General features: G+C 43.4%; 1 protein-coding gene across 1 annotated transcript; it reads right to left on the bottom strand.

Moving 5' to 3' along the window:
- Window positions 1-26,367: 26,367 nt before the first annotated feature.
- LOC138664073 (zinc finger protein 773-like) lies at window positions 26,368-70,900 on the bottom strand. The gene is made up of 7 exons (XM_069750500.1): window positions 70,850-70,900; window positions 60,471-60,620; window positions 60,162-60,341; window positions 59,955-60,078; window positions 59,774-59,871; window positions 46,631-46,721; window positions 26,368-27,472 (listed from the first exon to the last, which is right to left on the bottom strand). The coding sequence occupies exons 1-7, from the start codon at window positions 70,874-70,876 to the stop codon at window positions 26,559-26,561; spliced, it is 1,584 nt and encodes a 527-aa protein (XP_069606601.1). The 5' UTR covers window positions 70,877-70,900; the 3' UTR covers window positions 26,368-26,558.
- Window positions 70,901-72,089: the final 1,189 nt, after the last annotated feature.

The raw sequence follows: 72,089 nt of genomic DNA, 5'->3' as shown, positions 1-72,089 counted from the left end.
TCCCATCCCCTTTATTAATTTTGTTGCCCTCCTTTGTACTCTCTCTAGTTCCATTATATCCTTCCTGAGCACCGGTGCCCAAAACTGGACACAGTACTCCATGTGCGGTCTAACTAGGGATTTGTACAGAGGCAGTATAATGCTCTCATCATGTGTATCCAGACCTCTTTTAATGCACCCCATGATCCTGTTTGCCTTGGCAGCTGCTGCCTGGCACTGGCTGCTCCAGGTAAGTTTATCATTAACTAGGATCCCCAAGTCCTTCTCCCTGTCAGATTTACCCAGTGGTTTCCCGTTCAGTGTGTAATGGTGATATTGATTCCCTCTTCCCATGTGTATAACCTTACATTTATCATTGTTAAACCTCATCTGCCACCTTTCAGCCCAAGTTTCCAACTTATCCAGATCCATCTGTAGCAGAATACTATCTTCTCTTGTATTAACTGCTTTACATAGTTTTGTATCATCTGCAAATATCGATATTTTACTGTGTAAACCTTCTACCAGATCATTAATGAATATGTTGAAGAGAACAGGTCCCAATACTGACCCCTGCGGTACCCCACTGGTCACAGCGACCCAGTTAGAGACTATACCATTTATAACCACCCTCTGCTTTCTATCACTAAGCCAGTTACTAACCCATTTACACACATTTTCCCCCAGACCAAGCATTCTCATTTTGTGTACCAACCTCTTGTGCGGCACGGTATCAAACGCTTTGGAAAAATCGAGATATACCACGTCCAATGACTCACCGTGGTCCAGCCTATAGCTTACCTCTTCATAAAAACTGATTAGATTGGTTTGACAGGAGCGATTTCTCATAAACCCATGCTGATATGGAGTTAAACAGTTATTCTCCGTCTCCGCTGAGCAGACTCCACTGCGGCTGGAGAAGAATGGGAGACCGCAGCGGAGATGGCTCGAAATGGCTGTGCAGAGGCGGGAACTTGACACCTAACATTACCCCCCCTCCTAGGGCCCTCCCCTCCTTGGACCTCGCTACGCTCAAAGGCCGCAATGAGCTGTGGAGCTCGAATGTGTTCAGCAGGCTCCCAGGACCTGTCCTCTGGGCCATAACCCTTCCAATCCACCAAATAGAATTTTTTGCCACATACTACCTTGCACCCCAAAATAGCGTTCACCTCGTAATCGTCCGTAGACGAACCCGATGTCCTGGCAGATGACTCGGAAAACCGGGACATGTATACGGGCTTCAAGAGGGACACATGAAAGGTGTCGGTGATACCCAGGCGTGGAGGAAGGGCCAGACGGTAGACCACAGGATTAACCTGTTCGAGGACCTTGAAGGGACCCAAGTAGCGAGGTGCAAACTTAGTGGACTCAATGCACAGCCTGATGTTACGGCCGGACACTTGTTATGACCTGGTGGTTAAGAGGCCACACTGAGATGACCTGGTGGCTAAAACGCAACATGGAGCGAGCTCTGAGAAGGTGGTATCTCTACTGACCGCAGTCCCTAATCCTAACAACAACACTAGAAAAAGCCGTGGGATGTTCCTGACTCTCCCTAGACACCTCTTCACAGCCTAAGAAATAGCTACCCCTAAAGAAGGAAATAGAAAGCTATCTTGCCTCAGAGAAAACCCCCAAAAGGAAAGATAGCCCCCCACAAATATTGACTGTGAATGGAGAAGGAAATGACGAACATAGAAATGAAATCAGAATTCAGCAAAGGAGGCCAAAACTAAACTAGATAGACAGAGAGAAAAGGATACTGTGCGGTCAGTATAAAAAACTACAAAATCCACGCAGAGATTACAAAAATGAACTCCACACCGACTCACGGTGTGGAGGGGCAAATCTGCTTTCCCAGAGCTTCCAGCTAGCCTGAATAAGACATAGTGACAAGCTGGACAAAAAGAAACATATTTTCAAAGCAATAGAGTCCAAACGAATGGACAAACAAAAACAAGCAAAAACTTATCTTTTGCAGACAAGGACTGGCCATATGAAAATTCCAAGGAGAGAACCAAATCCAACCAAGAACACTGACAGCAGGCATGGACTAAAGCCCAGAGCAGGTTTAAATAACAAACCCAGGCAAGGCGATTAGTGAAGGCAGCTGCTACAGCTACCTAACGGAGCAGCAGTACCACTCGAAACCACCAGAGGGAGCCCAAGGGCAGAACTCACAAAAATACCATTAGCAACCACAGGAGGGAGCTCCAGAACGGAATTCACAACAGTACCCCCCCTTGAGGAGGGGTCACCGAACCCTCACCAGAGCTCCCAGGCCGATCAGGACGAGCCAAATGGAAAGCACGAACCAAATCGGCAGCATGAACATCGGAGGCAACAACCCAAGAATTATCCTCCTGGCCATAACCCTTCCACTTGACCAGATACTGAAGCTTCCGCCTCGAAAAACGAGAATCCAAAATCTTCTCCACCACATATTCCAATTCCCCCTCAACCAACACCGGAGCAGGTGGATCAACGGAGGGAACCATAGGTACCACATATCTCCGCAACAAGGATCTATGGAACACATTATGAATGGAAAAGGAAGCTGGAAGGGCCAAACGAAAAGACACTGGATTGATAATTTCAGAAATCTTATAAGGCCCAATAAAGCGAGGCTTGAACTTAGGGGAAGAAACCTTCATAGGAACATGACGAGAAGACAACCAGACCAAATCACCAACACGAAGCCGGGGACCAACACACCGACGACGGTTAGCAAAACGCTGAGCCTTTTCCTGAGACAACGTCAAATTGTCCACCACATGAGTCCAAATTTGCTGCAACCTGTCCACCACGGAATCCACACCAGGACAGTCAGAAGGCTCAAGCTGCCCTGAAGAAAAACGAGGATGAAAACCAAAGTTACAAAAGAAAGGCGAAACCAAGGTAGCAGAACTAGCCCGATTATTAAGGGCAAACTCGGCCAATGGCAAAAAGGTCACCCAATCATCCTGATCAGCAGACACGAAGCATCTCAAATAGGTTTCCAAGGTCTGATTGGTTCGCTCCGTTTGGCCATTTGTCTGAGGATGGAAAGCTGAAGAAAAAGACAAATCAATGCCCATTCTAGCACAAAAGGACCGCCAAAACCTAGAAACGAACTGGGAACCTCTGTCAGACACAATATTCTCCGCAATAACAATCCAAACGAACCACATGCTGAAAAAATAATGGAACCAAATCAAAGGAGGAAGGCAACTTAGGCAACGGCACCAAATGGACCATCTTAGAAAACCGGTCACAAACCACCCAGATGACAGACATCTTCTGAGAGACAGGAAGATCAGAAATAAAATCCATGGAAATATGCGTCCAGGGCTTCTCAGGAATAGGCAAAGGCAAAAGCAACCCTCTGGCACAGGAACAGCAAGGCTTAGCCCGAGCACAGGTCCCACAGGACTGCACAAACGAACGCACATCCCGCGACCAGGAAGGCCACCAAAAGGACCTAGCCACCAAATCTCTGGTACCGAAAATCCCAGGGTGACCAGCCAACACCGAACAATGAACCTCAGAAATTACCCTACTAGTCCATCTATCAGGAACAAACAATTTCTCCACAGAACAGCGGTCAGGTTTATCAGCCTGAAACTCCTGAAGTACCCGCCGCAAATCAGGGGAGATGGCAGAAAGAATCACCCCCTCCTTGAGGATCCCAGGCGGCTCAAGAACTCCCGGAGAATCAGGCAAAAAACTCCTAGAAAGGGCATCAGCCTTCACATTCTTAGAACCCGGAATATACGAGACCACAAAATCAAAACGTGAGAAAAACAGAGACCACCGAACCTGTCTAGGATTCAACCGTTTAGCAGACTCGAGGTAAATCAGATTCTTGTGATCAGTCAAGACCACCATGCGATGCTTGGCTCCCTCAAGCCAATGTCGCCACTCCTCAAATGCCCACTTCATAGCCAACAACTCCCGATTGCCGACATCATAATTACGCTCAGCAGGCGAAAACTTTCTGGAGAAGAAAGCACACGGTTTCATCAAAGAGCCATCAGAATTTCTCTGAGACAAAACGGCCCCTGCCCCAATCTCAGAAGCATCAACCTCAACCTGAAAAGGGAGAGAAACGTCCAGCTGACGCAACACAGGGGCAGAAGCAAAACGACGTTTAAGCTCCTGAAAGGCCTCAACAGCCGCAGAGGACCAATTCACCACATCAGCGCCCTTCCTCGTCAAATCAGTCAGAGGCTTCACCACACTAGAAAAATCAGCAATAAAGCGGCGATAAAAATTGGCAAAGCCCAAAAATTTCTGAAGGCTCTTTACAGATGTAGGTTGAGTCCAATCATGAATGGCCTGGACTTTAACAGGGTCCATTTCAATAGCCGAGGGGGAAAAAATGAAACCCAAAAAAGAAACCTTCTGAACTCCAAAGAGGCACTTAGACATCTTCACAAACAACGCATTAGCACGAAGGACCTGAAATACCATCCTAACCTGCTTTACATGAGACTCCCAATCATCGGAGAAAACCAAAATATCATCCAAATACACAATCATGAATTTATCCAGATAATTCCGGAAGATATCATGCATAAAGGACTGAAATACCGATGGAGCATTAGAGAGCCCGAATGGCATCACAAGATATTCAAAATGGCCTTCGGGCGTATTAAATGCTGTTTTCCATTCATCACCTTGTTTAATACGCACGAGATTATACGCCCCTCGAAGGTCGATTTTAGTAAACCAACTGGTACCCTTAATCTGAGCAAACAAATCAGAAAGTAAAGGTAAAGGGTACAGGAATTTGACAGTGATCTTATTGAGAAGGCGATAATCTATACAGGGTCTCAAGGAGCCATCCTTCTTGGCAACAAAAAAAAAATCCCGCTCCCAACGGTGACGAAGACGGGCGAATATGCTCCTTCTCCAAGGACTCCTTTACATAACTCCGCATAGCGGCATGCTCTGGCACAGACAGATTGAAAAGTCGGCCCTTAGGGAACTTACAGCCAGGAATCAAATTAATGGCACAATCGCAGTCCCTATGAGGAGGCAGAGAACTGGACTTGGGCTCATCAAATACATCCTGGAAATCCGACAAAAACTCAGGAACTTCAGAAGAAGGGGACGAGGAAATGGACATCAAAGGAATATCACTATGTATCCCCTGACAACCCCAACCAGTTACAGACATAGATTTCCAATCCAGCACTGGGTTATGTACCTGTAACCATGGAAAACCCAGCACAACAACATCATGCAAATTATGCAACACCAAAAAGCGAATATTTTCCTGATGTGCTGGAGCCATGTACATGGTTAACTGAGTCCAATACTGAGGTTTATTCTTGGCCAATGGCGTAGCATCAATCCCCCTTAAGGGAATAGGACTCTGCAAAGGCTCCAAGGAAAAACCACAGCGCTTGGCAAATTCTAAGTCCATTAAGTTCAGGGCAGCGCCAGAATCCACAAATGCCATAACAGAGAAGGACGACAATGAGCAAATCAGGGTAACAGACAAGAGAAATTTAGGCTGTACAGTACTAATGGTAACAGACCCAGGAACCCTCCTAGTACGCTTAGGGCAATCAGAAATAGCATGAGCAGAATCACCACAGTAAAAACACAGGCCATTCTGATGTCTGAATTTCTGTATTTCTGCTCTAGTCAAAATCCTATCACATTGCATAGAGTCAGGACTTTGCTCAGAGGACGCTGCCATATGGTGCACCACCTTGCGCTCACGCAAGCGCCGATCAATCTGAATGGCTAGAGACATAGATTCGCTCAAACCGGTAGGCGTAGGAAAGCCCACCATAACATCTTTAAGGGTTTCAGAAAGACCTTTTCTGAAAATAGCAGCCAGAGCCTCTTCATTCCACTTAGTGAGCACAGACCATTTTCTAAATTTCTGGCAGTATAACTCTGCCGCTTCTTGACCCTGACACAGGGCCAACAGTGTTTTCTCAGCATGCTCTACTGAGTTAGGTTCGTCATACAACAATCCGAGTGGTTGAAAAAATGCATCCACACTCAACAATGCCTGATCCCCTGTTTCAAGAGCAAAAGCCCAGTCTTGAGGATCACCACGCAGTAAGGATATGATGATTTTTACTTGCTGAATGGGATCACCAGAAGGACGGGGTTTCAAAGCAAAAAACAATTTGCAGCTATTTTTAAAGTTCAAAAACTTGGATCTGTCCCCAAAAAACAAATCAGGAGTAGGAATTCTAGGCTCTAAAGCCGGAGTCTGGACAATATAATCTTGGATACTCTGGACTCTTGCAGCAAGTTGATCCACACGAGAAAACAAACTCTGAAACTCCATACCAGAGCATATATCCAGCACCACCCAGATATCAAGAGGAAAAAAAAGACAGAACAGAGCACAGAAAAAAAATGGTTCAGAACTTTCTTTTCCTTCTTTTGAGATGCATTTAATTCATTTCTGGCCTGCTGTACTGTTATGACCTGGTGGTTAAGAGGCCACACTGAGATGACCTGGTGGCTAAAATGCAACATGGAGCGAGCTCTGAGAAGGTGGTATCTCTACTGACCGCAGTCCCTAATCCTAACAACAACACTAGAAAAAGCCGTGGGATGTTCCTGACTCTCCCTAGACACCTCTTCACAGCCTAAGAAATAGCTACCTCTAAAGAAGGAAATAGAAAGCTATCTTGCCTCAGAGAAAACCCCCAAAAGGAAAGATAGCCCCCCACAAATATTGACTGTGAATGGAGAGGGAAATGACGAACATAGAAATGAAATCAGAATTCAGCAAAGGAGGCCAAAACTAAACTAGATAGACAGAGAGAAAAGGATACTGTGCGGTTAGTATAAAAAACTACAAAATCCACGCAGAGATTACAAAAATGAACTCCACACCGACTCACGGTGTGGAGGGGCAAATCTGCTTTCCCAGAGCTTCCGGCTAGCCTGAATAAGACATAGTGACAAGCTGGACAAAAAGAAACGTATTTGCAAAGCAATAGAGTCCAAACGAATGGACAAACAAAAACAAGCAAAAACTTATCTTTTGCAGACAAGGACTGGCCATATGAAAATTCCAAGGAGAGAACCAAATCCAACCAAGAACATTGGCAGCAGGCATGGACTAAAGCCCAGAGCAGGTTTAAATAACAAACCCAGGCAAGGCGATTAGTGAAGGCAGCTGCTACAGCTACCTAACGGAGCAGCAGTACCACTCGAAACCACCAGAGGGAGCCCAAGGGCAGAACTCACAAAAATACCATTAGCAACCACAGGCGGGAGCTCCAGAACGGAATTCACAACAGACACCCACACCAAGTCGCCAGGAGCAAAAGTCGGAGCGGGGCGCCGATGTGCATCGGAGGAGGTCCCCATTCTCTCCTTAGAGGCCCAAATGGCATCCTGAGTGCGGTCCCAAATGTCCCGTGCCTCCACAGCCCAGTCTGCCACCCTGGAGTCAGTGGAAGACACAGGCATGGGCACAGGGACACGCCGATGCTGGCCGTAATTTAGGAGGAATGGAGTCTGACCGGTGGAGTCGGCTATGGCGTTGTTAAGCGCAAACTCTGCCCACGGTAGCAAGGATGCCCAGTCATCTTGCCTGGCAGAAACAAAATGTTGTAAATATGTTACCAGGGTCTGGTTGTCCCTCTCAACCAACCCATTCGCCTCGGGATTATATGTCGAAGAGAGATTCAACTCAATACTGAGTAGACGACAAAGCTCTCTCCAGAATCGAGACGCAAACTGGGGACCCCGGTCACTGACAATTTTGTCCGGCGTACAGTGTAGGCGAAAGATATGCCTGATGAACAACGCTGCCAGAACCCGTGCAGAAGGTAGCCGTGGAAGAGGCACCAAATGAACCATTTTGGAAAAATGGTCGGTGACCACCCAGATAATGGTGCAGCTACGAGACTTGGGTAAGCCCACCACAAAGTCCATCCTAACCATCTCCCAGGGCCTGTCCGCCACCGGCAGGGGGTAAAGCAACCCAGCTGGCCATTGCCGAGGAGACTTGTTCTTGGCGCAAGAGACACACGCCCGAACATAGTCTGCGACATCACGAGCCATATGCGACCACCAGTATGTCCTCGCCAGTAACTCAGATGTCCTTTTGGACCCAAAATGTCCACCCACCCTGGACGAATGAGCCCAAGAGAGAACCTCCGGACGCAAACTGGAAGGTACAAAAGTCTTGCCCGGAGGCACAGACTCTAGCGAAACCGGGGCCACAGTTCTCAGGCTCTCGGTGGGGACAATAAGCCGAGGCTCCTCTTCCTCCTCCACAGATGATACAACGGAGCGAGAGAGAGCGTCGGCACGAATGTTCTTCTCCCCGAAAATGAAAGGTGAAATGAAAATGAAATGAAACCGGGAGAAGAACAAGGACCATCTGGCCTGGCGAGAATTTAACCGCTGGGCTGTCTGCAGGTACACCAAATTCTTGTGATCTGTGAAGACTTGGAAGGGAAAACGAGCTCCCTCCAAGAGATGTCTCCACTCCGAGAAGGCCAACTTCATGGCTAGCAACTCCCTGTCCCCGATGGAATAATTCCTCTCTGCTGGTGAGAAGGTCTTAGAAAAGAAAAAGCAAGGATGCTTCCGACCTTGAGCATCCTTTTGGAAAAGGACTGCTCCAGCACCAACAGATGAGGCATCCACCTCCATTATAAATGGCTTATCTACATCGGGGCGATGTAGGATGGGAGCGCTAGCGAAGTGAGACTTAATGGAGAGAAATAGATGAAGTGACCTTCTTAGACACTAAGATAATCAAAGACCCAAATGGTAACTTAAGCACTGACATCTTCACAAAACCGACCGATTGTAATAGCCTTTTGCTTTATAACAGCTGTCTTCCCAGGTCCATTTTTCTGGTGTCATCCAGAATTGTTTCCGATCCCTCCACTAGAGAAATTAGGCTACAAGGAATGTCTAATAAGTTTAAAATCCGCCAGTATCCTTCGGATCTCCTTAACACGGAATCTTCTAGAGCCCTCCACGACTCAGACAATATAACCTCCGGGGTACAAAAACAAAAAAATTCACGACTCCCCTAAAGGATCCACCTTTAATGTGTACCAGATGACCTAAGAACATACGGGATAAAGTAGTAAGGGCAGACCTAGGATCACATAAGGCATCATCAACTAGAACTCTGGCCTAAGTAGAACGGGCACTTTCCCCTGTTTAAATTGCAGGTGTTGCTCCAACGTCATTAAAGGCAATGAGATTGTTCATGGGAAATGGGAAATCATATCCCATCAAGGAGCACTATACTTGTGACACAAACTACGTGGTCTATATTATCAAGTGCCCTTGCGGACTACTATATGTGGGGGAAACGACTCAGGCCATTAAAGATCGAATATCTAGCCATAAGTCTACAATTAGATGCGAAAAGGTGTGGCTACCATTACCACTACATTTTAAGGAGGCAAGACATAATGTGTCACAACTTAGGTTCCAGATTGTAGAAAGAGTCCCTCACTCGAGAAGGGGAGGTAACCATATTCGGTTGTTGAAACAGAGGGAAACCTTCTGGATTTATACCCTGGATAGCCTCCACCCTAGGGGATTGAACTGTGAGATAGACTGGCTAATATGATTTACTTTATTTTTTCTAGACTTAACCTACTGCACTAGTAGCCTCATCATTCTGCACACTCAAGACGGTAAGACACATACCCCAGAGCCTTTTTTCAAACAGTACCCCAGTTTTTATTTTTATAATTTTTTATTTTTCATTTTTTTCATTCATTTTTTCATTCATTTTTTTCATTCATTTCATTTTATTCATTTCATTTTTTTCATTCATTCATTCATTCATTTTTTCATTTATTCATTTTTTCATTCATTTCATTCGTTTATTTCATTTATTTCTTTTTCATTCATTTGGCTCATTTTATTCATTTCATTCATTTATTCTTATTTTCATTCATTTATTTATTTGTTAATTTGGTTTGGGCTCCTACCATGCATCTGTATTTAACCATGTAACTGCATTTTCTTGTACTGCTTTTCTTGTACTGCTTATTGTGTATCATCATTTATATTGTTGCCCTCTATGTCTCTCTGTCACCCACATTTAAATAGCGCTCCTCAGTTCGGTATTGTGGTTTCTGCAGTTCATTCCCCCTATATGCATTCCCGCTTTATACATAACACAAGTTTCCCTCCATGCCTCTCCTATCGGTCACCCACACCTAAATAGCGTTCCCCATGTGGTCTCTACATCGCATTCCCCCACATGCAAAGCACTACACAATCGCCTGCAGGCTTATCCTCCTCTCTGCAGGAACGTCTGGTGCCCTCATGTGCAGCGGTATTTCCGCCCCCTCCCCTTTCCTCTACACAGGCACGGACTATCCCTATAGCCCCTGTAGGACAGGCTCCGATAACCTCTTGGTTATCGGCTGGCCTGGGCTTGCATACACTGCGCAGGCCCAGGCAATCTGTGGCTGACCGATCTGGCTCTGCTCCTACTGCGCAAGCGCGAACGGCCGAAAACGCTACTGCGCATGCGCCGGCATCCCTGCACTCGTACCAGATGTATGACTGCCCAGGACCATAAATAGGTGCCTTTTTGGCACTTACCAACAGCGCTACCCTATGCATTGACACGGTTTTGTGTCTGCTCATCCCACTTGCCCACCAACACTGGTCCCGGCCACTTTATCCACGGAAGTTAGAGGACGGATGTGAGCTACTACTACCAGATAAGTTGTTTGTTCATGATAGCCCTAGCTATGCCCCATATTTATGTAATCCGTTTCTTTTAGCTGCACTGATTCCCTCACGCCGTTGGTCTACCTTATTATACATTGGCTCTGGCTGGCTCCACAAACAAACAGGTAGTGATTCCTTTTTGATCTGCTGCATATACATTGCCTATAGACCTAAACATTGAAGGTGTTTATTTATTTTTTCACATCATCTGTCCCCCCTTTTTAGTTATACTGATTCCCTCACATTGCTGGTTGAACTCTTCTAAAGTATCAAACATTTGCTCTGGCTGGTTTCTTAAACGAACAGGTAGTTATTTTTCTTTTGATCTACCACCTATATGTTACCTACATAATAGTATATTTAGTGTATCTATATTTACCCCTACAGCCAATGGTACATATACCAATCTACTCTTCACCACGGCGGCTACGGCATCATTAATATTAAGGTGATGAACATTCATTAAGCTCTGTGAATTTGTACAATATAGCCTCTTGGGTGGGATTATCCTCGCTCAGTCCACTGTTTATCCCATGGAATATATCTAACCCACTGATAGTATTGCGCTCATATATGTCTGCCGAGTCCAGGGCTACCTATGTTTTTATTTAACCTGAGGTCATACCAGCACCAGTTATACAGCTGTACGGCTCACTTTGTCCCATTACCCGTTGCAGGTTTGCCTACCTTTATCTTTTGGCTGACACCCCAGCAGCATTATTCACACATTCGAAAGAAGGAACTTCTACCTAAGGGTATGCTGGATTATCATTCTCTACCGTCTCTTCTTCAATACCAATCGATTGTGCACCTCTCATGTTCCATTGCTTTTGCTCCTTGTTAGTTATTGATGGTATGATACTATATGGCCTCCATTTCCTAGATACAGTCTTGACATGTTTTCTGAACTGTATATATGTAAATATGTATTATTGTCTTTGTCTATATTATGTATATAGTTATTTACTACGTTTTATTCTATTTGTTTCAGCGATTTAGTGATCAAGGCCACGGGTTGGCCGAAACAATTTGTGCTTATCGCCTCACCTGAACATTTATTCAATAAAATTATTCACATGAATCAAGTATCTTCATCATACGAGTGCAGTGATTATATATTCTATGACTGAGAGGACCACAGGTTCTGTTCATTTGCACCGTTACTTCCACAATTGTCGAGTGCTAGCCTTCTATACTCTCTCTCCTTAATGGAGAGAAAGGCCTTGGAGACCTCCTCAGACCACAATTTGGGATTTGCTCCCTTCTTGGTGAGGGCAACCAAGGGAGCTACCAAAGTTGAGAAGTGCGGAATGAACTGGCGATAGTAATTAATGAACGCTGCACCGCTTTAAAAGAATGGGGTTCCTGCCAGTCCATCACAGCCTGTAGTTTGGCAGGATCCATAGCCAATCCCTGGGATGGGATATAGCCTAGGAAAGGTAGGGACTCCTGCTTGAACACACACTTCTCCAACTTGGCATAGATTGATTTTGCCCGTAGGAGGTCGAAGACTTTGCAAACATCTCTCCGGTGGGAGTCAATATCTGGAGAGTAGATGAGAATAACCTCCAGATAGACTACGACCGAGGTGGAGAGCATATCCCGGAAGATGTCGTTCACAAAGTATTGGAAAACGGCTGGGGCATTACTGAGCCCGAAGGGCATCACCAGATATTCATAGTGCCCATCCCTGGTGTTAAAAGCCGTCTACCATTCGTCCCCCTCACGGATGCGAATCAGGTTGTAAGCACCCCGCAGATCTAATTTTGTAAATACCCATGCTCCCCGAAGCCTATCAAAGAGCTCAGATATCAGGGGCAAAGGATACTTATTCTTAACAGTGATGGCGTTAAGACCCCTGTAATCTATGCATGGATGTAGTTCCCCATTCTTCTTCTGCATGAAGAAGAACCCAGGCCCTGCAGGTGACACTGACTTCCTAATGAATCCTCTTGCCAAATTTTCCTTGATGTACTGTGACATTGCCTCCGTCTCCGGGAGAGATAACGGATAGACTCGACCCCGGGGAGGCTCAGCACCAGGCAAGAGGTCAATAGGACAGTCATAGGGGTGGTGAGGCGGAAGGGTCTCCGCAGCTCTTTTGGAGAACACGTCTGCATAGGGTCAATATTGCTTGGGGAGAGAGGATAGATCTGCGGGTACCTCAGTAGTAGCAACCTGAACACATTCCCTCTGACATCTACGCCCACAAGATTCACCCCATCCCAAAATTCTGCCTGTGGACCACTCAATATGAGGAGAGTGGTACCGTAGCCAAGGCATCCTCAACAGGACCTCGTCAATGCCCTCAGGAATGACAAGCAGAGATATAATCTCCTGATGAGATGGCGACATGGACAGAGTGAAAGGGATGGTCTGGTGTGTTATCTGTGAGGGCAGTGTCGACCCATTCACCACTTGTACGGTCACTGGTTGAGCTAACATTACCAGGGGAATTGCGTGACGTTGGGCGAAGGCAGATGACATAAAATTGCCCTCCACCCCAGAATCCACGCAGAGCTCTACCGAGTGGGAAAATGAGCCTATAGCAATTGTCCCCTTATAGGACAATTTGGAGGCAAACGTCGGCGTGTCTAGTGTACCTCCACCTTCTACCACTAGACGCTGACGTTTCCTCGACCGCTGGGGACATCTGGTGGCAAGATGTCCTGACTGCTGGCAAACATGACAAATCTGGAGTGCACGAGTGGTCCGGGACTTAGATCCCGCTCGTGACACCACCATAGGCTCATGGGACTCAGGGGCCTCGACTGGAGATTCCAAAGGTTTGGCGAAGGTAGCAGCCAGCCGAAACCTCTGCCTACACTGGGCTCGCTCTAACCTCCGCTCGTGAAAACAGAGGTGAATACGAGTGGACACTGCTATTAACTCCTCCAGTGTGGCTGGAATCTCCCTAGTGGCCAGAGCATTCTTCACGTGGTCAGCCAGCCCCCTCCAAAATATCGGAATAAGGGCTTTATCCGACCACTCCAGCTCAGATGCTAGTGTGCGAAAGTGGACGGCAAAATGGCTGACCAAGGACGAGCCCTGAGTTAATGCCAACAGTTGGAGCGCCATATCATGGGTCACATGAGGTCCTAAAAAGACCTGTTTCAGAGTGCTCAGAAACAACGGAGCATTCTGCACCACATGATCACCACGCTCCCACAGCGGCGTAGCACACTTCAACGCCCTGTCCGACAAGAGAGACACAATAAATCTCACCTTAGCTCGCTCTGTGGGGAAACGTGCGGCCAGAAGTTCGAGATGAATAGAGCAGTGACTCACAAAACCCCTACAAGATTTACTATCACCAGAAAATTTTTCTGGCAGCGGGAGGCGAGATAGAGTCGGAACAGGGGTGGCAGTGGACAAGGTTACTGCTGCCACGCTAGCAGCCTGAACAGCAACTGCGGTTACATCCACAGCTGAGGTTGTGCGCTCAAGAGCCGCCAACCTACCCTCCAGCTGCTGTACGTACTGCAAAGATTGCTGTTTGTCCTTCATTACTAGCCAGACCCTGGCGCTAAGTAATGATGGACTATATGGCGGTACAATGATACACACATGGGTTAACTTCACCTTTTATGAAGTTAACCCACGGTACCGCACATAGAGCGCAAGCAAGGAACCACAGAACTCTATCCCAGGACACAGGATTAGAGTTAGTGTAGACCTCTTGCGATCGACACCACAATTGGGGTATCAGAGGTAACTAATATGCACAGAAGTGCATGCTGTGCCACACTAGCGGACGCCACTAACCACCCAGACTTGGGTAAGGTAAGCGCTCTAATAGCGCATGGCGTTGCACTGGCGGTCACAGCAGTTAGACGCTGTTTCGTGCGTTAAAGCTGTGAGTTCAGCCGGGCGCTAGATTGCAGCCATACACCTTACGCGAACAGTCATACACAAGAGATGGGTTTTTTAAGGAACGACTTGCACTCATCAACACACACGATAACAATTGTATATTAGCGCATGGCCGGGCGGTCATGCAAACCTTTTATAGCTGCAGCAAGTACAAGACCTTCCGAGAAGGACCAATGGGAGTCTGCCACAGAAGAACACCTTTAGGACCTTCCTAGAGGACCAATGGGATTAGCTGCAGTATCTAAGCATGTAACCCCCGACCTCCAATGGGAGGTCATCCCGTGGGCATGCTCAGAAAGGGAAAATCTGGACTTAGTCCCAGAAATACCTGCTCGCTGCTGAACATTGCTGGCTACAAGAACAGAGCCTGGAAGGGCAGTAGTAACCAGTCGTCCAGTATTAGCCTGAGCCAGACGCCGGGACCGACGTCTCCGCTGAGCAGACTCCACCGATGTGTGTAAGAGGTGTACGGAGCAGAGCCATGTGTGTACGGAGAAAGGGAGAAGACAAGACGTTCAAAAAGTCCAATATTGTAGTGGAAAAATAACATCTTTATTATACAAAAGGTATGTGTGACACTGGCCTAATACATAAAATTGCTAAAGGACTTGCAGAACCCAAATGGGCAGTGTATTAGGTAGTTCATACATATTGATGATAAGGAGTATAAAAGAATACAAACATCCCACAGAATTTAAAGTATATCAGATTACACACTGGGTCAGTGGGACTTAGACTACTGAACTATACGATCCCTGTGGTATGGTGTAGGTAGAAATCTCATCCTGTATTGGTTGTATAATCAGGAAAACCTATTCATACATAAAGTGCAATAATATATACAGAGGTATCGGGACCCGGATCTCAGGGGACTTGCGACTGTTGCTCGTGCTTGGCTTCCTCACAAAGTTCTGTTGCTGCCTTTTGACATTCGGCTGCTGTCATGAGGGTCTCATAGGAGGAATTGTCTCCTGCCTCAAGTCTTGCTAAGGCAGCTTGCAGGAGGGTATTCAAATCCTGCATGGCTGGGGGGACAGGCAGGTGGTCAGCGACCCACTGAGGGACTAACAGCCGGCAACTGGCTCCTTGAGGAACCTGGGCTGGACTCCCCTTCTGCTTGAGCAACATTGTCTTCCACCTCCTCCCCACTGTAGCATTGGCCAACTCCCTGGCTCTGGTGCCACTGGCCATCCTTGCAATCTTTGGTCACTGAAACAGAGCTGCAACCTGATGCAACCACACATCTTACAGTATTTGCACCTGGACTTTCTAGTGCAGAGCTGATCTTAAGATCCCAGCGGGAAAAAACTACTGCTGGTAGTCATTAGTGTCTGGGAGTATGAGTCCCACACTCACACACTATTACTTCAATCCCACTGTGCTGCCACCATATGTGACAAACCTGCATCTTTCCAACCCACCTGATGTCACTATTACGTCGGAGGGATCACATTTTACAGTCTTCTCACTTGCACCAACGTGACATTCCGCACCCCCTGGTGACATGTAAGGTCAGCGTGGCATAGTTCTACAGACACCCGTGGTCCACATGGGCCAAGGAAGGCATGGGGAAACAATATGGCCCAAGCAGTCGCTGACATGGCAGCACACTCACTCACAACCCTGAGAGGCCCCTTTCACTAGCACCAGTGAAATAGCGCTGGGTCATCATGGTAGGACTGCCACCAGTTCCTCATTAGTTATAAATGCGGTCAATTAACCGGATTATGTCAGGACAGAAACCAGCCCTCTTAGCATGGAAAGTTCAGCTGAGAACACAGACGTCTTGATTAATGGACTGAGATAAATGAGTAGCCCAAGATTACATTTTATAATTAATCAACTTAAGGGCACACTAGACAAAACACTACATACAAAATGGTTACAGTGCTTTGCGAAAGTATTCAGCTCCCTGGAACTTTTCAACATTTTCCCATATATCATGCTTCAAATATAAAGATACCAAATGTAAATTTTTGGTGAAGAATCAACAACAAGTGGAAGACAATTGTGAAGTTAAATGAAATTTATTGGTTATTTTAAATTTTTGTGGAAATTCAAAAACTGATAAGTGGGGCGTGCAATACTATTCAGCCCCTTTACTTTCAGTGCAGTAAACTCACTCTTGCAGTTCATTGTGGATCTCTGAATGATCCAATGTTGTTCTAAATGCCTAATGATGATAAATATAATCCACCTGTGTGTAATCAAGTCTCTGTATGATTGCACCTGCTCTGTGATAGTCTCAAGGTTATGTTTGAAGCACAGAGAGAATCATGAAGACTAAGGAACACAACAGGCAGGTCCGTGATACTGTTGTGGAGAAGAATAAAGCTGGATTTGGATACAAAATGATTTCCAAAACTATAAACATCCCAATGAGCACTGTGCAAGCGATCATATTGAAATGGAAGGAGTATTATACCACTGCAAATCTACCAAGACCCGGCCATCCCTCTAAACTTTCATCTCAAACAAGGAGAACACTGATCAGAGATGCAGCTAAGAGGCCCATGATCACTCTGGATGAACTGCAGAGATCTACAGCTGCGGTGGGACAGTCTGTCCATAGGACAACAATCAGTCGTACACTGCACAAATCTGGCCTTTATGGAAGAGTGGCAAGAAGAAAGCCATTTCTCAAAGATATCCATAAAAAGTGTTGTTTAAAGTTTGCAACAAGCCACCTGGGAGACACACCAAACATGTGGAAGAAGGTGTTCTGGTCAGATGAAGCCAAAATCGAACTTTTTGGCAACAATGCCAAACGATATGTTTGGCGTAAAGGCAACACAGCTCATCACCCTAAACACCATCCCCACTGTCAGACATGGTGGTTGCAGCATCATGGTTTGGGCCTGCTTTTCTTTAGCAGGGACAGGGAAGATGGTTAAAATTGATGAGAAGATGGATGGAACCAAATACAGGACCATTCTTGAAGAAAACCTGTTGGAGTCTGCAAAAGACCTTAGACTGGGATGGAGATTTGTCTTCCAACAAGACAATGATCCCAAACATAAAGCAAAATCTACAATGGAATGGTTCACAAATAAACGTATCCAGGTGTTAGAATGGCCAAGTGAAAGTCCAGACCTCAATCCAATCGAGAATCTGTGGAAAGAGCTGAAAACTGCTGTTCACCAACGATCTCCATCAAACCTGAGCTCGAGCTGTTTGCCAAGGAAGAATGGGCAAGAATTTCAGTCTCTTGATGTACAAAACTGATAGACATACCTCAAGCGACTTGCAGCTGTAATCGCAGCAAAAGGTGGCGCAATAAAGTATTAAGTTAAAGGGGCCGAAAAATAATTTCCACAAAATTTTAAAATAACCAATACATTTCACTCAACTTCAAAATTGTGTTCCACTTGTTCATTCGTCACCAAAAATTTACATTTGGTATCTTTATGTTTGAAGCATGATAAGTGGGAAAAGGTTGAAAAGTTCAAAGGGGCCGAACACTTTCACAGGGCACTGTATATCCTCAGATCTACGTCCTTCCAAAGAACCTAATAACTGTAAGATACAATATTGTTATGCTCTGGGAAGACATCCAGGCCTCTCTCGAACCCCTTGACCGAGTTCGCCATCGCCACCTCCTCAGGCAAGGAATTCCAGATTCTCACTGCCTTAACAGTAAAGAATCCTCTTCTATGTTGGTGGAAAAACCTCTCTTCCAGACGCAGAGAATGCCCCCTTGTGACCATCACCTTCCTTGGTATAAACAGATCCTTGGAGAGATATTTGTATTGTCCCCTTATATACTTATACATGGTTATCAGACCTCCCCTCAGTCGTCTTTTTTCTAGACTAAATAATCCTAATTTTGCTAATCTCTCTGGGTATTGTAGTTCCCCCATCCCCTTTATTAATTTTGTTCTAGTTCCATTATATCCTTCCTGAGCACCGGTGCCCAAAACTGTACACAGTACTCCATGTGAGGTCTAACCAGGGATTTGTACAGAGACAGTATAATGCTCTCATCATGTGTATCCAGACCTCTTTTAATGCACCCCATGGTCCTGTTTGCCTTGGCAGCCACTGCCTGGCACTGGCTGCTCCAGGTAAGTTTATGATTAACTAGGATCCCTAAGTCGTTCTCCATGTTGAATTTACCCAGTGGTTTCCTATTCGGTGTGTAATGGTGATATTGATTCCTTGTTCCCATGTGCATAACCATACATTTATCATTGTTAAACCACATCTGCCACCTCTCGGCCCAAGTTTCCAACTTATCCAGATCTGTTATGACCTGGTGGTAAGGACAATAATGGACCTAGTGGGTAAGAGCACACGGAATGACCTAATAGTTACTAAAAATATAGGACGAGCTCTGAGACGTGGGAACTCTGCTGACCGCAATCCCTAATCCTATCACACACACTAGAAATAGCCGTGGATTGCTCCTAACGCTCCCTATGCAACTCAACACAGCCTAAGAAACTAGCTAGCCCTAGAGATAGAAAAATAAAGCCTACCTTGCCTCAGAGAAATTCCCCAAAGGAAAAGGCAGCCCCCCACATATAATGACTGTGAGTAAAGATGAAAATTACAAGCACAGAGATGAAATAGATTTAGCACAGTGAGGCCCGACTTACTGAACAGACAGAGGATAGGAAAGGTAACTTTGCGGTCAGCACAAAAACCTACAAAAAGACCACGCAGAGGGCGCAAAAAGACCCTCCGCATCGACTCACGGTGCGGAGGCGCTCCCTCTGCATCCCAGAGCTTCCAGCAAGCAAGACAAAAAACAAAATAGCAAGCTGGACAGAAAAATAGCAAACCAGAGAAAAACAAGCAGTAACTTAGCTTCAGCTGGGAAGACAGGTCACAAGAACGATCCAGGAGAGAGCTAGACCAATACTGGAACATTGACAGGTGGCATGGAGCAATGATCTAAGTGGAGTTAAATAGAGCAGCCAGCTAACGAATTAGGCCATGTTCATACCATCCTTTTTTTAATGCGGAACCGCCGCGATTTTCCCGCTGCGGGTCCGCAGCTGTTTTCCATGCAGGGTACATTACAATGTACCCTATGGAAAACAGGAACTGCTGTGCCCACATTGCGGAAAATCGCGAAAAAAGCCGCGCTGAATAGCCGCGGTAAAAAAGAAGTACCATGTCACTTCTTTTTGCGGAACTGCAGCGGTTCTGCACCCATAGACCTCCATTGTGAGGTCAAACCCACAGTAAAACCCGCAGATGAAAAAAATATCTGCGGGTTTTCTGCGGTTTGTGGTGCAGAACCGCTGCAGTCTGGCTGCCCCCCGTGCCCCAATCCCACCCTCCCATGCTCCGATGCCACCCCCCCGTGCTCCGACGCCCCCCCCCCCGTGCCCTCATCTCCCCCCCTTATACTTACCCGGCTTCCCGGTGTCCGTCCGGCTGTCTTCTCCCTGGGCGCCGCCATCTTGCAATATGGCGGGCGCATGCGCAGTGCGCCCGCCGAATCTGCCGGCCGGCAGATTCGTTCCAAAGTGCATTTTGATCACTAAGATATAATCTATCTCAGTGATCAAAATAAAAAAAAATAGTAAATGAGAAATTTTTTTTTTCCCACTAAGGTTAGAATAGGGTTAGGGTTAGGGTTAGGGGTAGGGTTAGGGTATTTTCAGCCATTTTAACCCTAAAAAACTTCCTAGAAAACACACAGACTCTGCATAGAAAACTGCATAAAAATAACGCACTAAAAAACGCATAAAAAAACGCACCAAAAAAAGGACCTGCGTTTTCTGCCAAGAGCTGCGGTTTTTAGTGCAGAAAAAACAGCAGGGAAATCAGGAACGTGTGAACATGGCCTTAACCTCGTCACCTGTAGAGGAAACTCAGAAGCCGCAGCTCCACTCACAACCACCAGAGGAAGCCCATGGACAGAACCAGCCGAAGTACCACTCATGACCACAGGAGGGAGCTTGACAACAGAATTCACAACACAGATCCATCTGTAGAAGAATACGATCTTCTCTTGTTTTGACTGCTTTACATAGTTTTGTATGCAAATATCGATATTTTACTGAGTAAACCTTCTACCAGATTGTTAATAATTATGTTGAAGAGAATTTATCCCAACACTGACCCCTGTGGTACTTTAGTGGTCACAGCGACCCAGTTAGAGAATATACCATTTATTACCACCCTCTGCTTTCTATCACTAAGCCAGTTAATTACCCATTTACACACATTTTCCCCCAGACCAAGCATTCTCATTTTGTGTACCAACCTCTTGTGTGGCACGGTATCAAACGCTTTGGAAAAATCAAGTTATACCAGTGATACCACGTCCAATGACTCACCTTGGTCCAGTCTATAGCTTACCTCTTCATAAAAACTGATTAGATTGGTTTGACAGGAGCGATTCCTCATAAACCCATGCTGATATGGAGTTAAAGTTATTTTCATTGAGATAATCCAGAATAACATCCCTCAGAAACCCTTCAAATAATTTACCAACAATAGAGGTTAGACTTACTGGCCTATAATTTCCAGGTTCACTTTTAGAGCCCTTTTTGAATATTGGCACCACATTTGCTATGCGCCAGTCCTGCGGAACAGATCCTGTCACTATAGAGTCCCTAAAAATAAGAAATAATGGTTTATCTATTACATTACTTAGTTCTCTTAGTACTCGTGGGTGTATGCTATCCCGGTCTGGAGATTTATCTATTTTAATCATATTTAACCGCTTTCGCACCTCTTCTTGGGTTAGATTGGTGAATACCGTGGAGAAGAAGGTATTTAATATATTAGCTTTTTTCTCATCATCTACAACCATTCTTTCCTCATAATTTTTTAAGGGGCATTTCACTTTTGATACTTTTACTATTGATATAGTTGAAGAACAGTTTGGGGTTAGTTTTACTCTCCTTAGCAATGTGCTCCTCTGTTTCCTTTTTGGCAGCTTAAATTATTTTTTTAGATAAAGTATTTTTCTCCTTATAGTTTTGTAGAGCTTAAACGGTGCCATCCTGCTTTAGTAGTTTAAATGCTTTCTTTTTACTGTTAATTGCCCCTCTTACTACTTTGTTTAGCCACATTGGGTTTTTCCTATTTCTTGTCCTTTTATTCACACAAAGTATAAATCTGTTACAGTGCCTATTTAGAATGTTCTTAAACGTTTCCCATTTTTTATCTGTATTGTTATTACTGAGGACATTGTCCCAGTCTACCAGATTAAATCCTTCTCCTCTTCTATAGTCAAAGGTATGCTCCAATTTAATGCATATGCAGGAATAGGATTATGCCGTTCCAGGTGCCTTACTCTACATGTATCTTCATTAAACCTCATTTGCCAAGTGTTTGCCCATTCAGACATCTTATCCAGATCATTTTGCAATATTGTAGTGTCAGATTTTAATATCCTACATAATTTGATGTAATCAGCAAAGACTGACACTTTACTCTCAATCCTATCCACTATGTCATTAATAAATAGGTTAAAAAGAATTGGTCCTTGTACAGATCGCTGCAGTACCCCACTGCTGACTATATCCTATTTAGACAACATACCACTTATGATGACTCTTTGTTTCCTGTATTAAGCCAATTCCTTACCCATCTGTGTATAGTTCTGACCTGTCTCTCTAGCAACTTTATAAGCAGCTTTCACTGAAATTTTGTTTAGTCTTCCAGACCTTATCTTGCCCTCCACTGTTCCTGTTAACTATCAATTCTTAATTACATTTCAAACTGAAGAAAGGGAAAGTTAAAAATGCTTTACTATCTTTTTATAGTCTTCTCCCGCTTTGTTGGCCTCTTTCGTATTCATTTTCAGATTGCAGCTGCTTAGAAGAACCACTGGCTGCTGTTTTTTTGGCACAAGGTTAGAGAAGGTTGAGTATTTATAAAGCTGGGATATTTACATAACCTGTCCTTTCCCAAAGATTATATTGAACTAGCCATAACCCTAACAGGCTAATTAAAGTCTGAAACCTTTGTTCAAAGTTATGCGATCACACAAATCTCCAAGGGTGCCCAAACTTTTGTATCAGCCCATTTTCCTTTTTGCAATTTTTAAAATGTAAAAAATGAAAATATTTTTTTTTGCCTAAAATGCAAAGTAAATGTATCATCTTTAACGTTAGCCCTTTTAGAGATCATTTCATCTTCAGCTTGCTTAACTGTTCAAAAACAGTAATTTCGACCAAGGGTGCCCAAATGTTTACATGCAACTGTCTGTTGTACAAATGTATAATAAAAAGAGAAATGAACACTTAAAGAAAAGCTTTTTAGCTAAATTTGAGTCAACTTTCATCTACGTTCTTATTCTCTAGCGAAACAACTCTTCTGAAACTTATTCTCAAGTATTTCTGTACGTTTCTTGGCCTCGCATGATACTTCTCTAAAAGACCTTCTGAAGGATCTACAGAAGAGATTTCATTTGGCAGTCAATTTTGAAAGCTCTACAGTTGGGTCCTTCTCTAATTGATTTACTTCCTACACCCTTAAGGTTGCTGCTGCTGCAAAGGAAGTGATAATTTAGTGTTAATACTTAACTCCTTCATGACATTCACCGTATGGAGCCAGCTCACAGGTTGAGCCCACCCCATACCTGGCAGGTGATGGCTGCATCAATTAAGGAATTTCCTCATCAAACCTTGTGGGGGCATCACAACACAGAACCGGACCCCAATCAGAGGACAATAAAACATTCACACTCTTTATCTATGAAGTGTTCCAATATTTTGGACACAATTGTTTATCACTCACATAATGGTAGTTCTGCTTCATGTCACCTGTCTTGTCTATGGCATTATTTCTGTGCTGTGTTGTGTATAAATATGTGATTCTTCAGATTTTGTATTAGCCTATGCCTGATGAAGAGACCTGAGTAGTCTCGAAAGCTTGCAAATTGTTACCATCTTTTCAGTTAGCCATTAAAAGGTATCAACCACTGAGTACTCTCAATTCTAAATATTTTTCCATCTACTGGCTAACACGGTACAAAGATATATATCTTTCCTGTATCAAGGTGATGGCTGTGTATTACAACCAGAACCTGTCTCTAAGGGTACCGTCACACAGTGCAATTTTCATCGCTACGACGGTACGATCCGTGACGCTCCAGCGTCGTAACAATATCGCTCCAGCGTCGTAGACTGCTGTCACACTTTGCAATCTACGACGCTGGAGCGATAATTTCATGACGTATGTGCGATGTAGAAGCCGTTGGTTACTATGCGCACATCGTATACGATATATGTTACACCATGCAATCATGCCGCCACAGCGGGACACTAGACGACGAAAGAAAGTTTCAAACGATCTGCTACGACGTACGATTCTCAGCGGGGTCCCTGATCGCAGGAGCGTGTCAGACACTGCGATCTCGTAACTATATCGCTCGAACGTCACGAATCGTGCCGTCGTAGCGATGAAAATTGCACTGTGTGACGGTACCCTAACAAGCAGGGCTCCACCCGTGATTCTTAACCTGTTAAGTGCTGCTGTTAAACTTTGACAACATTTAATATGCGCCGGCATGGGAGCACATCATTCTACGCACTCATCGGCACACCCGTGACATGATCGCATGTCGCTGATGGGTTGCTGTGACAGTCAGGGATCTGCTGAAGACCCAGGTGCTTGTTATTATGGAGGCCATTTTTTGCCTTTGGCTGAATTTCAAAGGAGGCCATCTTTTCTGCTATATGTAGCGATGCTGTGGCATCACTGTATATAGCAAAAGTGATCAGACGATTGCAACTTCAAGTCCCTTAAGGGGACTAATAAGTACAGTGAAAAGTAAAAAAAAGTGTTTTTCAAAATAGTAAAACATTAAAAACACTAAGATGATAAAAAAAATTGGACAAGTTTGGTATCTCCATAATCATACAGATGAGCAGAATTATACTGCGAGGTAATTTTGACAAAAAGTAACACCATAAAAATAATTCCCAAAAATCTGTGTCAAAATTGCATTTTTTTCACAAGTTCTCCCCAGTTGGATTTTTGCTTTCCATTTTCCAGTACACTTTGTGTAAATGCTGTCATTCAAAAGTACAACTCATTCAGCAAAAAAACAAGCCATCATATGACTATGTGGAGAATAAAACAAAAGAGTTATAGCTCTGGGAAGAAGGGAAATAAAAACGTAAACATAGAAAATGAAAATGGACTCCATTGTAAAAGGGGTTAAACGTAATCGGGACAGTTCCCAAGAAAATAATTTTACTCTGAATTCTTATCCAGTAGAGACCGCTGTGGAGCCTATGTCCTTTTAGAACCTGGAGCTGAACAGTCCTGCCTCCTGACAGCAATTCCAATTTCAACAGTTTCGACATCCTCGGACAAATATAGAGTTGTCTATGCTGGTGGAGTAGGGAGCCCTCAGCTAATTGAGCCACCATTCATCATGTGTGTCTGAGTTCCACACCAGCAAGTGCAATAATGTCTCTAGATCAGTGTTCCCCAACTCCAGTCCTCAAGAACCACCAACAGGTCGTGTTTTCAGGATTTCCTTTGTATGGGCCAGGTGATGGAATTGTTGCCTATCTAGGGATGCAATTTTCTCCTGGGCAATACTAAGGAAACCATGAAAACATGACCTGTTGGTGGCTCTTGAGGACCGAACTTGGGGAATACTGCTCTAGATGATGCCAGGTGAGGGGAACCTCAGTCCTCACACAGCTCAGACTTAAATATCATATCATGTGAACGGGGCTACGTGAGGTTTCTTTTATTATGACAATGCACGGTTTTGCGTTGGGAGGTGAGAAACCATACTCTTATGGAATACTGTTGGGGCATCATATAGTTTTGGGGGCATAGTGACTGTCTCATACTGTATTGCGGTAATATGTTGAAGCTTCTTACTCTATAAGGGAACACTGTGGTGACCTGATACTGTATTATAGGGCTATAATACTGGACTATTGTGAGCATCATATTGTTGATATGGAGAATTCTGTAGGGGCAAAAAGTGTGGGAATTCACTGTGAGGATGTCACTGTGTTACGGACATCTTTGGAAGAGTCTAATTGGGTGTAACATTGTGAGGCATCATAGTATATGGGCACCATGAAAGGGGAATTGCAGTGAGTGTAGACATTAAGGGGTTTAACTATGGGCACCATTTTTGCATGCAAGTTGCAATCTATTTTCCTCTTCCTGTCTTCATTAGTAGGGAGGGAGGCATGTTATTCCGTGATTACACATCATGACAATTTTTTCTTTTTAGAGAGGGGTTGTACTCAGTTTGGACAATTGCTATGAAGCCCTCCGAATTGTCTAACTAATAAGCCATCTTATTGAACAAATCAGACTATTTGGGCTTTGATTGGATGTCAACTGTCTTAATCAAGTATAGCAGCATATTTCCATGATCTGATTAAAATAAGACTGAAAAAAAGCAACAGCGGACAACCTATTTAAGCTGTGCAGGTCTTATACCCAAGCCTTCCAAAAAAGACTAATTCCCCTCAAGTAAGATAACGGGGTGGCTGACTTGATTCACTTATGCGTTTAACCAGGTTTTTTTTTTTTTTTTTTTTTTTGCAATATAACTTGCTTTCCTGTGCTGTCATAATATTGTTACATATGTTTTTCTAGACGGAACTTTATTATATGGACCCCCTTTGTGTGCCCCCTTAGTTAGTGATGCTCTGCAGTGTTTTTAAAAATATTTATTTTTTTTCTAATAAAATGTATATACTTGGTCTAAAACGCACTTTGTCCCCTTTGTGCTCTAATCAGTCTGCTCTGGGAGTTCGTATTTACATTGTGGTTAGAGGTTATGTGACCCTTTACCTATTCCATTATCTAGGGAAATTTTGTGTTTAACCTATTTAAGCTGCAGATATGCTATATAAATTTTAAAGAGTTCACATACATACTTCACATGTATATTTGAGATAATTGCGTTTCAATATCAAATATTCATTGGTAAATGTATACATTTTAAAGTAGTCATCCAGTGCTCTAAATTGTTTTTCTTTTCTCTTCTAGACGTTTGTTGTTACTTGAAAAAAACTTATATTTTTTTATATATTGTCAATAAAATGATTTAAAGAAAAAAAATGCTACTTCTCTGTGTGAACTCTCTGATGTTTAACAAGACTTGATTTCCAAATAAAGTATTTCCCACATTCCGAACATAAAAATGGCTTTTCCCCAGTGTGAATTCTTTGATGTGTAATAAGTTTGGATTTCTCGATATAACTTTTCCCACATTCTGAACATAAATATGGCTTGACACCTGTGTGAAGTCTCTGATGTGTAACAAGATTTGCTTTCCGATTAAAACATTTTCCACACTTTGAACATGAAAAAGGTCTCTCCCCTGTGTGAGTTTTCTGATGTGAAACAAGATATGATTTACAATTAAAGCATTTCCCACATTCTGAACAAGAAAATAGCTTCTCCCCTGTGTGAGTTTTCTTATGTCTAACAAGATTTGTTTTCCGATTAAAACTTTTCCCACATTCTGGACATGAAAATAGCTTTTCTCCCATGTGAATCTTCTGATGTGTAACAAGTTTGGATTTCTCGCTATAACTTTTCCTGCATTCCGAACATGAATATGGCTTCACTTCTGTGTGAATCCTCTGATGTATAACCAGATTTGTTTTCCGAGTAAAAAATCTCCCACATTCGGAACATGAAAATGGCTTCTCCCCAGCGTGAATTCTTTGATGTTTAACAAGATATAATTTCTTTGAAAACAATTCCCCACATTCTGCACACAAAAATCGTTTCTCCCGTATGCGATCTATTTGTTGTTCAACATTCTTTCGGTGACTTTTATTCTGCGTATAAATCTTTGAAGAAGCAGAAGAAAAGACCTGTTGAGAAGAATCAAGTAATAGGTTTCTTCTGAGAACGGCTGGTATAATTGGGATAATGCCATGCTCTTCACTTGCATCTGGTGCGATACCATTTTCTCCTGTAGACTCTGAAAATATCAGATGTCCATCTGAGCTCCGGGTACAGTCATCTGCCAAAGATAAAACTGATTTTGTCATATTTTAGTCACACTGCTGTGAAAAAATCTTAATAGTTATATTACTAAATTTTTTATAACATTTCCATATAACTTGTAATTCAATTATCACCTGACTAAAACTGGAAAACAAAATGAGAGTAATACATAATTATTATAGCCACTAAGTTGTGTGCTTCAATCCTTCATGACTGTTGAAGCCGTCTTCTACATAGCCTAGTTTACTAGTAACATGTTCAGTGGAGTGTTGTAAAGAGGCTTGTAAGTTAATGCTATTAGGTGGTGTCCGTGTCATACCCTCCCTGACAGTTACATGCAATTTCACACAGACTAGAGTACATGGGAGGAGCCGTATAGTCGTGTACAAATATGCTGTGGTTTTGGAACAAGTATAGGGTTTTGTATATTTTAATGGTTGCAAGAAGATCATATAATAAAGGAGAAGTCCGTTATACTTTCTTTTTTTCTGTAATGGTCCTCTGCCAGCAACTATTGTTAGTACCTGTTTTTTTCATAGATCACCAATTTGAAGGCTATAAACACCTCTGTGTACAAAGAAATGGTAACCATTTTCTGTAGTTAATAAAGTTGGAATTATCTGGAGTTTTGGCTTTTTATTTTTGCAATGAGCTTTTTTTTACCTTTTCCATAGTTTCGATTTTTTGCTCCAAAGTCATTTCCCCAGCGCTTATCACATGCAATAGCAGGGCAAAAGCTCAGCCCTCATTTCTCCACTTTCTAAAGTTGTTAAGCATAACCCCTCCACACACTACCAGACAAATATAATATCTATTCATCTTCCTACCCCTCCCTCACCAACTGTGAATACACTGTGAATTTCTGTGAAGTAAAGAAAATGATGTCTGGCTGGACCCATGAGGCCAGTTGTCCTGTAGTAACAATCTCCTACTGATAAAACACTGATTGTATTGAAACAGCAAAATACATCCCAGTAAGTAAAGGTACCGTCACACTGAACGATATCGCTAGCGATCCGTGACGTTGCAGCGTCCTGGCTAGCGATATCGTTCAGTTTGACACACAGCAGCGATCAGAATCCTGCTGTGATGTCGTTTGTCACTGCAGAAAGTCCAGCACTTTGTTTCGTCGCTGGACTTCCTGCTGACATCGCTGAATCGGTGTGTGTGATGCCGATTCAGCGATGTTTTCACTGGTAACCAGGGTAAACATCGGGTTACTAAGCGCAGGGCCGCGCTTAGTAACCCGATGTTTACCCTGGTTACCAGCGTTAAAGTAAAAAAAAAAAAAACACTTCATACTTACCTTCCGCTGTCTGTCCCTCGGCGCTCTGCTTCTCTGCCCTGTGTAAGCCCAGCGGCCGGAAAGCAGAGCGGTGACGTCATCGCTCTGCTTTCCGGCCGCTGGGCTTACACAGGGCAGAGAAGCAGAGTGCCGAGGGACAGACAGCGGAAGGTAAGTATGAAGTGTTTGGTTTTTTTTTTACTTTAACGCTGGTAACCAGGGTAAACATCGGGTTACTAAGTGCAGCCCTGCGCTTAGTAACCCGATGCATGGGCGGACATACCGCCTGTTCAACCTGTGCGGCTGCACAGGGGCCCGGAGGCTCCAGGGGGCCCCTGCAGGCATTAGGGGCAGGCAGCTGCCTAGGTCCTTGCTCCCCCAGGGGCCACCAGCTAGCGGCACATCACGCAGCTGCTATGGGATCCCTGTGAGGCACGGGGGCGCGCCTGCCGCCAGCGCCGACTCCCCCGCAGCGTTGAACTATACCGGCGTCTGCCGGTAGAGTTCAAAGCAATGAATGATGGAGAAGAGAACGTCACCTGACGCTCCCTCTCCCATCATTCCCCACTCTGCCTGCTCTGACAGACACTGCCGCGCACTCACTGTGTGCCGACAGGAGCAGGAAGTGGAAGTAGTGCGGGCAGGAGGTGAGGTGAGGAATGTGTTGTTTGTTTTTTTTTTTACTCTATAACAGTGAGTAATGGACTGTGGGGCCATTCTGGGGGGGTGGGGGAGCTGTGCTGTATACCATGAGGCTGGGTACTGTATACCAGGGGTCCCCAACTCCAGTCCTCAAGGCCCACCAACAGGTCATGTTTTCAGGATTTCCTTTGCATTGCACAGGTGATGCAATTATTACCTGGGCAAGACTAAGGAAATCCTGAAAACATGACCTGTTGGTGGGCCTTGAGGACTGGAGTTGGGGACCCCTGCTGTATACCATGAGGCTGGGTGCTGTATACCATGAGGCTGGGGGCTGTATACCATGAGGCTGGGCGCTGTATACCATGAGGCTGGGCGTTGTATACCATGAGGCTGGGCGCTGTATACCATGAGGCTGGGCGCTGTATACCATGAGGCTGGGCGCTGTATACCATGAGGCTGGGCGCTGTATACCATGAGGCTGGGTGCTGTATACCATGAGGCTGGGCGCTGTATACTATGAGGCTGCGTGCTGTATACCATGAGGCTGCGCGCTGTATACCATGAAGCTGCGCGCTGTATACCATGAGGCTGCGCGCTGTATACCATGAGGCTGTGTGTGCTGTATACAATGAGGCTGTGTGCGCTGTATACCATGAGGCTGCGCTGTATACCATGAGGCTGCGCTGTATATTATGAGTCTGCGCTGTATATTATGAGTCTGCGCTGTATACTATGAGGCTGCGCTGTATACTATGAGGGCAGTGCTGTATACTACGCGGGCAGTGCTGTATACTATGAGGCTGCGCCGTTCTGTCCCCATCATTCTTTCTCAGACGGTGGAAAGAGGCCGGGAAACAAGCGTTGAATGACTTCAGTATTGTCGATCACACTCCTTTAGTGGCCTGAACTCAGCGCTTGTAAATACAACAGAAATGCTTCTGTGTGATGTGCGATATGTTAGGATTTGAGGCCCCATTTTAAACTTTGCCTAGGGCCCCACTTTGCCTAAAATCGGCCCTGCCTGCAGGGTGGCTAATAATGAGGGCAAACTGGCCAGTTTATCCGGCTTTGGGGGGCCCCTGGCCAGATTGCCATAATGGGATTGCAGCTCTGCTGCCTGCAAGAGAAAAAGGCAGTGGAGCGGTGCTGAAGGGAATGGATCCATCCTGCTTCCTGCCACACAGCAGCGGCTAAATGACATCATCATTCAGCGCTGTGGCTGTGTGAGACAGGAAGCTGCCGGCGATGGTGCGGCTTCAGGATACCGTGCGAGCAGAGGTGAGGTGTCTGTGTGTGCAGAGAGGTGAATGGTGCTGTATGTGTGTGTGTGTAGGTGGATGAGAGGGCAATGATGGGGGTGACGGGGCAGAAGGCAATGATTGGGTTGATGGAGAGGGCAATGATAGGGGTGGTGGGGCAGGAGGAAATGATGGTGGCAGTGGAAAGGACAATGATGGGGTGGTGGGGAGGAGGCAATGATGGAGGTGGTGGAATGGGCAATGATATGGGGTGGTGGGGGAGAAAGCAATAATGTAGGTTGTGAAGAGGGAAATCATGGCGGTGGGGGAGAGGGCAATAATGGGATGTGGGGGTTTTATAATGGGTTTAAGAACAGGGGGAGGTGGAGGAAGACATTATTATCGATTATTATGTATAACACAGTCCCTTAGTATAAAGTGTACTCACTTATGTATAGCACAGTCCCTTAGCTTTGCTGCCTTAATAGGAGGGGGGGGGGGCCCAGGCACATTTCCTGCACAGGGGCCCCAAGCTGTCTGTGTCCGCCCCTGACCCGATGTTTACCCTGGTTACCGGCATCGTTGGTCGCTGGAGAGCTGTCTGTGTGATAGCTCTCCAGCGACGCTGCAGCGATCCGGATCGTTGTCGGTATCGCTGCAGCGTCGCTCAGTGTGACGGTACCTTAACACTTTGCTGTATCAGGATCTCTGCTCCAATATCATCACATTGCATCGTATAAACCTGGTGACAGATTACCTTTAATGTCCAAAAAATATTAACCAAATGATGTAAATGGAAGCCCCTTTCATTATTATGGGGTGTAACTGGGTCCCATCATTGGTCCATTTTTTAAATGGAAAGCGAAGTTCTGAATGTTTTTTACCATTTTAAAAACCTATTTGTTAAAAATAATTTCACCATTTTTATTCACTCCATTTACCAATCCTCATAATAATGAAATAATGCGCCCACTGTATTGTACATGATGTACAGGAATCGAAAACATGTCCATGTTTACTGTATCTGTTTTTCACCTTTACTTTTAGTAATAATTGTGTGTGTATATATATATATATATATATACATATATAAATATATATACACACATATATATACACACAGTTGTGGCCAAAAGTATTGACACTCCTGCAATTCTGACAGATAATACTCAGTTTCTTCCTGAAAATGATTGCAATCACAAATTCTTTGTTATTATTATCTTCATTTAATTTGTTTTAAATGAAAAAACACAAAACAGAATGAAGCAAAAAGCAGAACATTGATCATTTCACACAAAACTCAAAAAATGGTTGCACAACCTTTAGCCAAAATAACTGCGACCAACCACTTCCGGTAACCATCAATGAGTTTCTTACAATGCTCTGCTGGAATTTTAGACCATTCTTCTTTGGCAAACTGCTCCAGGTCCAGGTCCCTGATATTTGAAGGGTGCCTTCTCCAAACTGTCATTTTTAGATCTCTCCACAGGGGTTCTATGGGATTCACTTCTGGGCTCATTGCTGGCCACCTTAGAAGTCACCAGTGCTTTCTCTCAAACCATTTTCTAGTGCTTTTTGAAGTGTGTTTTGGGTCATTGTCCTGCTGGAAGACTCATGACCTCTGAGGGAGACCCAGCTTTCTCACACAGGGCCTTACATTATGCTGCAAAATTTGTTGGTAGTCTTCAAATTTCATAATGCCATGCACACGGTCAAGCAGTCCAGTGCCAGAGGCAGTAAAGCAACCCCAAAACATCAGGGAACCTCCGCCATGTTTGACTGTAGGGACGGTGTTCTTTTCTTTGAATGCCTCTTTTTTTCTCCTGTAAACTCTATGTTGATGCCTTTGCCCACAAAGCTCTACTTTTGTCTCATCTGACCAGAGAACATTCTTCCAAAACATTTTAGCCTTTTTCAGGTAAGTTTTGGCAAACTCCAGCCTGGCTTTTTTATGTCTCGGGGTAAGAAGTGGGGTCTTCCTGGGTCTCCTACCATACAGTCCCTTTTCATTCAGACGCCGACAGATAGTACGGGCTGACACTGTTGTACCCTTGGACTGCAAGGCAGCTTGAACTCGTTTGGATGTTAGTCGAGGTTCTTTATCCAACATCCGCACAATCTTGCATTGAAATCTCTTGTCAATTTTTCCTTTCCGTCCACACCTAGGGAGGTTAGCCACAGTGCCATGGGCTTTAAACTTCTTGATGAACATTCAGGTGTTTGGAGATGGACTTGTACTCTTGAGATTGCTCATGCTTCCTCACAATTTGGTTTCTCAAGTCCTCAGACAGTTATTTTTCTTTATTTTCTCCATGCTCAATGTGGTACACACAAGGACACAGAACAGAGGTTGAGTCAACTTTAATCCATGTCAACTGGCTGCAAGTGTGAATTAGTTATTGCCAACACCTGTTAGGTGCCACAGGTAAGTTACAGGTGCTGTTAATTACACAAATTAGAGAAGCATCACATGATTTTTTGAACAGTGCCAATATTTTTGTCAACCCCCTTTTTTTATGTTTGGTGTGGAATTATATCCAATTTGGCTTTAGGACAATTCTTTTTGTGTTTTTTTCATGTAAGACAAATTAAATGAAGATAATAATACCAAAGAATTTGTGTTTGCAATCATTTTCAGGAAGAAACTGAGTATTATCTGACAGAATTGCAGAGGTGTCAATACTTTTGGCCACAACTGTAGTTTAACCATGGCTGGGTGCACCTGGTTTAGTTGTCTAGTCAACCACTGGTAAGGACAAGTCCTTTGTGATCCATGCCTGTTTCATTTTAATGAATGTGAGCTTGCCCACGTTGGCTGTGGACAGGCATCCGCTAAACACATGTTCAGGCATTGCACTTGCTGCAGGGCAGGCCAGTACCTCCAAGGCATAAAGTGAAAGCTCAGGCCATGTGTCCAATTTGGAGACCCAAAAGTTAAATGGGGCACACCCATCAGTTATAACGTGGAGATGTGTGGACAGGTAATCTTCTACCATGTTGTGGAAACGCTGTTTCCTGCTGATATTGACTGTATCAGATAGAGGTGCCGGATGTTGTGGCGTGCGGAGGAATTGTTCCCACATTTTGGCTATGCTAACCCTGCCTTCTGAGGTGCTGGCGATGCCCCCGCTGTGTTGGCAACTTCTTCCTCCTCCTTGTTCTTCCATTGAGCACCCGCTGTCAGGTGGGAATGCCATTAGTAGTTTCTCTACCAGGGTGTCCTTGTATTGACGCATTTTGATATCCCGGTCCAAGGATGGAAGTAAAGATGGTACATTGTCCTTGTAGCAGTGATCCAGTAGGGTGGCAATCCAATAATCAGAACTTGTAATAATATGGGCAACTCGGCAGTCATTGCATAGGCACAGCAGCATGTATTGGCTTATGTGTGTCAGGCTGCCCACAGTCATCGACAAGCTGTCTTTGGTGAGAGGTGTATGATCTGGGTCCTCTGTATCCCCCCAGCCATGTTCGAGTGATTCCTGTGAGCAGCTTGGAGTGCCATCCTGCTGAAAACATGGTTCCTCAATGTCCTTCTCATCCTCCAAAACTGTCCCTTGGTTGAAACCATGCATACCAGACCGCTGTGGATACAGGAACCCACCATCTGAGCCCTGTGTGGATGACGGGTCTGATAAAGGTGTAAATGTTGCTTGGTCCTCCTGCTCCTCTTCCTTTTGAGCCACAACCTCATACACCATCACCTGAAGGGTTTTTTCAAGCAGACATAGAAGTGGGATAGTTACGCTGAATATGGCATCATCAGCGCTGGCCATGTTGGTGGAATATTCAAAGCAGCGCAACATGGCACACATGTCCCGCATTGAGGCTCACTCATTTCTGGTGGTTCCACAGAGCGACTCATGTTTGCCTGCAGCTGAAACTCCACTATTGCCCGCTGCTGCTCGCATAGTCTCTCCAACATATGCAAGGTGGAATTCCACCTTGCTGGTACGTCACATATAAGGCGGTGAGCTGGAAGGCCAAAGTGACGCTGCAGCGCAGACAGGTGAGCAGCAGCAGGGTGAGAGCGCCGAAAGTGCGCACTCACTGCACAGACTTTCGCGAGCAAATCAGACATATTTGGATAGTTCTTCAGGAAGCTCTGCACCACCAAGTTTAACACATGCACCAGGCAAGGGATGTGAGTCAAACCAGCTAGGCCCAGAGCTGCTACCAGATTTTGCCCATTATCGCAAACCACCAGGCCAGGCTTGAGGTTCACGGGCACCAACCACTCATCTATCTACTGTTTGATCCCTGTCCACAGCTCCTGCATGGTGTGAGACCTGTCCCCCAAACAGAGAAGTTTAAGAACTGCCTTCTGTCGTTTCCCCCTGGCTGTGCTGAAATTGGTGGTACAGGGCTCATTATGGTTAAATGAAGAGGTGGTGGAGGAAGCAGAGAATGGGGAAGAGGAGGTAACATGTACCAATAAACGTCCAGCAATCTTCGGTGGTGGTAGGGTATTGGCTGGAACGCCTTCATTCTCTGTTCCAGCCACCACTACATTGACCCAGTGGGCAGTTAGGGAGATGTAACGTCCCTGCCCATGCTTACTAGTCCACGTATCTGTTGTAACATGGATCTTGCTAGTGATGGTGTTGCGCAGTGCACATCTTATCTGGTCAGAAATGTGTGTGTGCAGGGCAGGGATGGCCTGCCTTGCAAAGTAGTGGTGGCTGGGAACAATGTACTGTGGGACAGCCACCGACATCAGTTTTTTTAAACTGTCCGTCTCCACCAGTCGGAATGGCAGCATTTCACAGGCCAGTAATTTAGAAATGCTGACATTTAGGCACATGGCTTGTGGGTGGTTAGGGTGGAATTTCCTCTTTCTCTCGAGGGTTTGGGGGATGGAGAGTTGAAAACTTTCATGGGACGGTGTAGACATGATTGGTGACACCGCTGGTGATATTACGGTCACATCCTCTCTTTGCAGGGAGGCAGGTGGCCCTTTTGAATGTGGTCGAGAGGAAGAGGCCAAGAATGCAGGAAAAGAGGGAACAGGTGGAGGCTCAGATTTGTTATACTCTTTAAGATGTGTACTCCACTGCACCTTTGCTTGGATTTGAGATGCCTGGTCATGCAAGTTGTGCTCAGGTTTAGAGTATTTACGCCACGCTTGAGGCTCTGATGGCACAGCTTGCAAATGACCTGCCGCTTGTCTTCACTACATTGGATGAAGAAGTCCCACGCAAGGTAGCTCCTTTGAGCTGGCTTTTGGGGGCCCATTTCCTTGGCACGGGGGACAGTAGCAGACAACGTACTGGCCATGGGCAGGCCGGTGTGCTTTTCCAGACTGCAGCCTCTTTTGCTGTGCTGATCAAGATCTATAAACACTTCCTCTTTCTCCAAACTGCACACGCCACTATGAGGCACTTAGATCCAAGTGTGGTTGAGGACCTCATCATCTTCCACCCAGTCCTGACCCCTTTCCTCCTTGATGGTCGTCACATTGCAGAAAGCCGCAGCAGTTGGTACCTGTTTTTCCTCATTCCCAGAGATGTGCTGCTTTGGCACACTGACCGTGTGCACTGGCCCTCCCACGTACTCATCCTCCGACAGAACGAGTGGTTGGGCATCAGTGCACTCAGTCTCTTTCATTTCTGAAAAATCTATTTAAAAAAAGAAATATCAAAAAATAAAAACGCTAAATAACAGCATATGAATACCTCTAACAATTATTCCTACAAAAACAAGGCAAATATCATATAATAATTTTATTAATCCAAATCACATGATAATTATTAAAAAACATAAATTGCACAACAGACAATTATAAAACCAAAGAATAAAAGGTGAAGTGAGAAACCTTGTACTCTGTGAGGAAAAAATCCTATTGCTCTGTACCATATAAATCTTGTATTCTGGCAAAATCACCGTGGCAAAATAAGGTAACTTAATAATCAAAAACCAATGTAAATACGTACACTGGGAAAAAAAGTATTTAGTTAGCCACCAATTGTGCAAGTTTTCCCACTTAAAAAGATGAGAGAGGCCTGTAATTGACATCATAGGTAGACAACAACTATGAGAGTCAAAATGAGAAAACAAATCCAGAAAAACATCTTTTCTGATTTGGCATGATTTATTTTGCAAATTATGGTGGAAAATAAGTATTTGGTCATTAACAAAAGTTCATCTCAATATTTTGTTATATATTCTTTGTTGGCAATGACAGAGGTCAAAAGCTTTCTTTAAGTCTTCATAAGGTTGGTGCACATTGTTGGTGGTATGTTGCCCCATTCCTCCATGCAGCTCTCCTCTAGAGCAGTGATGCTTTGGGCCTGTCACTGGGCAACACATACTTTCAACTTCCTCCAAAGTTTTTCTATGGGGTTGAGATCTGGAGACTGGCTAGGCCACTCCAAGACCTTCATATGCCTCTTACAAAGCCATTGCCCTGGCTGTGTGCTTGGGATCATTATCAAGCAGAAAGACCCATCCACATTTCATCTTCAATGCCCTTGCTGATTGAAGGAGGTTTGCACTCACGATACATGGCTCCATTCATTCTTTCATGTACACGGATCACTCGTCCTAGTCCCTTTGCAGAGAAACAGCCCCAAAGCATGATGTTGCCACCCCCATACTTCACAGTAGGTATGTTGTTCTTTCGATGCAACTCAGCATTCTGTCGCCTCCAAACACTACGAGTTTTGTTTCTACCAAATATAGCTCTGGCAAAAATTAAGAGACCACTGCACAGTTGCATAAAAAATCAGCTTCTCTACATGTCTGACAGCCATTCCATTCCAGTGTCAGTTGAATGCCAGAGTACACCTCATTCTACTCAATGTGCTTCTGATTAGGTGATCACTTGAACCAAATCTTATTTAATGAAGGAAAGTATAAAAAACACTGCTGTGGCGTTCACAATAATTTTGCAATAGGACAAGCTGGATGGGAAAACAAGTGCTAGTAATATCCCAAAAGTAATAGGAATGGAAAAATAACTTTTACCCATGCCAAAGGAGTTGAAAAGAAAAGTCTTGAGTGAGGAAAAGAAGGGCTCAATTCTGACTTTACTAGCAAAGGGACACAGTGAGCGTCATGTTGCCTCCATCCTTAAAATTTGTAAGACGGCAGGCCATTACAACAAGGTCAAGCAGCAGACATTGGGGACAAAGGAAAAATATGCGGCACTCACCCCAGAATAGCAGTGAAGATCGTGAACTTTATTGGAGAAGATGAAAGAAATACATCCGTCAGGACATGAGGTATACAGGAGGGTGCGGTATTGGAGTACGGACTCCAATACCGCACCCTCCTGTATACCTCATGTCCTGACGGATGTATTTCTTTCATCTTCTCCAATAAAGTTCACGATCTTCACTGCTATTCTGGGGTGAGTGCCGCATATTTTTCCTCTTTCCGAATGCACTTGGACTGTTGCTTGACATTTCTATGCAGAGCACCAAAGACCCCTAGCTTTCGTGACGCCTGACACTCAGCTGCTCATTACTAGTCCTGTCCATTGGACTTTGTATTGCTCTAGTGCCGTTCTATCTCTCTTACTCATTGTGGCTAGACATTGGGGACAACAAAGCTACAGACTGGCAGTGGGCAAAAATGACTCTCCACTGACCGGGATGACCGTCATCTTATTCGAATGTCACTCAGCAACCGCAGGATGACATCAAGTTACCTACAAAATGGCAAATGGCAGCTGGGGTGAAGTGCACGGCAAGAACAGTTTGTAACAGGCTCCTAGAGGCAGGACTCAAGTCATGTAACGCTAGAAAAAAGCCTTTCATCAATGAGAAGCAAAGGAGAGCCAGGCTGGAGTTGGCCAAAGACCATAAGAATTGGATCATAGATGACTGCAGTAAGGTAAGCTTCTTGATGAGTCTAATTTTCGGCTTTGCCAACACCTGGTCCTCTTATGGTTAGACGGAGACCTGGAAAGGCATAGAGCCACAGTGTCTTGCAGCCACTGTGAAATTTGGTGGAGGTTCGGTGATGATCTGGGGATGCTTCAGCAAGGCTGGAATTGGGCAAGTTGTTCTTTGCGAAGGACATATGAATCAAGCCGCATACAAGGTTATCCTGGAAAAACTGTTTATTTCCTTCTGCGCAGGCAATGTTCCCCAACTCTGAGGACTGGTTTTTCCAGCAGGACAATGCGCCATGCCACACAGCTAGGTCAAATCTCTGTCATGGCCAGCCCAATCTCCAGACCTGAACCCAATTGAAAACCTCTGGAATGTAATCAAGAGGAAGATGGATAGCCACAAGCCATCAAAACAAAGAAGAACTGCTTAAGTTTTTGTACCAGGAGTCGCATAAGGTCACCCAAAAGTATTGTGAAAGACTGGTGGAAAGCATGCCAAGACGCATGAAACCTGTGATTAAAAATCATGGTTATTCCACAAAGTATTGATTTCTGAACTTTCCAGAGTTAAATCATTAGTATTGTTGTTTGTAAATGATTATGAACTTGTTTGTTTTTTTGCATTATTTGAGGTCTGCAAGCAATGCATTTTTTTGTTATTTTGACCAATTCTCATTTTCAGAAAATAAATACAAAGTGTATTGCTTGAAACTTCGGAGACATGTTGTCAGTAGTTTATAGAATAAAAGAACAATTTATATTTTACTCAAAAACATACCTATAAAGAGAAAAATCAGACAAACTGAAAATTTGCCGAAATCTCAATTTGCGCATGCGCCGCCTCTGGCGGCCATTTTCCTGGAGGCCACAGCATCGAGGCAATGGAAGTGTGGGGCTCGGGGCTTTCACAAAATGTTGCTGGAGCCCCCGCACCACTGAACTTGCTGCATCGGGATAGGAGTGACATCATCGCCCTGCAGCATCGGACCACCGGAAGAATTGCCCGACTCCTGCTGCCACCTCACTAATTGTAAGTATAGCACATTCCGACTATAAGACGCACCCCCGTGCATCTTATAGTCCGAAAAATACGGTATATTATGACTGTATCGTTGTGATATTCTTTAGACTCAAGTAATTTATGCTATATACTTTAACAATTTGCCTTAAATACTCTGCACTTGCACTTTTGTATTGCTTGAGAAAGGTCTACACTTCTGGCCTGAAACGTCGCCACACACATAATATATATATATATATATATATATATATACATACAATACAGACCAAAAGTTTGGACACACCTTCTCATTTAAAGATTTTTCTGTATTTTCATGACTATTAAAATTGTACATTCACACTGAAGGCATCAAAACTATGAATTAACACATGTGGAATTATATACTTAACAAAAAAGTGTGAAACAACTGAAATTATGTCTTATATTCTAGGTTCTTCAAAGTAGACACCTTTTGCTTTGATGACTGCTATGCTTTGCACACTCTTAGCATTCCCTTGATGAGCTTCAAGAGGTAGTCACCGGGAATGGTCTTCCAACAATCTTGAAGGAGTTCCCAGAGATGCTTAGCACTTGTTGGCCCTTTTGCCTTCACTATGCAGTCCAGCTCACCCCAAACCATCTCGATTGGGTTTAGGTCTGGTGACTGTGGAGGCCAGGTCATCTGGTGTAGCACCCCATCACTCTCCTTCTAGGTCAAATAGCCCTTACACAGCCTGGAGGTGTGTTTGGGGTCACTGTCCTGTTGAAAAATAAAATGATGGTCCAACTAAACGCAAACCGGATGGAATAGCGTGCCGCTGCAAGATGCTGTGGTAGCCATGCTGGTTCAGTATGCCTTCAATGTTAAATAAATCCCCAACAGTGTCACCAGCAAAGCACCCCCACACATCACACCTCCTCCTCCATGCTTCCCAGTGGAAACCAGGCATGTAGAGTTAATCCGTTCACCTTTTCTGCACTGCACAAAGACACGGTGGTTGAAACCAAAGATCTCAAATTTGGACTCATCAGACCAAAGCACAGATTTCCACTTGTCTAATGTCCATTCCTTGTGTTCTTTAGCCCAAACAAGTCTCTTCTGCTTGTTACCTGTCCTTAGCAGTGGTTTCCTAGCAGCTTTTTTACCATTAAGGCCTGCTGCACAAAGTCTCCTCTTAACAGTTGTTGTAGAGATGTGTCTGCTGTTAGAACTCTGTGTGGCATTGACCTGGTCTCTAATCTGAGCTGCTGTTAACCTGCGATTTCTGAGGCTTGTGACTCGGATAAACTTATCCTCAGAAGCAGAGGTCTTCCTTTCCTGGGGTGGTCCTCATGTGAGCCTATTTTCTTTGTAGCGCTTGATGGTTTTTGCCACTGCAGATGGGGACACTTTCAAAGTTTTCCCAATTTTTCAGACTGACTGACCTTCATTTCTTAAAGTAATGATGGCCACTCATTTTTCTTTACTTAGCTGCTTTTTTCTTGCCATAGTACAAATTCTAACAGTCTATTCAGTAGGACTATCAGCTGTGTATCCACCAGACTTCTGAACACAACTGATGGACCCCATTTATAAGTCAAGAAATCCCACTTATTAAACCTGACAGGGCACACCTGTGAAGTGAAAACCATTCCCGGTGACTACCTCTTGAAGCTCATCAAAAGAATGCCAGGAGTGTGCAAAGCAGTCATCAAAGCAAAAGGTGGCTACTTTGAAGAACCTAGAATATAAGACATAATTTCACTTGTTTCACACTTTTTGTTAAGTATATAATTCCACATGTGTTAATTCATAGTTTTGATGCCTTCAGGTGGGAATGTACAATTTTCATAGTCATGAAAATACAAAAAAATCTTTAAATGAGATGGCGTGTCCAAATGTTTGGTCTGCACTGTATATATATATATATATATATATATATATATGCATATATATGTATATATATATATATATATATATACACACACGGACATACATACATGTGCCACGGACATACATACATGTGCTTCCCACAAAATCAGGATATCAAAAAGTTAATTTATTTCAGTTCTTCAATGCAAAAAGTGAAGCTCATATATTAAATAGAGTCATTACAAACAGAGTGATCTATTTCGAGTGTTTATTTCTGTTAATGTTGATGATTATCGCTTACAGCCAATGAAAACCCAAAAGTTACTATACACTTATCTCTCGGCACCGTTAAAAATTTAAGAATTTTTTTTGCCGGAGTACAAGTTTGATATGGCACGGAACAATAGGATCTTTTCCCTCAGAGTACAAGCTTTATATGGCACAGGACAATAGAATATTTTTCCTCAGAGTACATCTTTTACATGGCACAGAGCAATAGGATTTTTTTGCCACATAGCCCAATTTTTATATGGCACCGAGAAATAGGATTTTTGGCCACAGAGATCAAGGTTTTAATGCAACAGCTCAACAGGATTTTTTTGCCAGAGTACAAGGTTTTATATGGCTCACAGCAATAGGACTTTTTGTCTCAAAGAAAAAGGTTTTTATGCAACAGAAGAATAGAATTTATTGCTAGAGTACAATTTTTTTATGGCACAGAGTAAGTTTTTTTTTCCCCCCAAAGAGTCTATGCTTTTTATGAAACAGAGCAATGTTTTTTTTTGCCACAGTACAACGTTATATGGCACAGAGAAATATGATTTTCTGGCAGAGTACAAGTTTTATAATGCACAGAACAATAGGATTTTTTGCCAGATTACAAGTTTTACATGTCACAAAGCAAAAGGTTTCCATGCAAGCTATAGGATTTTTTTTTGAGGAATATAAGGTTTATATGGCACAGAGCAACAGGACCTTTTTCCTCAGTACGAGGTTTATATGGCTCAGAGTAATAGGACCTTTTTCCTCAGTGTATGAGTTTTATATGGCTCAGAGCAATAGGAACTTTTTCCTCAGAGAACGAGGTTTATATGGCACAGAGTAGTAGGACCTTTTTCCTCAGAGAACAAGGTTTATATGGCTCAGAGCAATAGGAACTTTTTCCACAGAGATCGAGGTTTATATGGCACAGAGTAATAGGACCTTTTTCCTCAGAGAACGAGGTTTATATGGCAGAGTATTAGGACCTTTTTCCTCAGAGAATGAGGTTTATATGGCACAGAGTAATAGGACCTTTTTCCTCAGAGAACGAGGTTTATATGGCACAGAGTAATAGGACCTTTTTCCTCAGAGTACGAGGTTTATATGGCACAGAGCACTAGGATTTTTTGCCTCAGAGTGCGAGGTTTATATGGCACAGAGCAATAGGACCTTTTTCCTCAGAGAACGAGGTTTATATGGCACAGAGTAATAGGACCTTTTTCCTCAGAGATCGAGGTTTATATGGCACAGAGTATTAGGACCTTTATCCTCAGAGAACGAGGTTTATATGGCACAGAGTAATAGGACCTTTTTCCTCAGAGTACGAGGTTTATATGGCACAGAGCAATAGGATTTTTTGCCTCAGAGTGCGAGGTTTATATGGCACAGAGCAATATGACCTTTTTCCTCAGAGTACGAGGTTTATATGGCACAGAGCAATAGGACCTTTTTCCTCAGAGTACGAGGTTTATATGGCACAGAGTATTAGGACCTTTTTTCTCAGAAAACGAGGTTTATATGGCACAGAGTAATAGGACCTTTTTCCTCAGAGTACGAGGTTTATATGGCACAGAGTATTAGGACCTTTTTCCTCAGAAAACGAGGTTTATATGGCACAGAGTAATAAGACCTTTTTCCTTAGAGATCGAGGTTTATATGGCACAGAGTATTAGGACCTTTTTCCTCAGAGAATGAGGTTTATATGGCACAGAGTAATAGGACCTTTTTCCTCAGAGTACGAGGTTTATATGGCTCAGAGCAATAGGGCTTTTTTCCTCAGAGAACGAGGTTTATATGGCACAGAGTATTAGGGCCTTTTTCCTCAGAGAACGAGGTTTATATGGCACAGAGTAATAGGACCTTTTTCCTCAGAGTACGAGGTTTATATGGCACAGAGCACTAGGGTTTTTTGCCTCAGAGTGCGAGGTTTATATGGCACAGAGCAATAGGACCTTTTTCCTCAGAGAACGAGGTTTATATGGCACAGAGTAATAGGGCCTTTTTCCTCAGAGATTGAGGTTTATATGGCACAGAGTAATAGGACCTTTTTCCTCAGAGTACAAGGTTTATATGGCACAGAGCAATAGGATTTTTTGCCTCAGAGTGCGAGGTTTATATGGCACAGAGCAATATGACCTTTTTCCTCAGAGTACGAGGTTTATATGGCACAGAGCAATAGGACCTTTCTTCTCAGAGTAAGAGGTTTATATGGCACAGAGTATTAGGACCTTTTTCCTCAGAAAACGAGGTTTATATGGCACAGAGTAATAGGACCTTTTTCCTCAGAGATCGATGTTTATATGGCACAGAGTATTAGGACCTTTTTCCTCAGAGTACGAGGATTATATGGCTCAGAGCCATATAGGATTTTTGGATTTTTCACCAGAGTACAAGTTTTATATGGCACATAACAATATGATTTTTTTTGCCACAAAGTACAAGTTTTATATGGCACAGAACAATATGATTTTTTGCTACAGAGAACAAGGTTTCTATGCAACAAAGCAATAGGATTTTTTGCCAGAGTTCAAGGTTTATATGGCACAGAGCTACAGGCTTTTATGCCACCGACAGCAAGTTTTTTCCCCAAAAAGTCCATGCTTTTTATGTATGCGAAAACAACAGAAAACCCCACAAGTGACCCCATTTTGGAAACTACACCCCCTCAAGAAACATAGTTCGAGGTGTGATGAGCACCTTGAACCCATAGATGCTTCAAAGATATTTATAACATTGAGCAGTAAAAACAAAAAAAAAATTTTTTTCGGCAAAAACATTGCTTTACTCCCAAATTTTTCATTTTCACAAGGGTAACAGGAGAAAATGGACCATACAACTATTTGAGCAATTTCTCCTGAGTACACCGACACCTCATATGTAGTGATGAGCGAGTATACTCGTTGCTCGGGTTTGCCAGAGCATGCTCAAGTGGTCTCCGAGTATTTGTGAGTGCTCGGAAATTTAGTTTTTCTCGACACAGCTGCATGATTTGCCTAGTTGCTAGGTTATCCCCACATGTATTCAAGCTGTCTAGCAGTTGCAAATCATGCAGCTGAGGCAACGAAAACTAAATCTCCAAGCACTCACAAATACTCTAAGGCCAACTGAGCGTGCTTGGGCAAACCCGAACAACGAGTATACTCGCTCATCACTCCTCATATGTGGTGGAATGCTACTGATTAGGTTCATGGCAGGGCTTGGAAGGGATGTTGCACCATTTGGCTTTTGGAATGCAAAATTTGCTGGGATCGATAGTGGATACCATGTTGCATTTGCAAAGCCCCTGAGGTGCTTCACAGAATTTTAAAATGTTGAGCAGTGAAAATGAAAAAAAAAAAATTCCTGCAAAAGGGTTGCTTTAGCCCCAAGTTTTTCCTTTTCAGAAGACCCCAAAATGTATTATTCAATTTCTCCTGAGTACGCCGATACCCCATATGTGGTGGAAAACTAATGTTTAGGTGCTCCAAAAGGGAAGTGCCAATTGAATTCTAGAGCGCAATTTTGGCTGGAATAGTTTGCCGATGCCAAGTCAAATTTGAAGAGTTGCTAACATGCCAAAACAGCAGAAACCCACACAAGTGACCCCATTTTGGAAACTACACCTCTTAAGGAATTCATTAAGGGGGATAGTGAGCTTTTCTAACCTTCAGGCGATTCACTGAACTGTTGAAAGGCAACCTACACATGTACTTAAGCTGGCTAACACATGTAAATCATTCAGCTGCGGCAAGAAAAACAAAATCTCCGAGTACTAAAAAATATTCGGAGGACACCAGAGCATGCTCGACAAAATCTCGAGTAACGAGTATATTCGCTCATCACTAATAATGAACTAAAACCAGCAATTTAGGAATTGTTTTTGCATTGTTTAATTCTGAAAACTATACATTTTTTATTTTTCTAGTGATGGAGCTGTATGGTGGCTTGTTTTTTGCTGGACAAGATTACATGGTCAGCGATACCACTCTTTTTTTTCTACATTTGACTTTTAGACTGCATTTTATTACACTTTTTGTATGGAGGTATGATGAAAAAGCATAGTTTTTTTGCCATATTATTTACTTTTGTTCACTGAAGGTCTTTCCAGTAACGTATTTTTTGGTATAATATCCTTTACATTTGTTTCTAATCTTTTTAAACTTTTTAAAACTTGTTTACTTAGTCTCTCTATGAGACTAACTTATTTCTCTGATCGCTGCCATAACGCATTGCTAGTATTGCAATGCATTATACCTGTCAGTGTTACACTGACAGAAGCCTCTTAGACCATACTGAGTGCATGATCTAAACAGACCACCATAGCTGGCAGACCCGAAAGTCTTCATGACGACCTCAGGTTGCCATGACAACGATCAGCAGCAACGCATTGACGTTCCGGTGTTGCCTATTGCGTGAGAAAGGAAGTAATCTCCCTCTACTTGCCTCCCAAATGCTATGATTGATATCGATCATGGCATTTAGGGGATTAAACAGCTGAGGGTAGTGCAGGCTCGACTGTCACTTAAAGGGAACCTGCCATAAGAAAATGCTATTAAGCTTCAGATGTGGGGTTAATTACAGGTTAATAGTGTTACTATGCTGGCCGGTGCCTGCACATAGCCGAACACTCCGGGGATAAAATGAACTTTATTCCTTCTAGCAGTGTTCAGGTTTAAGTCATAGGGTGGCGCCGGCGCCCGTACAGTTCAGTCACTGCTCTGTGTATAGTGAGTGGCGGCTATCTCTTAAACATAACAGTGCAGTCCGGTAATGCAGACTGGTAATGTTTCTGTTTTCCCTGACACTATCAATCATCTGAACTATAGTTAGAGACATCCACTAAGCACAGCGTTACACAGGACTGTGAATACAAACATCTCCCTATTACCGACAAAATGGTGGAAAAAAAACTCTTTTATTTAAGCGTTACAATTTTAAAAGTAGTATCTATATTAATATTATTTATCCACATGAAAAGATATTGTGTGAATTTATGGTATCAAGTTAAACATCTAATTCTACAAATAATAACAGAGTAGAATCTGTGACTTCTCTGCATTTAGTGGTCACTACTCACCTGTGCGGTTATCTGTAGGAATCTCCTCTTTACACCGCTCATCACCCTTCACATATGTCTCTGTAGTATTAATATGGGTCAGATCTTTACCCTGAAACAAATATTGGAAAAGTCACAGACAGATGAAAACTTAATATGATGACCAAAAATAACAGCAGTAGTTATCACATATCTGCAGGGCTTCGATATAAATCCATCTTGTTGGCTCCTAGTTCTAAGCCGTAGTCTCCATAACTAGAAAATTGTGAGAAGATCCAGACAACATCTAATGTTTATGAGCAGCTTTATCCTGACATCTCCAACAGGTATAAAACATACACTGAATGGTCACATTATCAGAGACATCCATCTAGTAGCACATAGGGTCTTCTTTGGTCTTCAGAACCTCAGCAATTCATTGCGTCATAGATTCCATTAAGAGAAGAAATAGTTCATCAGAAATATTGGCCCATCCTGACAGGATTGCTCCTTTGCCCTATGACGTTTAGTTTTTTCTATTTTCCTTAGACATCAATCTCAATGGAACTGGTGTTATAGCCCATCCTTGCTAAGGAAGGACGTGTGCATTCAGACACATTAGTTAGACACTAGCCAACTTACATGACTTTGCTTCAGCTGTTGATCGGAACGATTTGTAATCTTCTCAGAGTTGTTTACGTCCTCAAATCAATTTTTGTTGGATGCTTTTCCTCAATTTTACCTTCTCAGTATTTTCTAGACACATTTATATGTAAAAAGCCCATGAGCAGAGGTCACACTGCATACAGTGGCTTGTTAATGTATTCACCCTCCTTGGCTTTTTACTCATTTTGTTATATTACAATCTGTGTTTAAATATTTTTGTAATTTGATTTGTGTGTGATGCATCAGCACTAAATAGTCTAAGTTGGTGAAGTGAAGTGAGAAAAATATAGGCATCAATTATATTTATGGGACCAAATAACTAAAATTTGGCATGTGCATATGTATTCAACCCTTTTGCGAAGAAGCCCCAACAAATTTCTGATGCAAGCAATTACCTTCATAAGTTAATGAAGGTAACAGTGAAAGAAAGTCCTCCTGTGTGAAATCTAAGGGTATATTCCCACGGTCAGTAACCGGCAGCGCTTTGAATGCAGCATATGTCCGCTGCGTCCAAAGCGCTGCCAGCTTTTGTACGCACGCGATTCCGCATGTGTTCATTGAACTGTTCGGAATCACCGTGTCCTATACATTGGACTGTGATATTTATCTTGCGGAGACTGAGCATCTCCGCAAGTTAAATAGACATGCTGCGGTCTGGAAAGACGCGCCACATGTCCGTCTTCGCAGGGAAGCCGGAGGCGTCCATGCACGCATAGTGAAGATGGGATTTCTTGAAATCACGTCCACCATGCTGTAACATCTAGCAACTGCGGATGTACGCAGCGTCCAACCTGCAGCGTTTACTGACCGTGGGAACATACCCTAAGTGTCACATGGTCTGTCAGCATATACAAAGCTTTTCTGAAAGGCCACATAGGCTGCAACACTAGGCCAAATTTTACAATCCTGTCCAGCGTCACCTTATGTGGTAATAACTCTGGAAGGCTTCAACAGATCCCACTGATTCTGAGATTGTTCTCTTGTGACATATTGTACTCATGATAGTGGTAAAATTTGTTCGATATGACTTGCATTTATTTGTGAAAAAATCGGAAATTTGGTGAAAATTTTGTAATTTTCAAACTTTTAGTTTTTATGCCCTTAAACCAGAGAATTATATCGCCCAAAATACTTAATAACATTTTCCACATGTCTACTTCAATTAGCACAATTTTTTGAAACATAATGTTTTTGCTAGAAAGTTAAAAGGGTTAAAAGTTGACCTGTGATTTTGAACTTTTCAAGCATAATTTACAAAACCATTTTTTAGGGACTACATCACATTTGAAGTGACTTTTAAGGAAATTGACACCATTCTAAAAACTGCATCCTTCAAGGTGCTCATAACCACATTCAAGAAGTTTATTAACCCTTCAGGTGCTTCACAGGAAATGCTGCAATGTGGAGAGAAAAAATGATCATTTAACTTTTTCTTTCACAATAATTTTACTTTAGACCCAAATTTCTTTATTTTCAAAAGAGTAACAGGAGAAAATGGTCCCCAAAATTTGTTGTGAAATTTCTACTGAGTATGTGCCGAACCGAGTATAAGCCAAGACCCCTAATTTTGCCACAAAAAACTGGGAAAACTTAATGACTCAAGTATAAGCCTAGGGTGGAAATGCAGTAGCTACTGGTAAATGTCAAAAATAAAAATAGATACCAATAAAAGTAAAATTAATTGAGACATCAGTAGGTTAAGTGTTTTTGAATATCCATATTGAATCAGGAGCCCCATATAATGCTCCATACAGTTCATGATGGGCCCCATAAGATGCTCCATATTAAAATATGCCCCATATAATGCTGCACAAATGTTGATTATGACCCCATAAGATGCTCCATACAGACATTTGCCCCATATAATGTTGCACAAATGCTGATTATGGCCCCATAAGATGCTCCATACAGACATTTGCCCCATATAATGCTGCACAAATGCTGATTATGGCCCCATAAGATGCTCCATACAGACATTTGCCCCATATAATGCTCCACAAATGCTGATTATGGCCCCATAAGATGCTCCGTGCAGACATTTGCCCCATATAATGCTCCACAAATGCTGATTATGGCCCCATAAGATGCTCCATGCAGACATTTGCCACATATAATGCTCCACAAATGCTGATTATGGCCCCATAAGATGCTCCATACAGACATTTGCCACATATAATGCTGCACAAATGCTGATTATGGCCCCATAAGATGCTCCATACAGACATTTGCCCCATATAATGCTCCACAAATGCTGATTATGGCCCCATAAGATGCTCCATACAGACATTTGCCCTGTATAATACTCCACAAATGCTGATTATGGCCCCATATGATGCTTTATACAGACATTTGCCCCATATGCTGTTGCTGCGATAAAAAAAAAATCACATACTCACCTCTCGTCGCTCAGGCCCCCAGCACTTGCTATAGTCACCTTTCCGCGTTCCACACTAATCGCATCATTGCGCCCTGTGACCTGAGCATCACTGCAGAGGACGCGGAAGATGGAGCCCGGCGGTGGAACGCGGACAGGTGAATATCGCGCAATGCCCCCGTTATACTCACCTGCTCCTGGCGCCGTCCCTACACGTCCCTGGTTCTCGCTCATTACAGTAATGAATATGCGGCTCCACCCTTATGGTAGTGGAGTCGGGTCCATATTCATTACTGTAGTGAGCGGTACCATGTGACCGCTCAACGCTGGAAGAAGCTGCCGGCGCCTGGAGAACCAGGGACGTGCAGGTACTGGGCCAGGAGCAGGTGAGTATGATTAGACAGCTGCCGCTCCCCCTCCCCTGCCGACCCCTGGGAATGACTTGAGTATAAGCCGAGAGGGGCAATTTCAGCCTGAAAAAAATGGGCTGAAATTCTCGGCTCATACTCGAGTATATACGGTATGTCGATACCCAATATGGGGAAAAAGTACTGTTTGTACGCACGGCAGGGCTTGGGAGGAAAGAAGCACAGTTTGACTTTTTGAATGCAAAATTGTCTGGAATAATGCCATGTGTCACGTTTGGAGAGCCCTTGATGTGCCTAAACAGTGGAAACCCTCACAAGTGACCCCATTTTGTAAACTAGACCCATCAAAGAACTTATCTAGATGTGTGGTGAGCACCTTGAACCCACAGGTGCCTCACAGAAATTTATTACATTGAGCTGCAAAAAATTTTCCCATTTGGATTTGGGAGCGTATTTCACTTTTCCAGAGCCTTTATGCTATGAATAATGTGGAAGACCCCTATAATTCCATTGACAGTTAAAGGACCTGAGTAGGGGTTTTTTTATGGATTGATTTGAAGCTTTTGTTAGGAACATTTTACATGGTATTTTGGATCACATTTATCCACTGTTTTGTGCTGAGCACTTACTTCAGGGTTTCCATCTTAATCTCCAAGTGACATGATTCAGATGAAACCCAGAAGGATCTATTCACTATAACGAGGCAGCAGTTACTTGGTCTGGCCTCTATTCAGCAGTGTCCTTTTCAGAAGTGCACAAAACTCTGACCAACTGTGCTTTTATGCACGCCTAAAAAGACAGACACAGCCGAAAGACAGGACAGACAGCGTCCACAGTGACTCCATCTGCCTTCAGTGTAAGTGCTCAGCGTAGAGAGCAGGATAAATACACAGATCAGAAAAGAAAATTTTTTCAAGAGCTGTTTTGGTTATTCCATGTAATCTTTAGGTTTTTAAGTGCGCTGAATCCGAAGATGACCTTTGTTTTGTCATAGGACATCATGTTTTCTGACAATTTAAGTAACTATGTTAAATAAGAAAATACCTCAAAATTAATGAAAATAGACTCTTAAAATTATTTTATTACAAATTTTTCATGAAAATAATTTTTTAACTCACTAACAACAATCGATTCTTTTTCCCTGTGAGGCTTCTCTTGGTACATTTACGTTTGTGAGTAGCATCTGGAATATCTCTCTGAAGCGTCCAACAGTAGTCTGCCATCATTGTAATGCTCCATCTTCCCTGGTATCTTCTTTCCATCTCTTTAATGTCCTGGTGGAATTGTTCATCTTGCTCTTCACTCACAGCTCCCAAATTTTCAGGAAAGTTGTCATGGTGGGAATGGAGGACATGCACTTTCAAACTCATCAGGCATCCTAAAGCTTGAAATGCTTTCAGCATTCGTCCGACGATTTTTTTTATAGTCAGGGTCTTTGTTATTGCCTAAAAATTTCTCTACGACCTCTTTAAATGCAAACCACCCTTCTTTTTGAGGATGCATCATGATATTGATAAACTCTTGATCAGCTATAAGCCTTTTAATGTCTGGTCCGACGAATACACCTTCCTTCAATTTTGCCTCCGAGAGGCCTGGAAACTTGGTGACCAAGTATTTGAAGCATTCTCCATCTTTTGGAAGTGATCTTATGAATTGCTTCATCAATCCCAATTTTATGTGAAGAGGTGGTAGAATAACTTTATGGGGAGGAACCAAAGTTTCTCGGAGGACATTTTTTTCACTAACTGTGAGCACCCTCAGCTGCCATTTCTTCTTGGTCCAGTGATTTTGTCGGTCTCGTCGGTCCCATAGACACAGAAAACAAGGGTATTTGGTATAACTAGCTTGTTGCCCGAGCAGCATGCACAAGACTTTCAAATCCCCGCACACTTGCCAACCGTGGTCTTCATATTTAAGTTTACGAAGAACCAATTCCAAGTTCTCGTAGGTTTTCTTGAGGTGTACAGAATGACCTACAGGGATGGAAGCATAAAAACCGCCGTTGTGGAGTAAAACTGCTTTGGGACTTCTTTTTGAAGTCTATAAAAAGACGCCATTGCACTGAATCATATTGGATTTTGAATTGACCCATCAAACCTTCGACATCGATGCAATAAACCAACTTATCTTCCTGAGCAAAGTAAGGAACCAACTCGTTTTCACGATGTCTGAACCATGAAAAAGACACTCCTGGCAACAATAAATTCTTGCTTTTGAGCCTTGATCAGAGTAACTCAGCGGCATCTTTGGGAAGATTCAAGTCTCTTACCAAATCATTCATCTCCTCCTGGGAAAACAATTTTGTTCTTGTATCATCTTCAAAGTCAGAACTTGATTCATCATCTGGTTCAGGTATGACTCCACCTTCATCGGAGCTAGTTTTCTCTTCCAAGGTATCAGGGGCCTTGGGTACTGGTATATCTGTGCCATGGGGGATGGGATAAATTGCTGAGTGAATATTGGGGTATGAAATGGAATGCTTCCATTTTGAATTATACCCTTTCACATCGCATGAACAAAAGTAACAATCGTCACTATGTTTCTTTTGCTCTCGCCATACCATAGGAATCCCATAACGGAAAGCTTTTTTCTTACCCTTGAACCAATTTTGGAGGTCCTCAACACACCATTTGCACACTTTATGAGGTGCCCAAGCTTTATCTTGATCTCCAAGCTTTAGTCCGAAATAAGCGAAGTATACTTTTTTCACAAAGTTTGTAATATTCAGCTGTTGCTTCAACACTGTATATTCACCACAAATGTAACAGAAACTGTCAGGCGAATTAATACACTCCCGCTGAGCCATAATGCTAATTTTGGGAAACACGGTTGAATATGACAAGTTAACACGAATTGAGATGAAAAAGTGCAAACAGGCGAGAACCAAGATAAAACAATTGAATCAAGCCCCGGCATGTCAGAGCCTGCTCGTTCAGCTTGCAACATGTTGATGCTGGTTTCATTAGCTCACTCTGAAAGTTCTTTTCTTTGAAAGTTATATTTTTTTGGCATTGTATATCTTCAATACATTGATGTGAATTAACCCCTTTACCCCCAAGGGTGGTTTGCACGTTAATGACCAGGCCAATTTTTACAATTCTGACCACTGTCCCTTTATGAGGTTATAACTCCGAAACGCTTCAACGGATCCTGGTGATTCTGACATTGTTTTCTCGTGACATATTGTACTTCATGATAGTGGTAAAATTTCTTTGATAGTACCTGCGTTTATTTGTGAAAAAAACGGAAATTTGGCGAAAATTTTGAAAATTTCGCAATTTTCAAACTTTGAATTTTTATGCAATTAAATCACAGAGATATGTCACACAAAATACTTAATAAGTAACATTTCCCACATGTCTCCTTTACATCAGCATAATTTTGGAACCAATTTTTTTTTTTGTTAGGGAGTTATAAGGGTTAAAAGTTGACCAGCAATTTCTCATTTTTACAACACCATTTTTTTTTAGGGACCACGTCTCATTTGAAGTCATTTTGAGGGGTCTATATGATAGAAAATGCCCAAGTGTGACACCATTCTAAAAACTGCACCCCTCAAGGTGCTCAAAACCACATTCAAGAAGTTTATTAACCCTTCAGGTGTTTAATAGGAATTTTTGGAATGTTTAAATAAAAATGAACATTTAACTTTTTCACACAAAAAATTTACTTCAGCTCCAATTTGTTTTATTTTACCAAGGGTAACAGGAGAAATTGGACCCAAAAAGTTGTTGTCCAATTTGTCCTGAGTACGCTGATACCCCATATGTGGCAGTAAACCACTGTTTGGGCGCATGGGAGAGCTCGGAAGGGAAGGAGCGCTATTTGACTTTTCAATGCAAAATTGACAGGAATTGAGATGGGACGCCATGTTGCGTTTGGAGAGCCACTGATGTGCCTAAACATTGAAACCCCCCACAAGTGACACCATTTTGGAAAGTAGACCCCCTAAGGAACTTATCTGGATGTGTGGTGAGCACTTTGACCCACCAAGTGCTTCACAGAAGTTTATAATGCAGAACCGTAAAAATAAAAAATCATATTTTTTCACAAAAATTATATTTTTGCCCCCAATTTTTTATTTTTCCAAGGGTAAGAGAAGAAATTGGACCTCAAAAGTTGTTGTCCAATTTGTCCTGAGTACGCTGATACCCCATATGTGGCAGTAAACCACTGTTTGGGCGCATGGGAGAGCTCGGAAGGGAAGGAGCGCCGTTTGACTTTTCAATGCAAAATTGACAGGAATTGAGATGGGACGCCATGTTGCGTTTGGAGAGCCACTGATGTGCCTAAACATTGAAACCCCCCACAAGTGACACCATTTTGGAAAGTAGACCCCCTAAGGAACTTATCTGGATGTGTGGTGAGCACTTTGACCCACCAAGGGCTTCACAGAAGTTTATAATGCAGAGCCATAAAAATAAAACAAAATTTTTTTCCCACAAAAATTATTTTTTAGCCCCCAGTTTTGTATTTTCCCTAGGGTAACAGGAGAAATTGGACCCCAAAAGTTGTTGTCCAATTTGTCCTGAGTACGCTGATACCCCATATGTGGGGGGGAACCACCGTTTGGGCGCATGGGAGGGTTCGGAAGGGAAGGAGCGCCATTTGGAATGCAGACTTAGATGGAATGGTCTGCAGGCGTCACATTGCGTTTGCAGAGCCCCTAATGTACCTAAACAGTAGAAACCCCCCACAAGTGACACCATTTTGGAAAGTAGACCCCCTAAGGAACTCATCTTGATGTGTTGTGAGAGCTTTGAACCCCCAAGTATTTCACTACAGTTTATAACGCAGAGCCATGCAAATAAAAAATATTTTTTTTTCCACAAAAATTATATTTTAGCCCCCAGTTTTGTATTTTTCCAAGGTTAGCAGGAGAAATTGGACCCTAAATGTTGTTGTCCAATTTGTCCTGAGTACGCTGATACCCGATATGTGGGGGGGAACCTCCGTTTGGGCGCATGGGAGGGCTCGGAAGGGAAGGAGCATCATTTGGAATGCAGACTTAGATGGATTGGTCTGCAGGCGTCACATTGCGTTTGCAGAGCCCCTAATGTACCTAAACAGTAGAAACCCCCCACAAGTGACCCCATATTGGAAACTAGACCCCTCAATGAACTTATCTAGATGTGTTGTGAGAACTTTGAACCCCCAAGTGTTTCACTACAGTTTATAACGCCGAGCCGTGAAAATAAAAAATCTTTTTGTTTTCCCACAAAAATTATTTTTTAGCCCCCAGTTTTGTATTTTCCCAAGGGTAACAGGAGAAATTGGTCCACAAAAGTTGTTGTCCAATTTGTCCTGAGTACGCTGATACCCCATATGTTGGGGTAAACCCCTGTTTGGGCACACAGGAGAGCTCGGAAGGGAAGGAGCACTGTTTTACTTTTTCAACGCAGAATTGGCTGGAATTGAGATCGGACGCCATGTCGTGTTTGGAGAGCCCCTGATGTGCCGAAACAGTGGAAACCCCCCAATTATAACTGAAACCCTAATCTAAACACACCCCTAACCCTAATTCCAACGGTAACCCTAACCACACCTCTAACCCTGACACACCCCTAACCCTAATCCCAACCCTATTCCCAACTGTAAATGTAATCTAAACCCTAACCCTAACTTTAGCCCCAACCCTAACTGTAGCCCCAACCCTAACCCTAACCCTAGCCCTAACCCTAACCCTAACCCTAGCCCTAACCCTAACCCTAGCCCTAACCCTAGCCCTAACCCTAACCCTAGCCCTAACCCTAGCCCTAACCCTAGCCCTAACCCTAGCCCTAACCCTAGCCCTAACCCTAACCTTAACCCTAGCCCTAACCCTAGCCCTAACCCTAACCCTAGCCCTAGCCCTAACCCTAGCCCTAACCCTAGCCCTAGCCCTAACCCTAGCCCTAACCCTAGCCCTAACCCTAACCCTAATCCTAGCCCTAACCCTAGCCCTAATGGGAAAATGGAAATAAATACATTTTTTTTTATTTTTCCCTAACTAAGGGGGTGATGAAGGGGGGTTTGATTTACTTTTATAGCGAGTTTTTTAGCGGATTTTTATGATTGGCAGCCGTCACACACTGAAAGACCCTTTTCATTGCAAAAAATATTTTTTGCAATACCACATTTTGAGAGCTATAATTTTTCCATATTTTGGTCCACAGAGTCATGTGAGGTCTTGTTTTTTGCGGGACGAGTTGACGTTTTTATTGAAAACATTTTTGGGCACGTGACATTTTTTTATCGCTTTTTATTCCGATTTTTGTGAGGCAGAATGACCAAAAGCCAGCTATTCATGAATTTCTATTGGGGGAGGCGTTTATACCGTTCCGCGTTTGGTAAAATTGATAAATCAGTTTTATTCTTCGGGTCAGTACGATTACAGCGATACCTCATTTATATCATTTTTTTATGGTTTGGTGCTTTTATACGATAAAAACTATTTTACAGAAAAAATAATTATTTTTGCATCGCTTTATTCTCAGGACTATAACTTTTTTATTTTTTTGCTGATGATGCTGTATGGCGGCTCTTTTTTTGCGGGACAATATGACGCTTTCAGCGGTACCATGGTTATTTATATCTGTCCTTTTGATCGCGTGTTATTCCACTTTTTGTTCGGCGGTATGATAATAAAGCGTTGTTTTTTGCCTCGTTTTTTTTTTTTCTTACGGTGTTTACTGAAGGGGTTAACTAGTGGGACAGTTTTATAGGTCGGGTCGTTATGGACGCGGCGATACTAAATATGTGTACTTTTATTGTTTTTTTTTTTTATTTAGATGAAGAAATGTATTTATGGGAATAATATTTTTTTTTTTTTTCATTATTTTGGAATATTTTTTTTTTATTTTTTTTACACATTTGGAAAAAAATTTTTTTACTTTTTTACTTTGTCCCAGGGGGGGACATCACAGATCAGTGATCTGACAGTTTGCACAGCACTCTGTCAGATCACTGATCTGACATGCAGCGCTGCAGCCTTCACAGTGCCTGCTCTAAGCAGGCTCTGTGAAGCCACCTCCCTCCCTGCAGGACCCGGATCCGCGGCCATCTTGGATCCGGGGCTCGAGCAGGGAGGGAGGTGAGGAGACCCTCGCAGCAACGCGATCACATCGCGTTGCTGCGGGGGGCTCAGGGAAGCCCGCAGGGAGCCCCCTCCCTGCGCGGTGCTTCCCTGCACCGCCGGCACATCGCGATCATCTTTGATCGCGGTGTGCCAGGGGTTAATGTGCCGGGGGCGGTCCGTGACCGCTCCTGGCACATAGTGCCGGATGTCAGCTGCGATAAGCAGCTGACACCTGGCCGCGATCGGCCGCGCTCCCCCCGTGAGCGCGGCCGATCGGCTATGACGTACTATCCCGTCCAGGGTCAGATAAGCCCAGGGCACCTCGACGGGATAGTACGTCTAAGGTCACAGAGGGGTTAATTAATAGTAATTTTGACTTTCGAAACCCTAAGATAAAAAAAATACCAAAAATTGAGAAAAATATATTAAATTTGAAGATAAGTTTGCATTTTGTGGCAAATCCTGACGTCCAGGATTTTTTTCTATATATTTTTTTCGTTTTCAGCACACCAAAATATATGGAAATTAGATGAAAATAATCAAACAGCTTTTAGTCGCAGACCTGCGATATGAGCCGAGCCTTATTGCGATCTTTGGGATGCAGAATGAACAAATCAACAGCAGGTGAAGAAATGGTTTTATTTATTTTTTACGCTGTTCCTTGTGAGGTATAAATGATTAGACGACTTTATTCTTTAGGTCAGTTCTAATCCACACTTTTACACAATAAAAACAATTTTATACAAAAAATAATTATTTTTGCATAGCTGTATTCTGAGAGCTATAACTTTTTTATTTCTCCACTTATGGAGCTGTATAACAGCTTGTTTTTTTGAAGTACAACTGTACCATTTTTATTTACAAATTGTTTTTTTATCACATTTTATTCCACTTTTTGTTCAGCAGTATGATGCCAAAGCATGTGACCGCTCATTACAGGAAGAAGCTGCTGGCGCCGGGGAACAGACGTGCAGGGAAGTACCTGAATTTTTTTTATTTATATTTTTACAACATTTTTTAAAACTTTTTTTCTTAGTGGGACTTTGCCTATCAGCATTCTGATTATAGTTATAAAGCATTGCAATGCAGGATCATGCTATGCTTTGCAACTGTCAGTGCTGCAATGACACAAGTTAGTTAGATCACTGCGCATGATCTAACTAACTTGCTAAAGTCTGGTAACCCAGATGTCATCATGACATCGGGTCACCATGGCAACGATAGGGCCTCCGCGATGGAGTTGCGGGGTCACTGATCAGAGGGCAATGGGGGCTCTCTCTCTCTTCCTGTCTTTTAAATGTTGAGATTGATATCGATTGCAGCATTTAGGGGGTTAAACTGCAGGGAGCGGCAGTGAGACACCCGGTTGCGACTGCTCCTGTAAGAACAAAATCACCATTAGGTATCAATACGTCCAATACGGTAAGCACTTACCAACCTGGACGTATGGATACGTCCAAGGTTGTGAAGGGGTTAAGCAAGAGGCACCACTAACCAAATGACACAATGAAGACCAAGGAGAACTCTAAACAAGCTAGGACAAAGTTGTTTATAGAAGTACAAGTCAGGGTTGGGTTATAAAAAATATCCTAAACTGATGATCCCCCTGAGCACCATCAAATGCATTATCATCAAATGGAAAAAGCATGGGACCGCAACCTACCAAAATTCTCAGCCCGGGAAAGGAGGGCATTAATCAGAGAGGCAGCACAAAAACCCAAGGTAACCCTGAAGGAGCTGCAGAATTCCCAAGCAGACAGTGGAGTATCTGTCCATACAACCACAATAAGCCGTACACTCCATAAAGGTGGCCTTTATGGAGGAAGGTTCTGTGGTCATATGAGACTAAAATTTAACTTTTTAGCTACCAAGGTAAACGCTATGCTTGGTACCAAACCGACACAAATCATCACCCCAAGAACACCATTCCCACAGTGAAACATGGTGGTGGCATCATCATGCTGTGGGGATGATTTTCAGAAGCAAGAACAGGGAAAATTGTCTGAGTCGAATGGAAGATGGATGGTGCAAAATAAAGGAATATGTTTGAGCAAAACCATTTCAGTTTATTAGTAATTTGAGACTAGGGGCGGAGGTTCGCCATCTAACAAGACAATGACCCAACGAATACTGCAAAAGTAGTGGTTTAAAGGGAAACATGTAAATGTTTTGGAGAGACCTAATCAAAGCCCAGATCTTAATCATATTGAGAATCTGTGATGAGACTTGAAGTTTGCTATTCACCAAATGAAACCATCTAAGCTGAAGGAGTTGGAGCAGTTTTGCCTTGAGGAATGGGCAACAATCCAGTGGCAAAATGTGGAAAGCTCATAGAGACTTATCCAAAGCGCACTAATATGCATGAGGCTGATATAAAAACATAAAATAGATTTACGTACAAGTGCATCATAAATGCTTGTAGAGGTGTAATTGGAACTGCTGCTCATGAGGTTGACAAATTGTTGAAATACTAGCCCAGACCCTAGCATTGCGCAATTTTACAATGTGTATTCACACTGATTGCTTCATTTTCTGCTGAACCCTGGGTTCATGGTTCTAATTTCCATATAGAAAATGTTCAATTCGGAGAGAACAAATGTCTCTAATAAATTGTCCATAATATTGTATAATATTGGTGGATAAAACAAGACGTAATACAAGACCTTCACAGTCCCCTACATATCATAGGGGAGATCTCATGGCACCTTCTCTCCATCTACCTTATGATCCTGAGGAACATCGGGATCTTCTTGTTTACAGTCCTGAGGAAGAAGAGGACGGGGACATCTCTCTGGTGTTGTCCTCTCACTGGATAGAACTGGAGGAAACACATACAGGGACTGAATTAATTCATTACATACAGATAATTATAGGCTGTGTGTATTTAGTTCTGTCTATTACCTGGTGATGTGAGGGGCTGGGGAACCTCCATCATGATGTCCTTGTACAGATCTTTGTGTTCTTCTAAATACTCCCACTCCTCCATGGAGTAATAGATGGCGACATCCTGACACCTTATAGGAACCTGACACATACAATGATACCGTCATCCCCCCAATCCCTCCATAGTGTTGCTGTATAATGTCCCAGCATTCCCAGCAGTGTCACCTCTCCAGTCAGCAGCTCAATCATCTTGTAGGTGAGTTCTAGGATCTTCTGGTCATTGATGTCATCATGTATCAGGGGGTGAGGTGGAGGCCCCGTGATTGGGCTCAGGGGTCTTCCCCATCCCTCAGACACAGGGGCCTGACAGCGCTCACTAGAGGTCTTCTTCACTACTGTGTAATCCTGGTTATGGAGAGACACATTAATAAACCTCACTACAGACATTTCCAGAGTCCTCACCTCTCCAGTTCTGTCCATCTGTTATTCCCATAGATAAGAATGATGTAATGTGACGTCATCAGAATCTCTCACCTCTCCAGTAAGCCGGAAGAGGATCTCTAGGGTGAGGTGTAATATCCTCTCTGCCATCTTGTCCCTGTCCCTATCCATCCTTGTAGGGTCACTCAGGAGAATTCTCTTATATAGAAGATCTCCACTGAGAGGATCCGATATTGTAGGGACCTGAATGGGGAGAAGATGATGATGTAACATCATAAAGATCCCATGTAAGAAATCTCCGAAGCTGTTACCGGCGTCACATGATCATTACATCCAGTCATGGCCCCGTCCTGCCCCCGGTATGACACACAGTCCCATTATAGTCACATACAGAGATTTATCACAGAATATCTCCAATCCAGCACCAAAAACACAGAACAAATCTAAAAGAAAAATCTAAAATATCTGAATTTTTATTAAATATTTAATAAAAACAAGACAAAAGTTATAAAGTTCCGCAAACATCCACAAAGATCAGGATGGCACAACTGGGGTCATCAGTAACAGATAGAACAATAACCCCTTCAGCCCCCAAGCCTTCATGATCAAGCCAAATTTTACAATACAGTGTCAATTTATGAGGTAATAACTCTGGAACGTTTCAACAGATCCCACTGATTCTGAGAATGTTTTTTCATGACATATTGTACTTCATAACAGTGGCAACATTTCTTTGATATGACTTGTGTTTATTTGTTAAAAAAAAATAAAGAAATTTGCTGAAAATGTAAAAAATGTTGCAGTTTTCAATCTTTTCATTTTTATCCCCACAAATCAGAGAGTTTTGTCACACAAAATAGTTAATAAATAACATTTCCCACATGTCTAGCTTACATTACCACAACTTTTGAAACATAATTTTTTTTGTTAGGAAGTTATAAGGGTTAAAAGTTGACCAGTAATTTCTAATTTTTTTAGCAAAATTTACAAAACTTTTTTTTTTGAGGGAACACATTACTTTTCAAGTGACTTTGCGGGGGAAGCTATAAATGACAAAAACAAACAAAAGTGACACCATTCTAAAAACTGCACCCCCAATGTGTTGAAAACCACATTCAAGAAGTTTCTTAACCCTTCAGGTGCTTCACAGAAATTTTTAGAATGTGAGGAAAAAATTAACATTTAACTTTTTTCACAAAAACTTTACTTTAAGCGCAATTTTTTTATTTTCACAAGCGTAACAGGAAAAAATGGAACCCAAAATGAAATGCAATTTCTTCTGAGTGCGTTGATGCCCCATATGTGGAGGAAAACCAGGGCTCGGAAGGAAAGGAGCACCATTTGAATTTTTGAATGCAAAATTTGCTGGAGTAATTAACGTATGTTATGTCACATTTGCAGAGCCCCTGATGTGCCTAAACAATGGAAAAACCCCACAAGTGACCCCATTTTGCAAACTAGACCCCTCAAGGAATGTATCCAGATGTGTGGTGAGCACAAGCACCAGGTGCTTCAGATAAGTTTATAACGTAGAGATGTGAAAAAAAAAATCTATATTTGCCCACAAAAATGTTATTTTAGCCCCATTTTTTTATTTTCAGGAGAAAATGAACCCGAAAATTTGTTGTCCAATTTGTTCCAGAGTCTGCAGAGATATTGGAGGTAAGATTTTGCTGGACACATTTTAGGGTGTCTTTTCATATTGGCAGAGGCCTTGAGATGCCAGAACAGCAGAACTCCCCATAACAGACATGATTTTACAAATTCCACCTCTCAATTAATTCATTGACGGGTGCAGTGATCATATTGACACCACAGATGGGTCACAGAATTTTATACCAGTGGGTAGTGAAGAAGAAATAATTACGAAAATTTTGTTTCAATCCTAGATTTTAAATGTTCACACTGGGAAATGGGTAAAAATGGCACAAAAATGTGTCCCACAATTTCTGCTTAATGTAGAAATACCCTATATATAGCTACACAGTATGTCTTACGACGAGATACAGGAGGGACGGAGCTCTATTTGCCTCCTGGAGCGCAGATTTTCCTATAATAGTTTGGGGCCTCCATATACAGAGTCTGTGAAGAAACCAGATTGTATCTTAATTTCCCTGACAACCATGTTTTTGCAAACCAAAAGAACTGGCTTTTTATCTGTATATTGGCTTGTGAATTTAAAGGTACCTTCACACATAACGATATTGTTAACGATATCGTTGCTTTTTGTGACGTAGCAACGATATCGTTAATAAAATCGTTATGTGTGACAGCGACCAACGATCAGGCCCCTGCTGGGAGATCGTTGGTCGCTGAAGAAAGTCCAGAACTTTATTTCGTCGCTGGACTCCCTGCTGACATCGCTGGATCGGCGTGTGTGACACCGATCCAGCGATGTCTTCACTGGTAACCAGGGTAAACATCGGGTAACTAAGCGCAGGGCCGCGCTTAGTAACCCGATGTTTACCCTGGTTACCATCCTAAAAGTAAAAAAAACAAACAGTACATACTTACCTAACGCTGTCTGTCCTCCAGCGCTGTGCTCTGCACTCCTCCTGCACTGGCTGTGAGCGTCGGTCAGCCGGAAAGCAGAGCGGTGACATCACCGCTCTGCTTTCCGGCCGCTGTGCTCACACAGACAGTACAGGAGGAGTGCAGAGCACAGCGCTGGAGGACAGACAGCGTTAGGTAAGTATGTACTGTTTGTTTTTTTTACTTTTAGGATGGTAACCAGGGTAAACATCGGGTTACTAAGCGCGGCCCTGCGCTTAGTTACCCGATGTTTACCCTGGTTACCGGCATCGTTGGTCGCTGGAGAGCGGTCTGTGTGACAGCTCTCCAGCGACCAAACAGCGACGCTGCAGCGATCCGGATTGTTGTCGGTATCGCTGCAGCGTCGCTTAATGTGAAGGGGCCTTTAGTGTTTATGTCTGGTGGGTCAAGAAGACAGACTTGCCAAGTGATATAATATCTAACATGCTGTGTGTCTGTAATAGTGACTGTACATAGGGTGTGTTAGGCTTTGTTTATTGATGTGTTCTGATATGCTAATAGTGCTTCTTGATCCCATCAACATTGTTTACCTTATCTTGATGTTGGACTGAAGGACCCTGGGTAATTCTAAAAATAGCTTACATGTCTTGGGTATAAGAAGACTCAGAGATCACAACATGGGAGACTGAAGTAACAAAGAGCTAGCAGCCGGACATTCTGCAAACCACCCAACAGACAAGAGAAAGGACTGCAGCCAATTCATCATGGCACTATCACGAGGGACACTGATCTATGATTCTATAGGAAACAACCTAGGGGTTTTTGGCTCCGGTTGGAAGGACACAGATCTGATCCAGTAACCATCTCTGAACCATGGATATGTTTGGAGTAAGCCAGGTTTTGGACCCGCTGGTCACCTGGTTCCATGGAGATGGTCAGATAAGCCAGGTGGTGACTCTCGTGTCAACTGGCTTTGGACCTTGTATGGACTCTAGGGACAGTTCTTGGTCATCTCCCTACGCTTGTCATTACCTCTTCTCTGTGTGTATCACAGGTGGAATAGCGACCCTGAGTGCTCTGACGTCATGTCAACTGACTTTTGACATTGTACGGACTCTATGGACTGGTCTCTGTCATCCCCCTACGCTTGTCGTTACCTCTTCTCTGTGTATCACAGGTGGAATAGCGATCCTGGGAGCTCAGACATCATGTTAACTGGCTTTTGACCTTGTATGGAAGCTATGGACTGTTCTGTCATCTTCCTACGCTTGTCGATATCTCTTCTCTGTGTGTATATCACAGGTGGAATAGCGACCCTGGGAGCTCTGATATAACATCTACCATTATCCCGGCGAGACAACGGAAGAGTAAAGGTATCGTCACACTAAGCGACGCTGCAGCGATACCGACAACGATGTCGATCGCTGCAGCGTCGCTGTTTGGCCGCTAGAGAGCTGTCACACAGACAGCTCTCCAGCGACCAACGATCCCGAAGTCCCCGGGTAACCAGGTTAAATATTGGGTTACTAAGCGCAGGGCCGCGCTTAGTAACCCGATGTTTGCCCTGGTTACCGATGTAAATGTAAAAAAAAAACACTACATACTTACATTCCCGGTGTCTGGTCATGTCCCTCGCCGTCAGCTTCCCGCACTGACTGAGCGCCGGCCGTAAAGTACAGCGGTGACGTCACCGCTGTGCTGTACTTTACGGCTGGCCGGCGCTCACCAGTCAGTGCGGGAAGCTAAAGGCGAGGGACATGACCAGACACCGGAATGTAAGTATGTAGTGTTTTTTTTTTTACATTTACAACGGTAACCAGGGTAAACATCGGGTTACTAAGCGCGGTCCTGCGCTTAGTAACCCGATATTTACCCTGGTTACCAGTGAAGACATCGCTGAATCGGCGTCACACACGCCGATTCAGCGATGTCAGTGGGAGATCCAAAGACGAAATAAAGTGCTGGACTTCCCCCAGCGACCAACGATCTCCCAGCAGGGGCCTGATCGTTGGTCGCTGTCACACACAACGATTTCGTTAACGATATCGTTGCTACGTCACAAAAAGCAACGATATCGTTAACGATATCGTTATGTGTGACGGTACCTTAAGACCCTGTCATGTGCACTATCTTGGGGTAATTGCTGAGATTGTTCTGTTTGCTATTGTGTGTTGTGGTTCAATAAAGTATTGCCACACTGTTTTACCTTAACCCTGTGTTGTCTGTGTAGTGTATTGCCCACCGGGAGATAGAGGGGGCATTCAGTGGTATGAGCCCTGGTCCATGCGGTCTTGCTAAAGACAGCTGGGCCAGCGGACGAGAGCACCCACTGACCCTGTTTCTCCACAGAGCCCCTAATTGATAAAGAGCAGAATCCCCCTCAAGTTGTACCCCTTTGAGAATTTATCTACAGGTGTAGTGATGATTTTTACTCCATGGGTGTTTTCCAGAAAAAAGCAGCAGTAGTGAAAATTCCAAACTGCCGTTGTAGTAATCAGTATGTTTTTTTCACCACAGAAATGCCAAACATGTGGACTCTAAATGTGGTTTAGGCACACTTTGGGGCAGAAGGGAGAAGGGCATTTGGGTTTGGGAGCGCAGAATTTGCTGAATTTCTTTTGGGGGCGAGGAGCCATTTTGATTTTCCAGAGCCCACTATATTTCCATTGACAGATGATGGACCTGAGTGGGGACTTGTTTGTGGATTGAGTTAAAGCTTTTATTGGGAACATTTTACATAATGTTTGGGATCACAGTTACCCTGTGCTCTACACTGATCACTTAATTTAAGGTTTCCATTTACATCTCCAAGTGACATGATGCAGATGAAACCCTCAAAGGATCCATTCACTATAATGAGGCAACAGAGTTACCTCTGTTCAGGGATGTCCTTTTTTTCAGAAGTACACAAAACTGTGGAGGACCTTGTTTTTACACATGTCTAAAAAGACCGCCGCCGCAAAATCACAGGCTAGACAGTGTCCACAGTGCCTCCATCTGCCTTATTATAGGGAATCTTCCTCCAGAGGTTCCATCTGAATCACATATTTCAGAGATTTACACGGAAACCCCGGTGTAAGCACTCAGCATAGAGCGCAGCATAAATGTAATCTTTGGGATGCAGAATGAACAAATCAACAGCAAGTGAAGAATTGGTTTCTTTAATTTTTTTTCGCCATTCCTCGTGCGGTATAAGTGAATAGACAGCTTTATGCTTGGGGTCAGTGCGATTACAGCAATATCAGATTTATATTGTGTTTTTATATTTGGCTGCTGTGACACACTTTTTTTCTTGCCAAAACTAGTTTTTGCATCACCACATTTTGAAAGCTATAATTTTTCAATATTGCAGCCCACAGAGTCATGTGTTTTTTGCAGGACGAGTTGACGTTTCTATTGGTACCATCTTCACACACATGACATTTTTTGATCGCTCTCTATTTTGACTTTTTTTTGGGGGGGGAGGGGGGCAGAATGAACAAAAACCATCAATTCAGGAATTGTTTTTTGTTTTGTTTTTTTTTAATGTTGTTCCACTTGTGGTAAAATTAGTAAAGTGGCTTTATTCTTCTGGTCAGTACGATTACAGCAATAGTTCATTTATATTTTTTCAATGTTTTGGCGCTATTACACAAAAAATATTTTATAGAAAAATGTTGTGCATTGCTTTATTCTGAGAGCTATATCTTTTATTTTTCCACTGACGGAGCTGTATGGCAGTATTTTTGCAGGACAAAATGAAGTTTTCAGCAGTATCATTTTTATTTACATTCATCTTTTAAATGCTTTTTGTTCGGCGATATGATGATAAAGCATTGCTTTTTGTCTTGTTTATTTTGCTGTGTTCATTAACGGGATTAACTAGTGGGTCGGTTTTATAGGTCGGTTCGATACGGATGCAGGGATACCAAATATGAGTACTTTATTTTCGTAAAAAGTATTTATTTATGGGTACAATATATTTTCATTTTTGTTTATTTTGTGCTATTATTTTTTTTCGAAAATATTTTTTCACTTGTTTTTTTACTTTGTCCCACTATGCAGGAGCTTTACAAACTGTCAGCGCTGCATTGACGAACTTGTTACATCATGCTCTGAGCATGATCTAGCAAGTTTGCTACCTCTGGTAACCCAAACGACCTGGAAAGGGTCACCAAGGCAATGATCGACCCCTTGTAGTGGCGTTGTGGGTGCGCTGATCGGAGAGCAGAGGCGGCTCCATCCCTGATTTCCTGCTAAATAATGTGATTGATAACGATCGCAGTATTTAGGGGGCTAAAGTGCTGGGAGTGGTGCGGGCATCAATCCTGTACTAAGTGCCGAATCAGCTTCTGTGCGTGCAAAACCACCATGGCGTATCATACGTCATAGGTCGGTAAGTACCAGCCGACCATGACGCATACGTCCAATATCGGGAAGGTGTTTAACCCCTTAGTGACAGAGCCAATTTGGTACTTAATGACCGAGCCAATTTTTACAATTCTGACCACTGTCACTTTATGAGGTTATAACTCTGGAACGCTTCAACGGATCCCGCTGATTCTGAGATTGTTTTTTCGTGACATATTGTACTTCATGATAGTGGTAACATTTCTTCGATATTACTTGCGATTATTTATGAAAAAAAAACAGAAATATGTCGAAAATTTTTAAAATTTTGCAATTTTCAAACTTTGTATTTTTATGCCCTTAAATCAGAGAGATATGTCACGAAAAATAATAAATAATATTTCCCACATGTCTACTTTACATCAGCACAATTTTGGAAACAAAATTTTATTTTGTTAGGGAGTTATAAGGGTTAAAAGTTGACCAGCAATTTCTCATTTTTACAACACCATTTTTTTTTAGGGACCACATCACATTTGAAGTCATTTTGAGGGGTCTATATGATAGAAAATAACGAAGTGTGACACCATTCTAAAAACTACACCCCTCAAGGTTCTCAAAACCACATTCAAGAAGTTTATTAACCCTTTATGTGCTTCACAGGAACTGAAAACAATGTGGAAGGAAAAAATGAACATTTAACTTTTTTTTGCAAACATTTTAATTCAGAATCATTTTTTTTTATTTTCAGAAGTGTAAAAACAGAAATGTAACCATAAATTTTGTTATGCAATTTCTCCTGAATACGCCAATACCCCATATGTGGGGGTAAACCACTTTTTGGGCGCACCGCAGAACTTGGAAGTGAAGGAGCGCCGTTTGACTTTTTCAATGCAGAATTGGCTGGAATTGAGATTGGACGCCATGTCACGTTTAGAGAGCCCCTGATGTGCCTAAACAGTGGAAACTCCCCACAAGTGACACCATTTTGGAAACTAGACCCCTTAAGGAACTTATCTAGATGTGTGGTGAGCACTTTGAACCCCCATGTGCTTCACAAAAGTTTATAACGTAGAGCCGTGAAAATAAAAAAATCACATTTTTTCTACAAAAATGATCTTTTTGCCCCCAAATTTTTATTTTCACAAGGGTAACAGGAGAAATTGGACCTCTAAAGTTGTTGTCCAATTTATCCTGAGTACGCTGATGCCCCATATTTGGGGGTAAACCACTGTTTGGGCGCACGGCAGAGCTCGGAAGGGAAGGAGCGCTGTTTTGGAATGCAGACTTAGATAGAATGGTCTGTGGGCGTTATGTTGCGTTTGCAGAGCCTCTGATGTACCTAAACAGTAGTAACCCCCCGCAAGTGACCCCGTTTTGGAAACTAGACCCCCCAAGGAACTTATATAGGTGTGTGGTGAGAACTTTGAAGGCCCAAGTGCTTCGCATAAGTTTAGAATGCAGAGTCGTGAAAATAAAAAATATTTTTTTTTCCACAAAAAAGATTTTGTAGCCCCCCAAGTTTTTATTTTCACAAGGGTATCAGGAGAAATTGGACCACTAAAGTTGTTGTCCAATTTATCCTGAGTACGCTGATGCCCCATATGTGGGGGTAACCCACTGTTTGGGCGCACGGCAGAGCTCAGAAGGGAGGGAGCACCATTTGACTTTTGGAGCGCAAAATTGGCTGTCGTGTTTGGAGACCCCCTGTTGTACCTAAACAGTGGAAACCCCCCAATTCTAGCTCCAACCCTAACCCCAACACACCCCTAACCCTAATCCCAACCCGATCCATAATCCTAATCACTAACCCTAACGATAATCACAACCCTTACCCCAAAACAACCCTAATGTCAACCCTAGCCATAACCCTAAATCCAACACACCCCTAATCCTAATCTCAACCCTAACCTCAAACCTAACCCTAATCCCAATACACCCCTAATCACAACCCTAACCTTAACCCTAATCCCAAACCTAACCCTAATCCCAAGCGTAACCCTAATGCCAACCCTAACCCTAATACCAACCCTAATCCAAACCCTAACCCTAATCCCAACTCTAACCCTAACTTTAGCCCCAACCCTAGCCCTAACTTTAGCCCCAACCCTAACCCTAAGGCTACTTTCACACTTGCGTCGTTTGGCATCCGCCGCAATCCGTCGTTTTGGACAAAAAACAGATCCTGCAAATGTGCCCGCAGGATGCGTTTTTTGCCCATAGACTTGTATTGCTGACGGATCGTGACGGATGGCCACACGTCGCGTCTGTCATGCACTGGATCAGTTGTGTTTTGACGGACCATCGGCACAAAAAAAGTTCAATGTAATGTTTTTTTGTACGTCGCATCCGCCATTTCTGACTGCGCATGCGTGGCCGTAACTTCGCCCCCTCCTCCCCAGGACATAGATTGGGCAGCAGATGCGTTGAAAAACTACATCCGCTGCCCACGTTGTGCACAATTTTCACAACGTGCGTCGGTATGTTGGGCTGACGCATTGCGACGGCCCCGTACCGACGTAAGTGTGAAAGAAGCCTAACCCTAAATTTAGCCCTAACCCTAAATTTATCCCCAACCCTAACCCTAAATTTAGCCCCAACCGTAACCCTAACGCTAGCCCTAACCCTAACTTTAGCCCTAACCCTAACTCTAACCCTAGCCCTAACCCTAACTTTAGCCCCAACTGCTCTTCTCCTGGCGGCCGGCAGATGGCGACAGATGGCGGGCGCACTGCGCATGCGCCCACCATTTTCTTTCCCCATGAAGACGCCGGCAGGCAGGAGAAGGACGCAGGAGGACCCAGGGACATCGGTAAGTATAATAGGGTCCCCGAATCCCCCTATTTCTCTGTCCTTTTTTTTTTTTTTTTGCAGTCGCCGGTAAACAGTTAATTACCGGCGATCGCAAAACAGGGGTCGGTAAAACCGACCCCGATCATGTTCTTTGGGGTCTCGGCTACCCCCGGCAGCCGAGACCCCAAAGATTCTCCCGGTGCCGGCTGGCGGGTGCATGCCGGCAGCATTTTTTTGCCGGAAAAAGATGGCGGCGCCCATCGGGAGCCACGAGGAGCACCGGGGGAGACAGGTGAGTATTGGGGGGCTATCTGGGACCCCTTTTCTCTGTCCTCTGATGTGCGATCACATCAAAGGACAGAGAAATTAAAAAGAAATCGCTTTTTTTTTTTTCCGCTCGCCGGTAGACGATTAATTACCGGCGATCGCAAAAGTGGGGTCAGTAAAAATAACACCGAATCATGTTCTCTGGTGTCTCGGCTACCCCCGGCAGCCGAGACCCCGGAGAAAATCGGACTCTGGGGGGCGCTATTTACTTTTTCCACAGCGCCGCTAATTAACGGCGCTGTGGTTTAAGTACCCTTAACTGCCGCTGTTAAAAGGCGTATCGGCGGTTGTTAAGGGGTTAAATATCCTGATAGTGACAACATGGAGCGGGCGACGGCCATAATGGAGACTGTACAGTAACAGAGCAGCGAGCGCCGTCAGGAGGAAAGTGACCAAATGTAATCCAATACAGAGACCCTGATATAGTGACACAGACGGGAACACGTTCTGTCTCCTGGAATGGGACCGCAGCACTGAGGGGGTTAATGTCCCCTGCCCCCGCCCAGTAATGGGGAATCTCCAGCACCTACCTCCACCTGCAGAGCCGCACACCACATATATGGCTGTTCTGTGCACACAGGACCTGTGATGAGGTCACAGGAGGGGAGGAGTCAGGGGTCACATGATCAGGGGCCTCAGTGTATGCAGGACTGTGCTTTGCTGGTTGTCATGGTGCTGGATGAGGGGAAGTTTATGTGTGGGGTCAGGAGTAGTGATGAGGTCACAGGAGGGGAGGAGTCCTCCCTTCCATGTGACTGATAACATGATTGTGATGTCATCACAGGTCCTGTAAGCACAGAGCAGCCAAATAATTATCTAAGGTACCTTGAACCTATTATATATGGGCTCCTTCCAGGTCCTGACTGCTGCCCATACATTCTAGCTGGCTCATAATATCTATATATATAATTGTCTAAGGGTTTTTCCGTCTGTCTGTCTGTCTGTCTTTCTGTCTGTCTGTCCTGGAAATCCCAGCTCTCTGATTGGTCGAGGCCGCCAGGCCTCGACCAATCAGCAACGGGCACAGCGACGATGATGTCATAAAGGACGTAGACATCCTGCATCTCTGATTGGTCGAGGCCGCCAGGCCTCGACCAATCAGCAACAGGCACAGCGACGATGATGTCATAATGGTTGCCATGGCGACGATGATGTCATAAAGGTTGCCTCGACCAATCAGCAACGGGCACAGTCTGCCGCGAATTCTGGAATCATCATTGTCCATATATTACAGGAACATGCATATTCTAGAATACCCGATGCGTTAGAATCGGGCCACAATCTATATATATAATTGTCTAAGGGTTTTTCCGTCTGTCTGTCTGTCTGTCTGTCTTTCTGTCTGTCTGTCCTGGAAATCCCACGTCCCTGATTGGTCGATGCCGCCAGGCCTCGACCAATCAGCGACGGGCACAGTATCGACGTAGAAATCCCGCGTCTCTGATTGGTCGAGGCCACCAGGCCTCGACCAATCAGCAACAGGCACAGCGACGATGATGTCATAATGGTTGCCATGGTGACGATGATGTCATAAAGGTTGCCTCGACCAATCAGCGACGGGCACAGTCTGCCGCGAATTCTGGAATCATCATTGTCCATATACTACGGGGACATGCATATTCTAGAATACCCGATGCGTTAGAATCGGGCCACAATCTAGTTAATAATAATTATTATATTTCTATAGCGCCAACATATTCTGCAGCACTTTACAATTAAGCGGTGACATGTCCAGGGACTTACTAAAAAGAATGAAGAAAAGGAATAAAT

Source organism: Ranitomeya imitator, chromosome 2 (assembly GCF_032444005.1).
Source record: "Ranitomeya imitator isolate aRanImi1 chromosome 2, aRanImi1.pri, whole genome shotgun sequence".
Classification (NCBI taxonomy): domain Eukaryota; kingdom Metazoa; phylum Chordata; class Amphibia; order Anura; family Dendrobatidae; genus Ranitomeya; species Ranitomeya imitator.
This window is presented reverse-complemented; position numbering and strand designations above follow the sequence as displayed.

Coding starts and splice junctions, on each gene's coding strand:
- LOC138664073 (XM_069750500.1), bottom strand. CDS start 70,876: ATGTGGTGTGCGGCTCTGCAGGTGGAG. Junction 59,872..59,954: donor CCAGCCCCTCACATCACCAG/GTAATAGACAGA, acceptor TGTTTCCTCCAG/TTCTATCCAGTGAGAGGACA. Junction 27,473..46,630: donor TCCTACAGATAACCGCACAG/GTGAGTAGTGAC, acceptor TATCTTTGGCAG/ATGACTGTACCCGGAGCTCA.